Below are 72,089 nucleotides of genomic sequence, written 5' to 3' on the forward strand. Positions count from 1 at the left end.
AAATTGCTTGGCACCAGTGGGACACTAATGGAATCCAACAGCCACATTTTGGATGCCACTAAGTTTCCACAGTGTTTGCTATTATAATAGCTTAGTAAAAATGAGCTTGAGGGTGCAATGCAGAGGTGCTGGAAATTGCTTGGCACCAGTAAGACACTAATGGCGTCCAACAACCACTTTTAGGATGCCACTAAGTTTCCTCAGTGTTTGCTATTATAACAGCTTAGTAAAAATGAGCTTGAGGGTGCAATGCAGAGGTGCTCGAAATTGCTTGGCACCAGTAGGACACTAATGGAGTCCAACAGCCACTTTTTGGATGCCACTAAGTTTCCACAGTGTTTAATATTATAATAGCTTGGTAAAAATGAGCTTGAGGGTGCAATGCATAGATGCTGGAAATTGCTTGGCACCAGTAAGACACTAATGGAGTCCAACAACCACTTTTAGGATGCCACTATGTTTCCTCAGTGTTTGCTTTTATAACAGCTTAGTAAAAATGAGCTTGAGGGTGCAATGCAGAGGTGCTCGCAATTGCTTGGCACCAGTAGGACACTAATGGAGTCCAACAGCCACTTTTTGGATGCCACTACGTTTCCACAGTGTTTGCTATTATAATAGCTTAGTAAAAATGAGTTTGAGGGTGCAATGCAGAGGTGCTGGAAATTGCTTGGCACCAGTAAGACACTAATGGAGTCCAACAACCACTTTTAGGATGCCACTAAGTTTCCTCAGTGTTTGCTATTATAATAGCTTAGTAAAAATGAGCTTGAGGGTGCAATGCAGAGGTGCTCGAAATTGCTTGGCACCAGTAGGACACTAATGGAGTCCAACAGCCACTTTTTGGATGCCACTAAGTTTCCACAGTGTTTGCTATTATAATAGCTTAGTAAAAATGAGCTTCAGGGTGCAATGCAGAGGTGCTGGAAATTGCTTGGCACCAGTGGGACACTAATGGAGTCCAACATCCACTTCTAGGATGCCACTAAGTTTCCTCAGTGTTTGCTATTTTAATAGTTTAGTAAAAATGAGCTTGAGGGTGCAATGCAGAGGTGCTCGAAATTGCTTGGCACCAGTGGGACACTAATGGAGTCCAACAGCCACTTTTTGGATGCCACTAAGCTTCCTCAGTGTTTGCTATTATAATAGCTTAGTAAAAATGAGCTTGAGGGTGCAATGCAGAGGTGCTTGAAATTGCTTGGCACCAGTGGGACACTAATGGAGTCCAACAGCCACTTTTAGGATGCCACTAAGTTTCCTCAGTGTTTGCTATTATAATAGCTTAGTAAAAATGAGCTTGAGGGTGCAATGCAGATGTGCTAGAAATTGCTTGGCACCAGTGGGACACTAATGGAATCCAACAGCCACATTTTGGATGCCACTAAGTTTCCACAGTGTTTGCTATTATAATAGCTTAGTAAAAATGAGCTTGAGGGTGCAATGCAGAGGTGCTGGAAATTGCTTGGCACCAGTAAGACACTAATGGAGTCCAACAACCACTTTTAGGATGCCACTATGTTTCCTCAGTGTTTGCTTTTATAAAATCTTAGTAAAAATGAGCTTGAGGGTGCAATGCAGAGGTGCTCGAAATTGCTTGGCACCAGTAGGACACTAATGGAGTCCAACAGCCACTTTTTGGATGCCACTAAGTCTTCACAGTGTTTGCTATTATAATAGCTTAGTAAAAATGAGCTTGAGGGTGCAATGCAGAGGTGCTGGAAATTGCTTGGCACCAGTTGGACACTAATTAAGTCCAACAGCCACTTTTTGGATGCCACTAAGTTTCCTCAGTGTTTGCTATTATAATAGCTTAGTAAAAATGAGCTTGAGGGTGCAATGCAGATGTGCTGGAAATTGCTTGGCACCAGTGGGACACTAATGGAATCCAACAGCCACATTTTGGATGCCACTAAGTTTCCACAGTGTTTGCTATTATAATAGCTTAGTAAAAATGAGTTTGAGGGTGCAATGCAGAGGTGCTGGAAATTGCTTGGCACCAGTAAGACACTAATGGAGTCCAACAGCCACTTTTTGGATGCCACTAAGTTTACACAGTGTTTGCTATTATAATAGCTTAGTAAAAATGAGCTTGAGGGTGCAATGCAGAGGTGCTGGAAATTGCTTGGCACCAGTTGGACACTAATTAAGTCCAACAGCCACTTTTAGGATGCCACTAAGTTTCCTCAGTGTTTGCTATTATAATAGCTTAGTAAAAATGAGATTGAGGGTGCAATGCAGAGGTGCTGGAAATTGCTTGGCACCAGTAGGACATTAATGGAGTCCAACAGCCACTTTTACTATGCCACTAAGTTTCCTCAGTGTTTGCTATTATAATAGCTTAGTAAAAATGAGCTTGAGGGTGCAATGCAGAGGTGTTTGAAATTGCTTGGCACCAGTGGGACACTAATGGAGTCCAACAACCACTTTTAGGATGCCACTAAGTTTCCTCAGTGTTTGCTATTATAATAGTTTAGTAAAAATGAGCTTGAGGGTGCAATGCAGATGTGCTGGAAATTGCTTGGCACCAGTGGGACACTAATGGAGTCCAACAACCACATTTTGAATGCCAATAAGTTTACTCAGTGTTTGCTATTATAATAGCTTAGTAAAAATGAGCTTGATGGTGCAATGCAGAGCTGCTGGAAATTGCTTGGCACTAGTGGGACTCTAATGGAGTCCAACAGCCACTTTTTGGATGCCACTAAGTTTACTCCGTGTTTGCTATTATAATAGCTTAGTAAAAATGAGCTTGAGTGTGCAATGCAGTGGTGCTGGAAATTGCTTGGCACCAGTGGGACATTAATGGAGTCCAACAGCCACTTTTTGGATGCCACTAAGCTTCCTCAGTGTTTGCTATTATAATAGCTTAGTAAAAAAGAGCTTGAGGATGCAATGCAGAGGTGCTGGAAATTGCTTGGCACCAGTGGGACACTAATGGAGTCCAACAGCCACTTTTAGGATGCCACTAAGTTTCCTCAGTGTTTGCTATTATAATAGCTTAGTAGAAATGAGCTTGAGGGTGCAATGCAGATGTGCTAGAAATTGCTTGGCACCAGTGGGACACTAATGGAATCCAACAGCCACATTTTGGATGCCACTAAGTTTCCACAGTGTTTGCTATTATAAAAGCTTAGTAAAAATGAGCTTGAGGGTGCAATGCAGAGGTGCTGGAAATTGCTTGGCACCAGTAAGACACTAATGGCGTCCAACAACCACTTTTAGGATGCCACTAAGTTTCCTCAGTGTTTGCTATTATAATAGCTTAGTAAAAATGAGCTTGAGGGTGCAATGCAGAGGTGCTCGAAATTGCTTGGCACCAGTAGGACACTAATGGAGTCCAACAGCCACTTTTTGGATGCCACTAAGTTTCCACAATGTTTGCTATTATAATAGCTTAGTAAAAATGAGCTTGAGGGTGCAATGCAGAGGTGCTGGAAATTGCTTGGCACCAGTAAGACACTAATGGAGTCCAACAACCACTTTTAGGATGCCACTATGTTTCCTCAGTGTTTGCTTTTATAACAGCTTAGTAAAAATGAGCTTGAGGGTGCAATGCAGAGGTGCTCGCAATTGCTTGGCACCAGTAGGACACTAATGGAGTCCAACAGCCACTTTTTGGATGCCACTAAGTTTCCACAGTGTTTGCTATTATAATAGCTTAGTAAAAATGAGCTTGAGGGTGCAATGCAGAGGTGCTGGAAATTGCTTGGCACCAGTTGGATACTAATTAAGTCCAACAGCCACTTTTAGGATTCCAATAAGTTTCCTCAGTGTTTGCTATTATAATAGCTTAGTAAAAATGAGCTTGAGGGTGCAATGCAGATGTGCTAGAAATTGCTTGGCACCAATGGGACACTTATGGAATCCAACAGCCACATTTTGGATGCCACTAAGTTTCCACAGTGTTTGCTATTATAATAGCTTAGTAAAAATGAGTTTGAGGGTGCAATGCAGAGGTGCTGGAAATTGCTTGGCACCAGTAAGACACTAATGGAGTCCAACAACCACTTTTAGGATGCCACTAAGTTTCCTCAGTGTTTGCTATTATAACAGCTTAGTAAAAATGAGCTTGAGGGTGCAATGCAGAGGTGCTCGAAATTGCTTGGCACCAGTAGGACACTAATGGAGTTCAACAGCCACTTTTTGGATGCCACTAAGTTTCCACAGTGTTTGCTATTATAATAGCTTAGTAAAAATGAGCTTGAGGGTGCAATGCAGAGGTGCTGGAAATTGCTTGGCACCATTGGGACACTAATGGAGTCCAACAACCACTTCTAGGATGCCACTAAGTTTCCTCAGTGTTTGCTATTATAATAGCTTAGTAAAAATGAGCTTGAGGGTGCAATGCATAGGTGCTGGAAATTGCTTGGCACCAGTAGGACACTAATGGAGTCCAACAGCCACTTTTTGGATGCCACTAAGTTTCCTCAGTGTTTGCTATTATAATAGCTTAGTAAAAATGAGCTTGAGGGTGCAATGCAGAGGTGCTGGAAATAGCTTGGCACCAGTTGGACACTAATGAAGTCCAACAGCCACTTTTAGGATGCCACTAAGTTTCCTCAGTGTTTGCTATTTTAATAGTTTAGTAAAAATGAGCTTGAGGGTGCAATGCAGATGTGCTGGAAATTGCTTGGCACCAGTGGGACACTAATGGAATCCAACAGCCACATTTTGGATGCCACTAAGTTTCCACAGTGTTTGCTATTATAATAGCTTAGTAAAAATGAGTTTGATGGTGCAATGCAGAGGTGCTGGAAATTGCTTGGCACCAGTAAGACACTAATGGAGTCCAACAACCACTTTTAGGATGCCACTAAGTTTCCTCAGTGTTTGCTATTATAACAGCTTAGTAAAAATGAGCTTGAGGGTGCAATGCAGAGGTGCTCGAAATTGCTTGGCACCAGTAGGACACTAATGGAGTCCAACAGCCACTTTTTGGATGCCACTAAGTTTCCACAGTGTTTGCTATTATAATAGCTTAGTAAAAATGAGCTTGAGGGTGCAATGCAGAGGTGCTGGAAATTGCTTGGCACCAGTGGGACACTAATGGAGTCCAACATCCACTTCTAGGATGCCACTAAGTTTCCTCAGTGTTTGCTATTATAATAGCTTAGTAAAAATGAGCTTGAGGGTGCAATGCATAGGTGCTGGAAATTGCTTGGCACCAGTAGGACACTAATGGAGTCCAACAGCCACTTTTTGGATGCCACTAAGTTTCCTCAGTGTTTGCTATTATAATAGCTTAGTAAAAATGAGCTTGAGGGTGCAATGCAGAGGTGCTGGAAATAGCTTGGCACCAGTTGGACACTAATGAAGTCCAACAGCCACTTTTAGGATGCAACTAAGTTTCCTCAGTGTTTGCTATTTTAATAGTTTAGTAAAAATGAGCTTGAGGGTGCAATGCAGAGGTGCTCGGAATTGCTTGGCATCAGTGGGACACAAATGGAGTCCAACAGCCACTTTTAGGGTGCCACCAAGATTCCTCAGTGTTTGCTATTATAATAGCTTAGTAAAAATGAGCTTGAGGGTGCAATGCAGAGGTGTTTGAAATTTCTTGGCTCCAGTGGGACACTAATGGAGTCCAACAACCACTTTTAGGATGCCACTAAGTTTCCTCAGTGTTTGCTATTAGAATAGCTTAGTACAAATGAGCTTGAGGGTGCAATGCAGATGTGCTGGAAATTGCTTGGCACCAGTGGGACACTCTTGGAGTCTAACAACCATATTTTGAATGCCAATAAGTTTACTCAGTGTTTGCTATTATAATCGCTTAGTAAAAATGAGTTTGATGGTGCAATGCAGAGGTGCTGGAAATTGCTTGCCACTAGTGGGACTCTAATGGAGTCCAACAGCCACTTTTTGGATGCCACTAAGTTTACTCAGTGTTTGCTATTATAATAGCTTAGTAAAAATGAGCTTGAGTGTGCAATGCAGTGGTGCTGGAAATTCCTTGGCACCAGTGGGACATTAATGGAGTCCAACAGCCACTTTTTGGATGCCACTAAGCTTCCTCTGTGTTTGCTATTATAATAGCTTAGTAAAAATGAGCTTGAGGGTGCAATGCAGATGTGCTAGAAATTGGTTGGCACCAGTGGGACACTAATGGAATCCAACAGCCACATTTTGGATGCCACTAAGTTTCCACAGTGTTTGCTATTATAATAGCTTAGTAAAAATGAGCTTGAGGGTGCAATGCAGAGGTGCTGGAAATTGCTTGGCACCAGTAAGACACTAATGGCGTCCAACAACCACTTTTAGGATGCCACTATGTTTCCTCAGTGTTTGCTATTATAACAGCTTAGTAAAAATGAGCTTGAGGGTGCAATGCAGAGGTGCTCGAAATTGCTTGGCACCAGTAGGACACTAATGGAGTCCAACAGCCACTTTTTAGATGCCACTAAGTTTCCACAGTGTTTGCTATTATAATAGCTTAGTAAAAATGAGCTTGAGGGTGCAATGCAGAGGTGCTGGAAATTGCTTGGCACCAGTGGGACACTAATGGAGTCCAACATCCACTTCTAGGATGCCACTAAGTTTCCTCAGTGTTTGCTATTATAATAGCTTAGTAAAAATGAGCTTGAGGGTGCAATGCATAGGTGCTGGAAATTGCTTGGCACCAGTAGGACACTAATGGAGTTCAACAGCCACTTTTTGGATGCCACTAAGTTTCCTCAGTGTTTGCTATTATAATAGCTTAGTAAAAATGAGCTTGAGGGTGCAATGCAGATGTGCTGGAAATTGCTTGGCACCAGTGGGACACTAATGGAATCCAACAGCCACATTTTGGATGCCACTAAGTTTCCACAGTGTTTGCTATTATAATAGCTTAGTAAAAATGAGTTTGAGGGTGCAATGCAGAGGTGCTGGAAATTGCTTGGCACCAGTAAGACACTAATGGAGTCCAACAACCACTTTTAGGATGCCACTATGTTTCCTCAGTGTTTGCTATTATAACAGCTTAGTAAAAATGAGCTTGAGGGAGCAATGCCGAGGTGCTCGAAATTGCTTGGCACCAGTAGGACACTAATGGAGTCCAACAGCCACTTTTTGGATGCCACTAAGTTTCCACAGTGTTTGCTATTATAATAGCTTAGTAAAAATGAGCTTGAGGGTGCAATGCAGAGGTGCTGGAAATTGCTTGGCACCAGTTGGACACTAATTAAATCCAACAGCCACTTTTAGGATGCCACTAAGTTTCCTCAGTGTTTGCTATTATAATAGCTTAGTAAAAATGAGATTGAGGGTGCAATGCAGAGGTGCTGGAAATTGCTTGGCACCAGTAGGACATTAATGGAGTCCAACAGCCACTTTTAAGATGCCACTAAGTTTCCTCAGTGTTTGCTATTATAACAGCTTAGTAAAAATGAGCTTGAGGGTGCAATGCAGAGGTGCTCGAAATTGCTTGGCACCAGTAGGACACTAATGGAGTCCAACAGCCACTTTTTGGGTGCCACTAAGTTTCCACAGTGTTTGCTATTATAATAGCTTAGTAAAAATGAGCTTGAGGGTGCAATGCAGAGGTGCTGGAAATAGCTTGGCACCAGTTGGACACTAATGAAGTCCAACAGCCACTTTTAGGATGCCACTAAGTTTCCTCAGTGTTTGCTATTTTAATAGTTTAGTAAAAATGAGCTTGAGGGTGGAATGCAGAGGTGCTCGAAATTGCTTGGCACCAGTGGGACACTAATGGAGTCCAACAGCCACTTTTAGGATGCCACTAAGTTTCCTCAGTGTTTGCTATTTTAATAGTTTAGTAAAAATGAGCTTGAGGGTGGAATGCAGAGGTGCTCGAAATTGCTTGGCACCAGTGGGACACTAATGGAGTCCAACAGCCACTTTTTGGGTGCCACTAAGTTTCCACAGTGTTTGCTATTATAATAGCTTAGTAAAAATGAGCTTGAGGGTGCAATGCAGAGGTGTTGAAATTGCTTGGCACCAGTGGGACACTAATGGAGTCCAACAGCCACTTTTAGGGTGCCACCAAGATTCCTCAGTGTTTGCTATTATAATACCTTATTAAAAATGAGCTTGAGGGTGCAATGCAGATGTGCTGGAAATTGCTTGGCACCAGTGGGACACTAATGGAATCCAACAGCCACATTTTGGATGCCACTAAGTTTTCACAGTGTTTGCTATTATAATAGCTTAGAAAAAATGAGTTTGAGGGTGCAATGCAGAGGTGCTGGAAATTGCTTGGCACCAGTAAGACACTAATGGAGTCCAACAACCACTTTTAGGATGCCACTATGTTTCCTCAGTGTTTGCTTTTATAACAGCTTAGTAAAAATGAGCTTGAGGGTGCAATGCAGAGGTGCTCGAAATTGCTTGGCACCAGTAGGACACTAATGGAGTCCAACAGCCACTTTTTGGATGCCACTAAGTTTCCACAGTGTTTGCTATTATAATAGCTTAGTAAAAATGAGCTTGAGGGTGCAATGCAGAGGTGCTGGAAATTGCTTGCCACCAGTTGGACACTAATTAAGTCCAACAGCCACTTTTAGGATGCCACTAAGTTTCCTCAGTGTTTGCTATTATAATAGCTTAGTAAAAATGAGATTGAGCGTGCAATGCAGAGGTGCTGGAAATTGCTTGGCACCAGTAGGACATTAATGGAGTCCAACAGCCACTTTTAGGATGCCACTAAGTTTCCTCAGTGTTTGCTATTATAATAGCTTAGTAAAAATGAGCTTGAGGGTGCAATGCAGATGTGCTGGAAATTGCTTGGCACCAGTGGGACACTAATGGAATTTAACAGCCACATTTTGGATGCCACTAAGTTTCCACAGTGTTTGCTATTATAATAGCTTAGTAAAAATGAGCTTGAGGGTGCACTGCAGAGGTGCTGGAAATTGCTTGGCACCAGTAAGACACTAATGGCGTCCAACAACCACTTTTAGGATGCCACTATGTTTCCCCAGTGTTTGCTATTATAACAGCTTAGTAAAAATGAGCTTGAGGGTGCAATGCAGAGGTGCTCGAAATTGCTTGGCACCAGTAGGACACTAATGGAGTCCAACAGCCACTTTTTGGATGCCACTAAGTTTCCACAGTGTTTGCTATTATAATAGCTTAGTAAAAATGAGCTTGAGGGTGCAATGCAGAGGTGCTGGAAATTGCTTGGCACCAGTGGGACACTAATGGAGTCCAACATCCACTTCTAGGATGCCACTAAGTTTCCTCAGTGTTTGCTATTATAATAGCTTAGTAAAAATGAGCTTGAGGGTGCAATGCATAGGTGCTTGAAATTTCTTGGCACCAGAAGGACACTAATGGAGTCCAACAGCCACTTTTTGGATGCCACTAAGTTTCCTCAGTGTTTGCTATTATAATAGCTTAGTAAAAATGAGCTTGAGGGTGCAATGCAGATGTGCTGGAAATTGCTTGGCACCAGTGGGACACTAATGGAATCCAACAGCCACATTTTGGATGCCACTAAGTTTCCACAGTGTTTGCTATTATAATAGCTTAGTAAAAATGAGTTTGAGGGTGCAATGTAGAGGTGCTGGAAATTGCTTGGCACCAGTAAGACACTAATGGAGTCCAACAGCCACTTTTTGGATGCCACTAAGTTTCCACAGTGTTTGCTATTATAATAGCTTAGTAAAAATGAGCTTGAGGGTGCAATGCAGAGGTGCTGGAAATTGCTTGGCACCAGTGGGACACTAATGGAGTCCAACATCCACTTCTAGGATGCCACTAAGTTTCCTCAGTGTTTGCTATTATAATAGCTTAGTAAAAATGAGCTTGAGGGTGCAATGCAGATGTGCTGGAAATAGCTTGGCACCAGTTGGACACTAATGAAGTCCAACAGCCACTTTTAGGATGCCACTAAGTTTCCTCAGTGTTTGCTGTTATAATAATTAAGTAAAAATGAGCTTGAGGGTGCAATGCAGAGGTGCTCGAAATTGCTTGGCACCAGTAGGACACTAATGGAGTCCAACAGCCACTTTTTGGATGCCACTAAGTTTCCACAGTGTTTGCTATTATAATAGCTTAGTAAAAATGAGCTTGAGGGTGCAATGCAGAGGTGCTGGAAATTGCTTGGCACCAGTGGGACACTAATGGAGTCCAACATCCACTTCTAGGATGCCACTAAGTTTCCTCAGTGTTTGCAATTATAATAGCTTAGTAAAAATGAGCTTGAGGGTGCAATGCATAGGTGCTGGAAATTGCTTGGCACCAGTAGGACACTAATGGAGTCCAACAGCCACTTTTTGGATGCCACTAAATTTCCTCAGTGTTTGCTATTATAATAGCTTAGTAAAAATGAGCTTGAGGGTGCAATGCAGAGGTGCTGGAAATAGCTTGGCACCAGTTGGACACTAATGAAGTCCAACAGCCACTTTTAGGATGCCACTAAGTTTCCTCAGTGTTTGCTATTATAATAGTTTAGTAAAAATGAGCTTGAGGGTGCAATGCAGAGGTGCTGGAAATTGCTTGGCACCAGTGGGACACTAATGGAGTCCAACATCCACTTCTAGGATGCCACTAAGTTTCCTCAGTGTTTGCTATTATAATAGCTTAGTAAAAATGAGTTTGAGAGTGCAATGCAGAGGTGCTGGAAATTGCTTGGCACCAGTAAGACACTAATGGAGTCCAACAACCACTTTTAGGATGCCACTATGTTTCCTCAGTGTTTGCTATTATAACAGCTTAGTAAAAATGAGCTTGAGGGTGCAATGCAGAGGTGCTGGAAATTGCTTGGCACCAGTTGGACACTAATTAAGTCCAACAGCCACTTTTAGGATGCCACTAAGTTTCCTCAGTGTTTGCTATTATAATAGTTTAGTAAAAATGAGCTTGAGGGTGCAATGCAGATGTGCTGGAAATTGCTTGGCACCAGTGGGACACTAATGGAATCCAACAGCCACATTTTGGATGCCACTATGTTTCCCCAGTGTTTGCTATTATAACAGCTTAGTAAAAATGAGATTGAGGGTGAAATGCAGAGGTGCTCGAAATTGCTTGGCACCAGTAGGACACTAATGGAGTCCAACAGCCACTTTTTGGATGCCACTAAGTTTCCACAGTGTTTGCTATTATAATAGCTTAGTAAAAATGAGCTTGAGGGTGCAATGCATAGGTGCTGGAAATTGCTTGGCACCAGTAGGACACTAATGGAGTCCAACAGCCACTTTTTGGATGCCACTAAGTTTCCTCAGTGTTTGCTATTATAATAGCTTAGTAAAAATGAGCTTGAGGGTGCAATGCAGAGGTGCTGGAAATAGCTTGGCACCAGTTGGACACTAATGAAGTCCAACAGCCACTTTTAGGATGCCACTAAGTTTCCACAGTGTTTTCTATTATATATAATAGCTTAGTAAAATGAGTTTGAGGGTGCAATGCAGAGGTGCTGGAAATTGCTTGGCACCAGTAAGACACTAATGGAGTCCAACAACCACTTTAAGGCTATGTGCCCACGCTACAGGATTTGCCGCGGATTTGCCGCGGATTTTGCCGCGGATTTTCCGCGGATTTGCCGAAAATCTGCAGCAGCAGCACTTCCAAGCCATTTCAATGGCATTTTGGAAATGCTGTGCCCATGCTGCGGATTTTTCCGCGGCGGATTTGCCGCGGATTTTGATCCGGAAAAATCTGCAGCATGTCAATTGTTTGGTGCAGATTTTGTGCGGATTTTTGGTTTTGAATGGGGGAAAAAAAAAAAAATGAAATCCGCATCAAAATCCGCGGCAAATCCGTGGTAAATCCGCGGTAAATTCGCGGTAAATCCGCGGGTGCGGATTTGCCGCGAAAGTCGCGGATTTTCAGGCAAAAAAATCCGCAGGGACATTCTAGCGTGGGCACATAGCCTTAGGATGCCACTATGTTTCCTCAGTGTTTGCTATTATAACAGCTTAGTAAAAATGAGCTTGAGGGTGCAATGCAGAGGTGCTGGAAATTGCTTGGCACCAGTTGGACACTAATTAAGTCCAACAGCCACTTTTAGGATGCCACTAAGTTTCCTCAGTGTTTGTTATTATAATAGCTTAGTAAAAATGAGATTGAGGGTGCAATGCAGAGGTGCTGGAAATTGCTTGGCACCAGTGGGACACTAATGGAATCCAACAGCCACATTTTGGATGCCACTAAGTTTCCACAGTGTTTGCTATTATATATAATAGCTTAGTAAAAATGAGTTTGAGGGTGCAATGCAGAGGTGCTGGAAATTGCTTGGCACCAGTAAGACACTAATGGAGTCCAACAACCACTTTTAGGATGCCACTATGTTTCCTCAGTGTTTGCTATTATAACAGCTTAGTAAAAATGAGCTTGAGGGTGCAATGCAGAGGTGCTGGAAATTGCTTGGCACCAGTTGGACACTAATTAAGTCCAACAGCCACTTTTAGGATGCCACTAAGTTTCCTCAGTGTTTGTTATTATAATAGCTTAGTAAAAATGAGATTGAGGGTGCAATGCAGAGGTGCTGGAAATTGCTTGGCACCAGTAGGACATTAATGGAATCCAACAGCCACTTTTAGGATGCCACTAAGTTTCCTCAGTGTTTGCTATTATAATAGCTTAGTAAAAATGAGCTTGATGGTGCAATGCAGAGGTGCTGGAAATTGCTTGGCACTAGTGGGACTCTAATGGAGTCCAACAGCCACTTTTTGGATGCCACTAAGCTTCCTCTGTGTTTGCTATTATAATAGCTTAGTAAAAATGAGCTTGAGGGTGCAATGCAGATGTGCTAGAAATTGCTTGGCACCAGTGGGACACTAATGGAATCCAACAGCCACATTTTGGATGCCACTAAGTTTCCACAGTGTTTGCTATTATAATAGCTTAGTAAAAATGAGCTTGAGGGTGCAATGCAGAGGTGCTGGAAATTGCTTGGCACCAGTAAGACACTAATGGCGTCCAACAACCACTTTTAGGATGCCACTAAGTTTCCTCAGTGTTTGCTATTATAACAGCTTAGTAAAAATGAGCTTGAGGGTGCAATGCAGAGGTGCTCGAAATTGCTTGGCACCAGTAGGACACTAATGGAGTCCAACAGCCACTTTTTGGATGCCACTAAGTTTCCACAGTGTTTGCTATTATAATAGCTTAGTAAAAATGAGCTTGAGGGTGCAATGCAGAGGTGCAGGAAATTGCTTGGCACCAGTAAGACACTAATGGAGTCCAACAACCACTTTTAGGATGCCACTATGTTTCCTCAGTGTTTACTTTTATAACAGCTTAGTAAAAATGAGCTTGAGGGTGCAATGCAGAGGTGCTCGCAATTGCTTGGCACCAGTAGGACACTAATGGAGTCCAACAGCCACTTTTTGGATGCCACTAAGTTTCCACAGTGTTTGCTATTATAATAGCTTAGTAAAAATGAGCTTGAGGGTGCAATGCAGAGGTGCTGGAAATTGCTTGGCACCAGTTGGACACTAATTAAGTCCAACAGCCACTTTTAGGATGCCACTAAGTTTCCTCAGTGTTTGCTATTATAATAGCTTAGTAAAAATGAGCTTGAGGGTGCAATGCAGATGTACTAGAAATTGCTTGGCACCAGTGGGACACTAATGGAATCCAACAGCCACATTTTGGATGCCACTAAGTTTCCACAGTGTTTGCTATTACAATAGCTTAGTGAAAATGAGTTTGAGGGTGCAATGCTGAGGTGCTGGAAATTGCTTGGCACCAGTAAGACACTAATGGAGTCCAACAACCACTTTTAAGATGCCACTAAGTTTCCTCAGTGTTTGCTATTATAACAGCTTAGTAAAAATGAGCTTGAGGGTGCAATGCAGAGGTGCTCGAAATTGCTTGGCACCAGTAGGACACTAATGGAGTCCAACAGCCACTATTTGGATGCCACTAAGTTTCCACAGTGTTTGCTCTTATAATAGCTTAGTAAAAATGAGCTTGAGGGTGCAATGCAGAGGTGCTGGAAATTGCTTGGCACCAGTGGGACACTAATGGAGTCCAACATCCACTTCTAGGATGCCACTAAGTTTCCTCAGTGTTTGCTATTATAATAGCTTAGTAAAAATGAGCTTGAGGGTGCAATGCATAGGTTCTGGAAATTGCTTGGCACCAGTAGGACACTAATGGAGTCCAACAGCCACTTTTTGGATGCCACTAAGTTTCCTCAGTGGTTGCTATTATAATAGCTTAGTAAAAATGAGCTTGAGGGTGCAATGCAGAGGTGCTTGAAATTGCTTGGCACCAGTGGGACACTAATGGAGTCCAACAGCCACTTTTAGGATGCCACTAAGTTTCCTCAGTGTTTGCTATTATAATAGCTTAGTAAAAATGAGCTTGAGGGTGCAATGCAGATGTGCTAGAAATTTCTTGGCACCAGTGGGACACTAATGGAATCCAACAGCCACATTTTGGATGCCACTAAGTTTCCACAGTGTTTGCTATTATAATAGCTTAGTAAAAATGAGCTTGAGGGTGCAATGCAGAGGTGCTGGAAATTGCTTGGCACCAGAAAGACACTAATGGAGTCCAAAAACCACTTCTAGGATGCCACTATGTTTCCTCAGTGTTTGCTTTTATAACAGCTTAGTAAAAATGAGCTTGAGGGTGCAATGCAGAGGTGCTCGAAATTGCTTGGCACCAGTAGGACACTAATGGAGTCCAACAGCCACTTTTTGGATGCCACTAAGTTTCCACAGTGTTTGCTATTATAATAGCTTAGTAAAAATGAGCTTGAGGGTGCAATGCAGAGGTGCTGGAAATTGCTTGGCACCAGTTGGACACTAATTAAGTCCAACAGCCACTTTTAGGATGCCACTAAGTTTCCTCAGTGTTTGCTATTATAATAGCTTAGTAAAAATGAGCTTGAGGGTGCAATGCAGATGTGCTGGAAATTGCTTGGCACCAGTGGGACACTAATGGAATCCAACAGCCACATTTTGGATGCCACTAAGTTTCCACAGTGTTTGCTATTATAATAGCTTAGTAAAAATGAGTTTGAGGGTGCAATGCAGAGGTGCTAGAAATTGCTTGGCACCAGTAAGACACTAATGGAGGCCAACAACCACTTTTAGGATGCCACTAAGTTTCCTCAGTGTTTGCTATTATAACAGCTTAGTAAAAATGAGCTTGAGGGTGTAATGCAGAGGTGCTCGAAATTGCTTGGCACCAGTAGGACACTAATGGAGTCCAACAGCCACTTTTTGGATGCCACTAAGTTTCCACAGTGTTTGCTATTATAATAGCTTAGTAAAAATGAGCTTGAGGGTGCAATGCAGAGGTGCTGGAAATTGCTTGGCACCAGTGGGACACTAATGGAGTCCAACATCCACTTCTAGGATGCCACTAAGTTTCCTCAGTGTTTGCTATTATAATAGATTAGTAAAAATGAGCTTGAGGGTGCAATGCATAGGTGCTGGAAATTGCTTGGCACCAGTAGGACACTAATGGAGTCCAACAGCCACTTTTTGGATGCCACTAAGTTTCCTCAGTGTTTGCTATTATAATAGCTTAGTAAAAATGAGCTTGAGGGTGCAATGCAGAGGTGCTGGAAATAGCTTGGCACCAGTAGGACACTAATGAAGTCCAACAGCCACTTTTAGGATGCCACTAAGTTTCCTCAGTGTTTGCTATTTTAATAGTTTAGTAAAAATGAGCTTGAGGGTGCAATGCAGAGGTGCTCGAAATTGCTTGGCACCAGTGGGACACTAATGGAGTCCAACAGCCACTTTTTGGGTGCCACTAAGTTCCACAGTGTTTGCTATTATAATAGCTTAGTAAAAATGAGCTTGAGGGTGCAATGCAGATGTGCTGGAAATTGCTTGGCACCAGTGGGACACTAATGGAATCCAACAGCCACATTTTGGATGCCACTAAGTTTCCACAGTGTTTGCTATTATAATAGCTTAGTAAAAATGAGTTTGAGGGTGCAATGCAGAGGTGCTCGAAATTGCTTGGCACCAGTAGGACACTAATGGAGTCCAACAGCCACTTTTTGGATGCCACTAAGTTTCCACAGTGTTTGCTATTATAATAGCTTAGTAAAAATGAGCTTGAGGGTGCAATGCAGAGGTGCTGGAAATTGCTTGGCACCAGTTGGACACTAATTAAGTCCAACAGCCACTTTTAGGATGCCACTAAGTTTCCTCAGTGTTTGCTATTATAATAGCTTAGTAAAAATGAGATTGAGGGTGCAATGCAGAGGTGCTGGAAATTGCTTGGCACCAGTAGGACATTAATGGAGTCCAACAGCCACTTTTAAGATGCCACTAAGTTTCCTCAGTGTTTGCTATTATAACAGCTTAGTAAAAATGAGCTTGAGGGTGCAATGCAGAGGTGCTCGAAATTGCTTGGCACCAGTAGGACACTAATGGAGTCCAACGGCCACTTTTTGGATGCCACTAAGTTTCCACAGTGTTTGCTATTATAATAGCTTAGTAAAAATGAGCTTGAGGGTGCAATGCAGAGGTGCTGGAAATTGCTTGGCACCAGTGGGACACTAATGGAGTCCAACATCCACTTCTAGGATGCCACTAAGTTTCCTCAGTGTTTGCTATTATAATAGCTTAGTAAAAATGAGCTTGAGGGTGCAATGCATAGGTGCTGGAAATTGCTTGGCACCAGTAGGACACTAATCGAGTCCAACAGCCACTTTTTGGATGCCACTAAGTTTCCTCAGTGTTTGCTATTATAATAGCTTAGTAAAAATGAGCTTGAGGGTGCAATGCAGAGGTGCTGGAAATAGCTTGGCACCAGTTGGACACTAATGAAGTCCAACAGCCACTTTTAGGATGCCACTAAGTTTCCTCAGTGTTTGCTATTTTAATAGTTTAGTAAAAATGAGCTTGAGGGTGGAATGCAGAGGTGCTCGAAATTGCTTGGCACCAGTGGGACACTAATGGAGTCCAACAGCCACTTTTTGGGTGCCACTAAGTTTCCACAGTGTTTGCTATTATAATAGCTTAGTAAAAATGAGCTTGAGGGTGCAATGCAGAGGTGTTGAAATTGCTTGGCACCAGTGGGACACTAATGGAGTCCAACAGCCACTTTTAGGGTGCCACCAAGATTCCTCAGTGTTTGCTATTATAATACCTTATTAAAAATGAGCTTGAGGGTGCAATGCAGATGTGCTGGAAATTGCTTGGCACCAGTGGGACACTAATGGAATCCAACAGCCACATTTTGGATGCCACTAAGTTTCCACAGTGTTTGCTATTATAATAGCTTAGAAAAAATGAGTTTGAGGGTGCAATGCAGAGGTGCTGGAAATTGCTTGGCACCAGTAAGACACTAATGGAGTCCAACAACCACTTTTAGGATGCCACTATGTTTCCTCAGTGTTTGCTTTTATAACAGCTTAGTAAAAATGAGCTTGAGGGTGCAATGCAGAGGTGCTCGAAATTGCTTGGCACCAGTAGGACACTAATGGAGTCCAACAGCCACTTTTAGGATGCCACTAAGTTTCCTCAGTGTTTGCTATTATAATAGCTTAGTAAAAATGAGATTGAGGGTGCAATGCAGAGGTGCTGGAAATTGCTTGGCACCAGTAGGACATTAATGGAGTCCAACAGCCACTTTTAGGATGCCACTAAGTTTCCTCAGTGTTTGCTATTATAATAGCTTAGTAAAAATGAGCTTGAGGGTGCAATGCAGATGTGCTGGAAATTGCTTGGCACCAGTGGGACACCAATGGAGTCCAACAACAACATTTTGAATGCCAATAAGTTTACTCAGTGTTTGCTATTATAATAGCTTAGTAAAAATTAGCTTGATGGTGCAATGCATAGGTGCTGGAAATTGCTTGCCACTAGTGGGACTTTAATGGAATCCAACAGCCACTTTTTGGATGCCACTAAGTTTACTCATGGTTTGCTATTATAATAGCTTAGTAAAAATGAGCTTGAGTGTGCAATGCAGTGGTGCTGGAAATTGCTTGGCACCAGTGGGACATTAATGGAGTCCAACAGCCACTTTTTGGATGCCACTAAGCTTCCTCAGTGTTTGCTATTATAATAGCTTAGTAAAAATGAGCTTGAGGGTGCAATGCAGAGGTGCTTGAAATTGCTTGGCACCAGTGGGACACTAATGGAGTCCAACAGCCACTTTTAGGATGCCACTAAGTTTCCTCAGTGTTTGCTATTATAATAGCTTAGTAAAAATGAGCTTGAGGGTGCAATGCAGATGTGCTAGAAATTGCTTGGCACCAGTGGGACACTAATGGAATCCAACAGCCACATTTCGGATGCCACTAAATTTCCACAGTGTTTGCTATTATAATAGCTTAGTAAAAATGAGCTTGAGGGTGCAATGCAGAGGTGCTGGAAATTGCTTGGCACCAGTAAGACACTAATGGCGTCCAACAACCACTTTTAGGATGCCACTATGTTTCCTCAGTGTTTGCTATTATAACAGCTTAGTAAAAATGAGCTTGAGGGTGCAATGCAGAGGTGCTCGAAATTGCTTGGCACCAGTAGGACACTAATGGAGTCCAACAGCCACTTTTTGGATGCCACTAAGTTTCCACAGTGTTTGCTATTATAATAGCTTAGTAAAAATGAGCTTGAGGGTGCAATGCAGAGGTGCTGGAAATTGCTTGGCACCAGTGGGACACTAATGGAGTTCAACATCCACTTCTAGGATGCCACTAAGTTTCCTCAGTGTTTGCTATTATAATAGCTTAGTAAAAATGAGCTTGAGGGTGCAATGCATAGGTGCTGGAAATTGCTTGGCACCAGTAGGACACTAATGGAGTCCAACAGCCACTTTTTGGATGCCACTAAGTTTCCTCAGTGTTTGCTATTATAATAGCTTAGTAAAAATGAGCTTGAGGGTGCAATGCAGAGGTGCTAGAAATAGCTTGGCACCAGTTGGACACTAATGAAGTCCAACAGCCACTTTTAGGATGCCACTAAGTTTCCTCAGTGTTTGCTATTATAATAGTTTAGTAAAAATGAGCTTGAGGGTGCAATGCAGATGTGCTGGAAATTGCTTGGCACCAGTGGGACACTAATGGAATCCAACAGCCACATTTTGGATGCCACTAAGTTTCCACAGTGTTTGCTATTATAATAGCTTAGTAAAAATGAGTTTGAGGGTGCAATGCAGAGGTGCTGGAAATTGCTTGGCACCAGTAAGACACTAATGGAGTCCAACAACCACTTTTAGGATGCCACTATGTTTCCTCAGTGTTTGCTATTATAACAGCTTAGTAAAAATGAGCTTGAGGGTGCAATGCAGAGGTGCTCGAAATTGCTTGGCACCAGTAGGACACTAATGGAGTCCAACAGCCACTTTTAGGATGCCACTAAGTTTCCTCAGTGTTTGCTATTATAATAGCTTAGTAAAAATGAGATTGAGGGTGCAATGCAGAGGTGCTGGAAATTGCTTGGCACCAGTAGGACATTAATGGAGTCCAACAGCCACTTTTAGGATGCCACTAAGTTTCCTCAGTGTTTGCTATTATAATAGCTTAGTAAAAATGAGCTTGAGGGTGCAATGCAGAGGTGTTTGAAATTGCTTTGCACCAGTGGGACACTAATGGAGTCCAACAACCACATTTTGAATGCCAATACGTTTACTCAGTGTTTGCTATTATAATAGCTTAGTAAAAATGAGCTTGAGTGTTCAATGCAGTGGTGCTGGAAATTGCTTGGCACCAGTGGGACATTAATGGAGTCCAACAGCCACTTTTTGGATGCCACCAAGCTTCATCAGTGTTTGCTATTATAATAGCTTAGTAAAAATGAGCTTGAGGGTGCAATGCAGAGGTGCTTGAAATTGCTTGGCACCAGTGGGACACTAATGGAGTCCAACAGCCACTTTTAGGATGCCACTAAGTTTCCTCAGTGTTTGCTATCATAATAGCTTAGTAAAAATGAGCTTGAGGGTGCAATGCAGATGTGCTAGAAATTGCTTGGCACCAGTGGGACACTAATGGAATCCAACAGCAAAATTTTGGATGCCACTAAGTTTCCACAGTGTTTGCTATTATAATAGCTTAGTAAAAATGAGCTTGAGGGTGCAATGCAGAGGTGCTGGAAATTGCTTGGCACCAGTAAGACACTAATCGCGTCCAACAACCACTTTTAGGATGCCACTATGTTTCCTCAGTGTTTGCTATTATAACAGCTTAGTAAAAATGAGCTTGAGGGTGCAATGCAGAGGTGCTCGAAATTGCTTGGCACCAGTAGGACACTAATGGAGTCCAACAGCCACCTTTTGGATGCCACTAAGTTTCCACAGTGTTTGCTATTATAATAGCTTAGTAAAAATGAGCTTGAGGGTGCAATGCAGAGGTGCTGGAAATTGCTTGGCACCAGTGGGACACTAATGGAGTCCAACATCCACTTTTAGGATGCCACTAAGTTTCCACAGTGTTTGCTATTATAATAGCTTAGTAAAAATGAGCTTGAGGGTGCAATGCAGAGGTGCTGGAAATTGCTTGGCACCAATGGGACACTAATGGAGTCCAACAGCCACTTTTTGGATGCCACTAAGTTTCCACAGTGTTTGCTCTTATAATAGCTTATTAAAAATGAGCTTGAGGGTGCAATGCAGAGGTGCTGCAAATTGCTTGGCACCAGTTGAACACTAATGAAGTCCAACAGCCACTTTTAGGATGCCACTAAGTTTCCTCAGTGTCTGCTATTATAATAGCTTAGTAAAAATGAGATTGAGGGTGCAATGCAGAGGTGCTGGAAATTGCTTGGCACCAGTGGGACATTAATGGAGTCCAACAGCCACTTTTAGGATGCCACTAAGATTCCTCAGTGTTTGCTATTATAATAGCCTAGTAAAAATGAGCTTGAGGGTGCAATGCAGAGGTGCTTGAAATTGCTTGGCACCAGTGGGACACTAATGGAGTCCAACAGCCACTTTTAGGATGCCACTAAGTTTCCTCAGTGTTTGCTATTATAATAGCTTAGTAAAAATGAGCTTGAAGGTGCAATGCAGATGTGCTGGAAATTGCTTGGCACCAGTGGGACACTAATGGAGTCCAACAGCCACATTTTGGATGCCTATAAGTTTCCTCAGTGTTTGCTGTTATAATGGCTTAGTAAAAATGAGCTTGATGGTGCAATGCAGAGGTGCTGGAAATTGCTTGGCACTAGTGGGACTCTAATGGAGTCCAAAAGCCACTTTTTGGATGCCACTAAGTTTACTCAGTGTTTGCTATTATAATAGCTTAGTAAAAATGAGCTTGAGGGTGCAATGCAGAGGTGCTGGAAATTGCTTGGCACCAGTGGGACCCTAATGGAGTCTAACAGCCACTTTTTGAAAGCCACTATGTTTCCACAGTGTTTGCTATTATATTAGCTTAGTAACAATGAGCTTGATGGTGCAAAGCAGAAGTGCTGGAAATTGCTTGGCACCAGTGGGAAACTAATGGAGACCAACAGCCACTTTTAGGATGCCACTAAGTTTCCTCAATGTTTGCTATTATAATAGCTTAGTAAAAATGAGCTTGAGGGTGCAATGCAGAGGTGCTGGAAATTGCTTGGCACCAGTGGGACACTAATGGAGTCCAACAGCCACTTTTTGGATGCCACTAAGTTTCCACAGTGTGTGCTATTACAATAGCTTAGTAGAAATGAGCTTGAGGGTGCAATGCAGAGGTGCTGTAAATTGCTTGGCACCAGTGGGACACTAATGAAGTCCAACAGCCACTTTTTGGATGCCACTAACTGGTAACACTCTTTTTAATTAAAATGGCTTTGCAATCATGTGCAGGAGGGGAGAATGCAGAGGTGGTGGGACTTGCTTGCCACAAATGGCACATTAATGGAGGACAGCAGCCACTCTTTGGATGGCACTAACTGGCAGCACTCTGCAATTAAAATGGCTTTGCAAAAAAGGGCAGGAGGGTACAGTGGCCGGGTTGTGGGTCAGTGTAGAGGAAAGGAAGCCTCACTTTCTATCCCTCCTAATGGTGAAATGCAGCAAGGAATTCCCTGAGCTTAGCTACATAGACGCTGTTATCGGAAGCTGTAAAAAGCGTTTCCACGGACCTGACTGTCACCTATGGCTCTGAGCCAGCTGTAATTATCCCTTAAAAGGGCTGAAATAAACTTCTGTCCCTAATCTGTATAACGCTGTGTGTAGAGCGTACACAGCAGGATCGGTGACAGGAGCTGCTTGAGCGGTGACTGACACCCATACGCAGAAGGCAGATAATGGCGTGCGGGAGGAAAATGTCGGTTTTTATAATGCAAGGACATGTGACATGGACAGCCTATGACACATGCCCTTGCTTCTCTGGCAAAAAGTACACTTAGCCGTGTGTCGTCCTTAAGAATTGGCCATGCTCTTTCCAAACACTTCCGAATAGGTTCAGATTCTGCATTATAGCTGGTAATAAATCTAATTACTTCATTGGTTCGCATATCTTTGTTGTTCCTTGGATATAGTAGGGACTCTCTTGCAGAGTATTTTGCGCGATCATACGCTTTTTTTAGAACTCTCCCACTATATCCCCATTTTTTGAACCTCATCATCAGATCTTTTGATTGTAATTCAAAATTCCTAATCAGTAGAGCAAATACGTCTTAAACGCAAGAATTGTCCGGTGGGGATGCCATTAATCATAAACCTAGAATGGGAGAAGGTAGCATCCAGTAAAGCATTAGTGGCCGATGGTTTCCTGAAGAGATCAGTCTGTATCATATCCTGCTTGTCTCTCTTCAATGTCCCATCCAGAAAATCAATATTTTTTGTTGACCACTGGTAAGTGATTCTAATGTTTGACTCATTCTGATTTAACAAACTCATAAATAAATGGAGATCTTCTTCCATTCCCTGCCAGATCAAGAAGATATTGTTGATGTACCGCGCTCAAAAAAGAACGCGGTCCATCGACGAATTTTGATCTGACAGGAAAAGGTCCTTCTCCCACAGCCCCAGGAATAAATTAGCATACGAGGGTGCATAGGATGCGCCCATCGATGTACCCTGGAGCTGCAGGTAGAAGGACCCCATAAACGTTAAAAAAATATGAGTCAATGCGAATTCAAGAAGTGACATCAAAAATCGGCCAGCAGGTGCAGACATATTAGATGTATCAAGAAAACATTTCGTGGCGCGTAAACCATCATGGTGTTTGATATTAGTATAAAGGGATTCTACGTCCCCTGTCACCATGATGGTATCCTTCCCCAAATGTAGACCATCCACCTTCCGGAGAAGGTCTCCAGTGTCCTTTAAAAAGGATGGTAGGCATTCAACCAGAGGTTGGAGATTATAATCCAACCATCTGTTGACATTTTGTAAAAAGTTACCATAGCCCAATATAATGGGGCGACCCGGTGGTGTTGGCATATTTTTATGTAATTTTGATAATATATAAAAGGTGGAAATACAGGGTTCTATCACTATTAGTGCTGTTGCCAAATCCCTGGTGTTAATGTTGTTCTCTACGCCCGCCTCAATGATCTCCAATAGCTGTTTATTAAAACTCAATGATGGATTATATGTTAATTTTTTATAACATGTATTATTTTTGAGCTGGGAGAAGGCCTCCTTCTCATACATCGAGGCAGGCCAGAGAACATTACCACCTTTATCTGCTGGTTTAATGATCACTCCAGGAAGCTGCTTTATTTAGACGTTCACGTTCATCTCTTGATAAATTATCATGACTCAAGTTTTTGGAGATCTTATGAAATTCATTAGAGACTACTTGAACAAATAGATCTACATGGGATGATGTAGACATTATGAGGCTAGTGGACAAAAAACCCTCTGGGATTTACCCCCAAAAAATAATCAAGGTGGATGCTCCCCATGTGGCTCCTGTATTGCCTGCCCCAACATTGTGACCTGTCAAGATTTTACAGACTCTAGTGATAATAAGAAAAAACACATTAATTGCAACACTAGAGCTGTGATATATTTGCCATGCCCCAAAATATATATTATTCTTACAACAAGACAATTAAAAGTTAGGGTCAGAGAGCACGTCCTCGGCATCTTGGCAGCTCCGGAAGAGAATGATAAATCTAAATTGAAAACATTCCCCTGGCATTTTTTACAACTCCATAACGCTGATGGGACTCTGCTAAAAGTTAGGAGGATTGATGTATTCAACTTGGGGATCAGAGGTGGGACATTATGCAAACGTCTTGCCCAACTTGAGACCAGATGGATATTGTTACGGGGGGCTGTCTGATAATAACCTAAAAGGAGTATCAGACAGTCAGGGTCCACCGTGCAAAGACTTTGCTGCAGACTATGGCAGAGTGCAATACCTCTGTTAACTCAGAAGGATATAATAAGTAAGTAAAGCAATTCCTCCCTTACTTGGAGGGTGTGTAGAATGATCTCTGTTAATAATCACAGAGACAAAGGCAATGTGTGCGAAATGGCACCTACCTAGGTCCGCTCTTCTAGTGGTGCAAAAGAGACGAACAGCAGCGTAAGCCGCACAAAGCTCCTACCTGCGTTCGCTCCACTAGTGTGCGAGGATACGAACCACTAGATATGGCACCTGCCTAGGTCCGCTCTTCTAGTGGTGCAAAAGAGACGAACAGCAGCGTAAGCCGCACAAAGCTCCTACCTCTGTTCGCTCCCCTAGTGTGCGAGGATACGAACAACTGCCAGACGCAGTATAAGGAACGTTACCCTAGCGGCAACGTCCACCTACGAGTAGAATCACAAGGCCCAGCCAGACCATGTGCCTCAGGCACCTGCCTATGTCCGCTCCCCTAAGAGGTAAGGATACGGACAGCAGCCGAAGCTGTAAGGTATAAGAACGCTACCCTGCCGGTAGCGCTCACCTAGCATAGACAGAGGAATGCCTAGAGGAACGCGCACAGAGCGTCTACTCTTATGCAAGAACCAAGAGGACTGAGCACCATGCGGCGTGTGTCAGGGTCTTATATAGACTCTGTGCCTCATCCAAGATGGAGGACACCAGAGCCAATCCGCTGCCAGAACGACAGGAGTGACGTCATGCTGGCCTATCACCGAGCAAGACGTCACAAGCACATGACCAGCGACCAATCGGCATAGAAGGTGTCAGAGACATGTGACCTCATGTCAGCGATGATGTCACCCGCACATGTGCAATGGCTCCAAGATTGGACTTAGTCTCCGGCGCTCGCACATGTGCAGTAGCAAGAAATCTGGACTTAGTCTCCAGCGCTCGCACATGTGCAGTAGCAAGAAATCTGGACTTAGTCTCCAGCGCTCGCACATGTGCAGTAGCAAGAAATCTGGACATAGTCTCCAGTGCTCGCAGCAACCGTAACAGTTATGGACTTTGTCCACCATGTATCCATCTGGTCTCAATGAAAACATTAGCTTTGTCCATATCTTTAGAGTATAGAGAATTCCTTCTTGTTTTGGTGGCACAATTTTAATTTTAATTGTTTTTCCTTTTTATAGGATGGTAAAATAACGTTAACATCTAAATATGACCTGATTGATGTATTTTGTGCGGTATCATATCCAGGAGATGGATGAATATGACAGGATGAACATGACAAGAATATTAATATATTGTTAATCTCAAACACAGGATAAATTATTGTATATATAGGGAATAGTATTTTTTTCTTTATATGGCATGCATTTTTGTAATATATTAATGTATAATATTATTTAATTTTCTATGAATATATGTCTTTATATTATTGTGGATATCTATCTATTATGTCCTTATATATCTCTTCTTGTGTGGGATTAACTAATAGAGATGTATTGAGATTACATTGTTAAATACTATATAATCATTGGACATTATATCCTATTGCTGCTATACTGAGATTAATCCCTATACCGCTCACGCGTCTGACAATCTGCGTGTTTGTGGCCTGTACGCATGCACGCTACTGCTCCTCCGTCGTCCTCCGGCTTCTGTATCATTATGGTGTGGGAGGAAACTGATCATGTGATATGGTCGGCCCTCCCTAAGCCATGATGCGGCGGCCGGTTGTTGATGGTGGTTGCCGTGGCGACTCATGCATCGTCAATCTGGTCATCACACACCGATTGGTGCGTGTATATTTAAATACCGACACTTACCACCTGTATACCGCCCCTGGATGAAGGCGTGTGCCAAAACACGTGTAGGGCGTCCTGTGTACCCGGCTACATCCTGACCTGCCACGTATCTTTGGATCATTATATATCAGGTAATATAATTCTATCCTGGCTCTCTTGGATTAATGCTTACATCAGTGTCTTTTTCCGACATTATAATTCAGCCCAATTAACCTGCTTTTTGCGGTCTGTATACAGACTTCAGGCAAACCATGTAGCACTATAGTGCTATATTATATACCTTGGCTCTCTGTTATTCTGTCACTGCAATCACATATATAAGTAGCCTCGTGTGATAGTCATCTTATTTAACCCCTACCTAAATAGATTCTGGGTGAATTATATAGCATTATATGGACATAACATTTAGTCTGTCATTTCTCATTGTAATTTTGCTATGCAATTGGTTGTTCTGATATATTATTAACCTCATATAATGATGGCATAATCATGGTTCTGTATGTACCTGGGTACTTATGCAGTTTTATGGTGTTTTAACCCTTCACTTGACCAATAAAATATTTTTGCACATACCTCGGACAGTTTGATCGCATTTTTTTCCCCTTTTCCTGCATATGTTGTTGCGATTGTCCTCCTTATAATCCAGATAACCCACATAAATCAACTTTTATTGAATATGGAAATAATTATGAGAATATATGGTTAATCATGTGGGTATTCCGAATGTCCTCAATGTATATATAATTGATCAACATTTGAAGTTTTTTTGTATTCCAGTAGTCCAGTGTTTTCAAAAGATCCAGAGTTTATCACCATAAAACCTTTATTTTGCCCAAAAAGTGATGATCATAATTAGAGAACAATAATGATAAACACTTGCATTCACTCAGCCATGTAGCTGTATGAGAGTTTCAACATTTGCTGCAGAAAACATTCCCCAAACCATGACACTTCCTCCACCACCTTTCAGTGACTTCTTAACACACTTTGGGTTTACTCTTTCCCAGTTTGTTGAGGAACATAATGTTTCCCATCAGACCCAAATAAATTAAACTTTCTTTCATCACTAAAATGAACTGTAGACCACTTCTCCTCTGTCCACACAACATGCTCCGCACCAAAGTTAAGCCTAGCCTTTTCATTCTTTCTGCTAATGAGAGGTTTGGTCACTGAAGAGTGGGCTTTCAGTCCAAATGCTCTTAAACGTCATGATACTGTATAATGAGACAGATACTTACCCTATTCAGTGCTCAACTGAAAGCTATTCCAGCTGCAGTGTTGAATCGATTATCCATGGATCTTCTCCACATTATGTTGTCCTCTCTTGTATTTGTTTTTTGATGGCGACCAGACTTCTTAGTGGACTTGAAAAAGTTTTTGATGTTGTAAAGATGCAATATTCTCGAAATCACAGACTGGGAACAACCAACTTCTCTTGGTATGGCTGATAGGTTCACCCCTTTGACCTTCATCTGGACAACCTGCTGTCGGAGGATTTCAGTCACTTTGGAATGGCACACCATTTAAATAGGGTTTGTCAGATAATTAAGAAATTAGCAGTGGGTGTCAGATTAACACCAATAACTTGCAGGTATCTGAAAGTGCTTTCTAATTTTGATCAGTGTTCTTTTTCATTTATCTCATTTACATTTTTAGAATATTATGTCTGTGGTCCTGCCACACATATCACTGCAGTTAAATACTGGGTTTAGTCAGTTTGGAAAAATGAATGCTTAGGAGCGATATTATTACAATGTCCAAATATATGAGGGGACACTACAGAGCTCTCTTTAATGATCTTCTTACACCTAGGCCTGCAACAGGGACAAGGGGGCATCCACTAGGGTTAGAGGAAATGAGGTTTAATCATAATCACAGGTACAGATTCTTTACTGTAAGAGCAGTGAGATTATGGAACTCTTTGCCACATGATGTTGTAATGGTTGATTCACTACTAAAATTTAAGAGAGACCTGAATGTCTCTATTGAAAAATCTAATATTACTGCTTATATACACTGGATTCCGTGATGGGGCGTTGATCCAGAGAACTATTCTGATTCCCGTATGTGGAGTCGAGAAGGAATTTTTACCCCTAATGTGGCACTTAATGTCTTTCCTATGGTTATTTTTTACTTCTTCGGGATCAACATGTCATATTAGGTCATGGGTTGAACTTGATGGACTTAAGTCTAGTTTCAACTTTAAACACTATGAGACTCAGAGGCATAACTACCGCGGTCGCAGAGGTCGTGACTGCGACCGGGCCCGGCAGCTTAGGGGCCCGCGGCCGCCCGGCAGATCAGCAGCCAGTTCCCTTCTGTGAGAGAAGATCTGGAGCAGACCACGCAGCTGCTATATGACCGGTTTGTGGAGACACAGGGCTCAGTGGGTGCTCTCGTCCACTAAAACCCGCCGCCTTTAGAAAGACAGCGTGGCGCAGGGCTCATCCCAACTGAACGCCGGCCTCCTTAACCGTGGGCGTAACACTACTCAGATAACACAGGGTGAGGGAACCACAATAATTAGACTTTATTGGATCCCCAAACAATATACGGCACATAACACATAACCAGCAAAACACAAATGTAACAGGTAACAGAGTCTCACCCTTCCGCTGGCTCACCAGGGATTTAGAATGTCCATGCCTCAGAGGTTCCAGGGCTATTTACTCCAATTCAGCAGCACCCCGCTTTTGGCGGGCACCCACCGAGAAAGGAATAATGCCAGATTTAGGAAGCTGTCTGAGGTCTGCAAAGTCTGTAACAGAGAACCGAAAAGGAAATAGCCAACAACCACAATAATTGAATTAAAATAGATTTACTTTATTAACACAATTCATAAAATATAAAAGGTTTAAAATTGATGATAGAAAAGAGGAGGCTAACACACAATACTGATAATCAATGATATTAGATGCAATATATATAGAAAATCACTAGATGGCACTATAAATAAAGATATGGAGTGAATGCAAGCCAAGAAAATATCACCATGGATATAAAATATATATGGCACGTATAAATAGACACCAGTCATATAAGGCACAATATTGCTATCAGGGGTCTATATTAAGGTGCATGAAAGCCGCATGGTGATAGCTGTCAGCAAACATCTCCCCACATCCATATCCCAATTGATCTCTGATTAAACTCCATTAATGGCAGATGCCAAAATCAAAGTGTTAGGAGCCCAAAGGAATGAAGAGATTATACCTGTAGCCATCAATGAGTAAGAGTGTGGAAGCCAGCCGACCCAACACGTGTTTCGGAAATACTTCGTCAGGGGGCGTGTACAGGGACAGCTGGCATGGATCCTTTTAAAGTATAAGTGGGCCAATCAAATTGCGGGATATTATCACCGGGATTTCTTATCGGGCGCATGCGCGGGATGCCGCTAGGTAAAGCGCCAGCTGACCGGGGACGTCATCTGCCGACGAGGAGGATGACGCGAGCGGACGCCGCCACGTGACTAATCACATGACCGCAGGCCAATCGCGTGATCCAACCCGTCCCAGATGGAAACGCCCCAGGCCGTGACGCTCCCCAGCACCATCCCCGCATGCGCACATCCCGGAACTACACGGATATTGAGTAAGAAGGAACCTTCATAAGTAATACTTATAAAGATAATTCTAAGCCTGTGCCTGGATGCCGTATAAACTAGAAGATGTGCCGAAAAATATATATATATATATATATATATTAATATAAATAGGAAAACGGCACAATAATGCTAAAGTGCTAAGTGACAAGAAGACTGAAAATCCATGTGCACATATAAAATATCATAATATAGTACAAGGATAGCTATGAATAAATAAGAATAAGTGAAAAGAAATATGGATACAATACAATAAATGTATATAATAATAAGAAGATATACATATAGGTCAATAAAAGTGCAAAATAGTGAAAAAAGTGTAATAAATAGCATAAAATGCAAAATGTGATAAAATGCAATGAGGCATCCAGAAACAGAACACATACAGAACATATATATGCATATCAATTAGATATATTAGAATGTAAGTATGGTGCGAAGCTAATGGTTTCGTTAACTCCATTAGCTTCGCACCATACTTACATTCTAATCAGTGAAGAGTCCTTATTGATGTTTTATTATGGAATTGTTTCTGGCTACTATCTCTTTTAATATCGGTTTTCACATTTTATGTATTTTTATTATGTTCATCATTTTTCATACCTGGGTATGTTGGTATGGTGTTTTTAGTTTTATTGTCTTAATTGTATTTTTTTATCATCTTCCACAGTTTTCTACTTACTGGTGGGCTTTTTCTGGGGCTGCAGAGTTTGTTCGGATTGGAGTCAAGTGGTTATCTTCTGAAAAAACAAAAGAAAGAAATATATGTATTTAATATGCATTTTTTGATATGTAATTTTTGATATGCATATATATGTTCTGTATGTGTTCTGTTTCTGGATGCTTCATTGCATTTTATCACATTTTGCATTTTATGCTATTTATTACACTTTTTTCACTATTTTGCACTTTTATTGACCTATATGTATATCTTATTATTATTATACACATTTATTGTATTGTATCCATATTTCTTTTCACTTATTCTTATTTATTCATAGCTATCCGTGTACTATATTATGATATTTTATATGTGCACATGGATTTTCAGTCTTTTTGTCACTTAGCACTTTAGCATTATTGTGCCGTTTTCCTATTTATATTAATATATATATATATATTTTTCGGCACATCTTCTAGTTTATACGGCATCCAGGCACAGGCTTAGAATTATCTTTATAAGTATTACTTATGAAGGTTCCTTCTTACTCAATATCCGTGTAGTTCCGGGATGTGCGCATGCGGGGATGGTGCTGGGGAGCATCACGGCCTGGGGCGTCTCCATCTGGGATGGGTCGGATCACGCGATCGGCCTGCGGTCATGTGATTAGTCACGTGGCGGCGTCCGCTCGCGTCATCCTCCTCGTCGGCAGATGACGTCCCCGGTCAGCTGGCGCTTTACCTAGCGGCATCCCGCGCATGCGCCCGATAAGAAATCCCGGTGATAATATCCCGCAATTTGATTGGCCCACTTATACTTTAAAAGGATCCATGCCAGCTGTCCCTGTACACGCCCCCTGACGAAGGATTTCCGAAACACGTGTTGGGTCGGCTGGCTTCCACACTCTTACTCATTGATGGCTACAGGTATAATCTCTTCGTTCCTTTGGGCTCCTAACACTTTGATTTTGGCATCTGCCATTAATGGAGTTTAATCAGAGATCAATTGGGATATGGATGTGGGGAGATGTTTGCTGACAGCTATCACCATGCGGCTTTCATGCACCTTAATATAGACCCCTGATAGCAATATTGTGCCTTATATGACTGGTGTCTATTTATACGTGCCATATATATTTTATATCCATGGTGATATTTTCTTGGCTTGCATTCACTCCATATCTTTATTTATAGTGCCATCTAGTGATTTTCTATATATATTGCATCTAATATCATTGATTATCAGTATTGTGTGTTAGCCTCCTCTTTTCTATCATCAATTTTAAACCTTATATATTTTATGAATTGTGTTAATAAAGTAAATCTATTTTAATTCAATTATTGTGGTTGTTGGCTATTTCCTTTTCGGTTCTCATTTATATATAATAGCCTTTTCAATTATAGGTTGGAGTGTATGTACTTTATTGGTGATAGTCATATGTACACACCAATGTGCTCCTATTGGTCTTAATCGGTGTAAAGTCTGTAACAGGTGACTGAACTGTCCCAACCTGAGTGTCCTCCTTAGGTAGTCCTGGTATGATGTTACAATCCTAGTAGCCGGAGTCGAAATCCCTAGGCTGTGGATGTGGTCTCCAACCGAAACCGGAGTCCCTAAATTGAAGCCATGATCACAAAATGTATGAGAAAAACGGGTTTGATGCTGCGCTAAAAACCACAACTCCAGGGGATTTGATGAAATCCTTTTCTTTATTTGCACGGGTCAATGCGTTTCGAAGGCACAGCCGCCTTCTTCATCAGGACAAGACAAAGCAAAAAAGAACAGCATAACACATGTTGCTGCACACAGTGAGATATATAGTATGGAACAAGCAACAGGAATGACGTCAGAAGACCAGTGACTAATCGCCACGTGGAGTTCTCAGAGCAGAGAGAAAAAAAAGGGGGGTGTAACTGAGAGATGAGAAAAAAGGAAAAAAAAAAAAAAAAAAAAAGGAGGGTGTAACCAGTTTTGGTCTCAAAGGTGCTGGAAAAGTATATTGATAACATTAAATTAATGAAAATAAATTGTGAAAAATATATATATGCACATATATGTACATCTGCAAAAAAACATACAAGTATAAAAAGCTGCAAGGATATGAATTTATATAAATTAAAATGAATTTATAAAAAATATATGAAAAGTGTACAGTGAACACATAAAGATATCTGATATATCCATATTCTTCTCCAAAGAGGAAATGATAACTGTTGGATAAGAATGTTGTTTGAGGGATTTTATTTATCAGATTCATTAAAGTGACCGATGAAGTATATTTAGCGCAAGACTGTTGTAGTTAAACAAGTATAGAGAACCCTATCTGGATCGAGGTGAAGAAAGTTCAAACAAGACCGTGGGAAAAAAGATACTGAGCATGCGTGAGCTGACCCAGCTCATTATCACAGAGACCCGCTCGTAAGGGTAATGTGCGGACAGAGCGTGGGAAAAAAGGAAAAAACACATGTGTGAAAGAAAAAATAGTCGCAGTAAAGTGAAGGATTAAGAAATATGCCTGCGGAGGCTAAAGATGGGGAAAGGGGGGGGGGGGAGAGAAGGTCCTACATCAAATAAACTGTAGGAAACCAGTTAAGATATGTTCATAAAATGGTAGGACATGTCCTGCAGAAATGTGGCCGACAATAGTAAAATAAACACGGGGAGCTATGAAGGTGGCAATGCAAACCCCAAAAATAGAACAATGACATATATGTCTGCATAAAAATATATCATATATCATATAAAAATATATAAATATAACATATAAAATGATTTCATCCTTAAAGAAAACACACTTAAATGTGGAAAAAGGGGGGGCAAAAATATGGAAACAACTTACAAAAAAAATATATATATATCCATGTGTACATATATATCGTGTATCCGCATGTGCTCATATATGCTGGTTTCGGCATATAGTAGTAAAAAATGGTAAAAATATCATTATTATTATAAAATTAGGGTGATGAAAAATATATATATATATGGATAATGGAAAACATGTAAAATATAAATACATATATATACATATATAAACACATGCGTCTAAACACGCATAAATATATAAAAATTGATATTGATTAAAATAATAATGACAATAAAAGAGGTCCGTAAGTTCATTGAGGCCATGGGGTTTCAAAGTATCAAGTTTATGAATCCAGAATGTTTCTTTTTTACTAAGTAGTTCCATTCTGTTGGATGTATCCGGTGGAATTTGTTCAATGGGGGTGATCTTAAAGCACATTGCTTTATTATGAAACACGGCACAATGCCTTGACAGGCCATGCAACATGAACCCTATCTTGACATTATGCCTATGGGAGTTCAACCTACAATGCAAAGGCTGGCAAGTCCTCCCCACATATTGTTTGCCGCAAATACAATCTATCACATAGATAACATAATTGGACTGGCAAGATAAATGGTCCTTAATGGGAAAGTTCTCAGTCCCTTTAAACGAACTAAAGGATGTCCTGTTGTGACAGATGCTTCTGCAGCATAGGCAGTTCTTTGCATTACATCTGAAGGATCCCGATGGGGAAATAACAGTTTCCCCTTTCTGTACTTTTTTCAGTCTACTCGGAGCAATGATGTTTTTTATAGTCGGGGCTCTCCTAAAAGTAATACCAGGATGGATTGGCAGAACCTTTTTAAGGATGGGGTCATTCAGAAGTACCGTCCAGTGATTACAGAGAATCTTTTTGATATTAAGGTTGTCGCTACTAAAGGTGGTGATAAAGTTAAAAGCGAAAGAACTCGCTGGCTGATCTCTGGAATCTGGCATTTTACCCAATTGCAGGGATTTTTTGGAAGCGAGCAGATCATTCTGTTCAAGCAATTTGGTGGTATTATAAGCTTTATTCAGTAAATAATTGGGATATTTCTTTTCAAGAAAGCGGTTTCTCAAGATGTTTACTTGGGCTTTAAACTCTAACCCAGAGGTTGCAGTTACTGCACCTCTGGGTTAGAGTTTAAAGCCCAAGTAGACATCTTGAGAAACCGCTTTCTTGAAAAGAAATATCCCAATTATTTACTGAATAAAGCTTATAATACCACCAAATTGCTTGAACAGAATGATCTGCTCGCTTCCAAAAAATCCCTGCAATTGGGTAAAATGCCAGATTCCAGAGATCAGCCAGCGAGTTCTTTCGCTTTTAACTTTATCACCACCTTTAGTAGCGACAACCTTAATATCAAAAAGATTCTCTGTAATCACTGGACGGTACTTCTGAATGACCCCATCCTTAAAAAGGTTCTGCCAATCCATCCTGGTATTACTTTTAGGAGAGCCCCGACTATAAAAAACATCATTGCTCCGAGTAGACTGAAAAAAGTACAGAAAGGGGAAACTGTTATTTCCCCATCGGGATCCTTCAGATGTAATGCAAAGAACTGCCTATGCTGCAGAAGCATCTGTCACAACAGGACATCCTTTAGTTCGTTTAAAGGGACTGAGAACTTTCCCATTAAGGTCCAGTCACACTAAGCAACTTACCAGCGATCCCAACAACGATAGGGATCGCTGGTAAGTTTCTAGGAGGTTGCTGGTGAGATGTCACACTGCGACGCTCCAGCGATCCCACCAGCAACCTGACCTGGCAGGGATCGCTGGAGCGTCGCTACACAAGTTGCTGGTGAGCTAACCAGCAACCAGTGACCAGCCCCCAGCGCCGCGTGGAAGATGCTGCGCTTGGTAACTAAGGTAAATATCGGGTAACCAACCCGATATTTACCTTGGTTACCACTGCACGGAGCTACACGTGCAGAGAGCAGGGAACAGCGCACACTGAGCGCTGGCTCCTTGCTCTCCTAGTTACAGCACACATCGGGTTAATTAACCCGATGTGTGCTGCAGCTAAATGAGCAGGGAGCAGCGCACAATGCTTAGCGCTGGCTCCTTGCTCTCCTAGTTACAGCACACATCGGGTTAATTAACCCGATGTGTGCTGCAGCTAAATGAGCAGGGAGCAGCGCACAATGCTTAGCGCTGGCTCCTTGCTCTCCTAGTTACAGCACACATCGGGTTAATTAACCCGATGTGTGCTGCAGCTACATGTGCACAGAGCAGGAGCCGGCACTGACAGTGAGAGCGGAGGAGGCTGGTATCAAAGGTAAATATCGGGTAACCAAGGACAGGGCTTCTTGGTTACCCGATGTTTACATTGGTTACCAGCCTCCGCAGAAGCCGGCTCCTGCTCCTGCACATTTAGTTGTTGCTGTCTCGCTGTCACACACAGCGATCTGTGCTTCACAGCGGGACAGCAACAACTAAAAAATGGCCCAGGACATTCAGCAACAACCAACGACCTCACAGCAGGGGCCAGGTTGTTGCTGGATGTCACACACAGCAACATCGCTAGCAACGTCACAAAAGTTGTTCGTTAGCAGCGATGTTGCTAGCAATGTTGCTTAGTGTGACGGGGCCTTTAAGGACCATTTATCTTGCCAGTCCAATTATGTTATCTATGTGATAGATTGTATTTGCGGCAAACAATATGTGGGGAGGACTTGCCAGCCTTTGCATTGTAGGTTGAACTCCCATAGGCATAATATCAAGATAGGGTTCATGTTGCATGGCCTGTCAAGGCATTGTGCCGTGTTTCATAATAAAGCAATGTGCTTTAAGATCACCCCCATTGAACAAATTCCACCGGATACAGCCAACAGAATGGAACTACTTAGTAAAAAAGAAACATTCTGGATTCATAAACTTGATACTTTGAAACCCCATGGCCTCAATGAACTTACGGACCTCTTTTATTAATTGTCATTATTATTTTAATCAATATCAATTTTTATATATTTATGCGTGTTTAGACGCATGTGTTTATATATGTATATATATGTATTTATATTTTACATGTTTTCCATTATCCATATATATATATATATTTTTCATCACCCGAATTTTATAATAATAATGATATTTTTACCATTTTTTACTACTATATGCCGAAACCAGCATATATGAGCACATGCGGATACACGATATATATGTACACATGGATATATATATATTTTTTTTGTAAGTTGTTTCCATATTTTTGCCCCCCCTTTTTCCACATTTAAGTGTGTTTTCTTTAAGGATGAAATCATTTTATATGTTATATTTATATATTTTTATATGATATATTTTTATGCAGACATATATGTCATTGTTCTATTTTTGGGGTTTGCATCACCACCTTCATAGCTCCCCGTGTTTATTTTACTATTGACGGCCACATTTCTGCAGGACATGTCCTACCATTTTATGAACATATCTTAACTGGTTTCCTACAGTTTATTTGATGTAGGACCTTCTCTCCCCCCCCCCACCCCTTTCCCCATGCCTCCGCAGGCATATTTCTTAATCCTTCACTTTACTGTGACTATTTTTTCTTTCACACATGTGTTTTTTCCTTTTTTCCCACGCTCTGTCCGCTCATTACCCTTACGAGCGGGTCTCTGTGATAATGAGCTGGGTCAGCTCACGCATGCTCAGTATCTTTTTTCCCACGGTCTTGTTTGAACTTTCTTCACCTCGATCCAGATAGGGTTCTCTATACTTGTTTAACTACAACAGTCTTGCGCTAAATATACTTCATCGGTCACTTTAATGAATCTGATAAATAAAATCCCTCAAACAACATTCTTATCCAACAGTTATTTCCTCTTTGGAGAAGAATATGGATATATCAGATATCTTTATGTGTTCACTGTACACTTTTCATATATTTTTTATAAATTCATTTTAATTTACATAAATTCATATCCTTGCAGCTTTTTATACTTGTATGTTTTTTTGCAGATGTACATATATGTGCATATATATATTTTTCACAATTTATTTTCATTAATTTAATGTTATCAATATACTTTTCCAGCACCTTTGAGACCAAAACTGGTTACACCCTCCTTTTTTTTTTTTTTTTTTCCTTTTTTCTCATCTCTCAGTTACACCCCCCCTTTTTTTTTTTTTTTTTGTTTTTTTTTCTTTTTTTCTCTCTGCTCTGAGAACTCCACGTGGCGATTTGTCACTGGTCTTCTGACGTCATTCCTGTTGCTTGTTCCATACTATATATCTCACTGTGTGCAGCAACATGTGTTATGCTGTTCTTTTTTGCTTTGTCTTGTCCTGATGAAGAAGGCGGCTGTGCCTTCGAAACGCGTTGACCCGTGCAAATAAAGAAAAGGATTTCATCAAATCCCCTGGAGTTGTGGTTTTTAGCGCAGCATCAAACCCGTTTTTCTCATACATTTTGTGATCTACCTTCCCATCGGGGCTGCAGCTGACCACCATATGCACTTTCTGCCTAAATGCTCGCAGAGGAGTTGTGCCTGTCACAACTGAAACAGGTGAGTACCTGTCTCTTTACATTTTAATCTCTTGTCCACCAGATAAGACCCTATTTTGCGCTTTCTTCCTCCACAGTTTTTTCCTAAATTGAAGCCATAAGATATCCTGATCCTCTAGTCAGCTCCTAAGAGCTTAGGCTGGATCCATCAGCATCCATCAACAACCACCTGGTGGCTTAAAGAAATCCCTTTTATAGCCACAGCCTTCCACTTGGATACACTGCGTCCTCATCGATTGTTTGGACAAGATCGCCTCTCCCATTGGATGAATCTCAAACTGCATGGACAATGTTCATCCAAATGATGTCTACAGAAAGACTGAGAGTATACATGTTGTCTGGAAGTCACCGACTAGACAATGGCTACTAAGGTAATTACATTAGCAATACACAACTACAATACCATGATTACTGGAAGAGTCTAGAGAAACAATACGTCTGGCTTTCAGTGGCCAACACAATTACATGAGTCAACAAGAGTCTTGTAAAAACAATGAGGGACTTATCCCCCGTCTATAAACAAATCTATCATCCTGTCTGGCTGAATTTTAAGAAACTTTAACCCATGAGAGTCCATGTCGTCACATTCCTCCCCCTTCTTAATTTTAGCCAGACATGATAGGCTTCCGATCATCCTTCTCCTCTTGACGGCATTGTACTTTTTAATGGTGAGGTCAGCAGCAGAGGCTCACATCTATACACCTCCCCCTGATTACCTTCCTCAGGTTGAGCAGCCATATTGCGGACAAGCACTAAGGTGGGGTCCATGAGTTGGGCTTGCATACATTTCTTACTATCAATCTTCCCCCAGTCAATAGCCACAGTGTGGTTAGGCTTAAGGCTGCTTTACATGGTACGACCGATTGTGCGATTTCACAATCGATCGTACCCGCCCCCGTCCTTTTTGCGTCATGGGCAAATCGCTGCCCGTGTCGCACAAAAGTCAGTAACCCCCGTCACACATACTTACCTCTCGTGCGACCTCGCTGTGGGCGGCGAACGTCCACTTCCTGGAGTGGGAGGGACGTTCGGCGTCACAGCGACGTCACACTGCCGCCGGCCAATGGAAGCGGAGGGGCGGAGATGAGCGGGACGTAAACATCCCGCCCACCTCCTTCCTTGACATAGCCGGCGGCGGCCGCATGACGCAGGTGAGCTGCTGTTCATCGTTCCCGGGGTGTCACACGGAGCGACGTGTGCTACCCCGGAAACGATGAACAACTAAATTAAACGATATTATGGAACCTAGCGAGCAGTACACGACTCACGATTTGTGAGCATTACTGCGTCGCTAGGAGGTGTCACACAGGCCGGCATCGCCAGCGATGCCGGATGTGCGTCACAAAAACCGTGACCCCCGACGATCTATCGCACGATAGATTGTCTGGTGTAAAGCAGCCTTTACTCACGGTTCTTGGCTCAGAAGTGGATGCTGGAGACTGGAAATGTGAATTATCCTTGGAAAAGATGTTAGAAAGATTCACATCAGGGTCCTGCTTGGCTTGGAAGTGGGTGATGGCTGCTTCAAACTGACTGGACAGTCCTTGTCCTAGGTCATTATCCAAAATGACTGGTGTGAGCAGGTAATCCACAAGCCCCACTTCCACTTCCCTCTGGGTGGTATCCAAAACAACAGGCTTGGTCGGGCCATCTATGAACCCCACTTCAACTTCCTCCTGGCTAGTCCCCGAAACAACAGGTGTGGGGAGGCTGTCCATAAACTCCATATGGACCTCTTCCTGGTCAGACCCCAAAGTAACTGGTGTGGGGACGGTGTCCATAAGCTCCACATCAGCCTTGTTCTGGTCAGTCTCCACAATGACAGGTGTGGGGAGGCTGTTCACAGGTCTCACATCAACCTCTCCCTGGTCATTTCCCAAAATATCTGGTGTGGGGACGGTGTCCATAAGCTCCACATCAGCCTAGCTCTGGTCAGTCTCCACAATGACCGGTATGGGGAGGCTGTTCACAAGCCCCACATCGATCACTTCCTGGTTGGTCCCCAAAATACCAGGTGTGGGGAGGCTGTCCACAAGCTCCACCTCGACCTCTCCCTGGTCGGTCCTTAGGTCCAACTGCACACATGCCAGAGGGACGTCTGAGCGCTGGCCCTCAGCCAGGGAGATGGATAATTGGGAATCTGGTAAAGGGTCTTCTGGGGAAACAATAACTGAGCTTACCAGGTTAATGGAGGAACCAGTGTCTCGTAGTCCCTGGCTCTTGACCGGCTGAGCTGGCAGATGGGCTCCAAGCATGCGGCCTCGGTTTTGGAGACAATCTTTATCTATATGTCCATGGCGCCCACATGTATAACAGCGCCATAGATTGGGCAAGTCACCGGCCCTGTTTGTAGTCCTTTGTTTTGGTGCAGCTTCTGCTGGGTAGCGGGACCATCCTTCTTGAGCGGCTGGTGCTAGCAGTACGGCAGCTGGAGTCCCATAAACATATTCCAGAACCCAAGCCCTCTCTTCTCTTGAGGATCTAGGCCCCAATGCATCCAACAACGCTGTGGCTTGGGCCATTTTGGACAAAGTTGATTCCCGATTGTCACTAGATCCATGATGTGGCACATACTTTAAATCCTCTGGGTCAATATCGGCGGGATCCTCATCGTCCTCTGCATCATTCTGGGCATCCCAATGGAATAATTTCTGGATCAAGTCCGACCGAGTCTCAGCGTTCCAGTAGACAATCTTTCGCCTCTGGCACATATCCTGTAGCATCCATTTACTGCAGCGGTCGTAACTCCTCTCTTGTCCTTGTCCCATGGCTGAGCTGGTGGGGTTGGACATGGCATTGTCCGAAACCTGAATGCCCCCCCTATGGCCTGCTGGGTATGCTTATGTGCCTGCCTGGTTGTTGAGCCCTGGACGGTGTCCTCGAACACCAGTCCACTGCAGCTCCCCTGGGTAAACCAGGCTGAGTAGTAATCCCACTGCTGCCACCAAGTGTGGAGACACGGGGCTCAGTGGGTGCTCTCGTCCACTAAAACCTATTGCCTTAAAAAGACAGCGTGGCTCAGGGCTCATCCCAACTGAACGCCGGCCTCCTTAACCGTGGGCGTACAACACAGGGTGAGGGAACTTTATTGGATCCCTAAACAATTCACGGCACATAACACATAACCAGCAAAACACAAATGTAACAGGCAACAGAGTCTCACCCTTTCGCTGGCTCACCAGGGATTTAGAATGTCCATGCCTCAGAGGTTTCAGGGCTATTTACTCCAATCCAGCAGCACCCCGCTTTTGGCGGGCACCCACCGAGAAAGGAATAATGCCAGATTTAGGAAGCTGTCTGAGGTCTGCAAAGTCTGTAACAGGTGACTGAACTGTCCCAACCTGAGTGTCCTCCTTAGGTAGTCCTGGTATGATGTTACAATCCTAGCAGCCGGAGTCGAAATCCCTAGGCTGTGGATATGGTCTCCAACCGGAACCGGAGTCCCTAGATTGAAGCCATAAGATATCCTGATCCTCTAGTCAGCTCCCAAGAGCTTAGACTGGATCCATCAGCATCCATCAACAACCACCTGGTGGCTTAAAGAAATCCCTTTTATAGCCACAGCCTTCCACTTGGATACACTGCGTCCTCATCGATTGGTTGGACAAGATCGCCTCTCCCATTGGATGAATCTCAAGCTGCATAGACAATGTTCATCCAAATGATGTCTACAGAAAGACTGAGGGTATACATGTAGTCTGGAAGTCACCGACTAGACAATGGCTACTAAGGTAATTACATTAGCAATACACAACTACAATACAATGATTACTGGAAGAGTCTGGAGAAACAATACGTCTGGCTTTCAGTGGCCAACGCAATTACATGAGTCAACAAGATCTTGTAAAAACAATGAGGGACTTATTCCCCGTCTATAAACAATCTATCATCCTGTCTGGCTGAATTTTAAGAAACTTTAACCCATGAGAGTCCATGTCGTCACACGGTTCACGGTGTCAGCGGCGGCAGCGGCACTGGGCCCCCCTCCCCCGTCATCGCGCACAGCAACAATGAATTGTGGAGCTGCCAGTTCAGCTCCACGCTCCATCATTCTCCTCCCCCCGTGCCTGCGTAATGACGTCACTCCAGTGCGACGGCTGTGCTCAGAGCACAGAGCGCAGGATGGGAGGACACTGACGGCAGCAGCAGGGGAACAAGGAGAAGTGAGGACGGAGCAGCGCTGGAACGAGGAGAGAGGTTAAAGAACTTGTTTTGTTTTTTTCAAATCCGTGTGTACACGGTGGCCAGGTGCCATGGGGGGCTGTATTATATGTGGAGCATGGGGGGCTGGCTGCACTATACATAGAGCATGATTGCTGCCTGCATTATACATGAAGCATGGGGGGCTGGCTGCATTATACATGGAGCATGGGGGGGTCTGGCTGCAGTATACATGGAGCATGGGGGGTCTGGCTGCATTATACATGGAGCATGGGGGGGCTGGCTGCATTATACATGGAGCTTGGGGGGTCTGGCTGCATTATACATGGAGCATGGGGGGCTGCCTGCATATACATGGAGCATGGGGGGCTGGCTGTATTATACATGGAGCATTGGGGGGGCTGGCTGCATTATACATGGAGCATGGGGGGCTGGCTGCATTATACATGGAGCATGGGGGAGCTGGCTGCATTATACATGGAGCTTGGGGGGGCTGGCTGCATTATACATGGAGCATGGAGGGCTGCATTATACATGGGAGGCTGGCTGCATTATATATGGAGCATGGAGGGCTGCCTGCATTATACATGGAGCATGGGGGGCTGCATTATACATGGAGCATGGGGGGCTACCTGCATTATACATGGAGCATGGGGGGCTGCCTGCATTATACATGGAGCATGGGGGCTGCCTGCATTATACATGGAGCATGGGGGGCTGCCTGCATTATACATGGAGCATATGGGGCTGCCTGCATTATACATGGAGCATGGGGGCTGCCTGCATTATACATTGAGCATGGGGGGCTGCCTGCATTATACATGGAGCATGGGGGGCTGCCTGCATTATACATGGAGGTCTATGGGGCTGCATTATACAACATGACGGACACCTTATACATGGACTATATGGGTGCATTATATTTGGCGGAGTATGGGGCTGCATAACACAATATGAAGGTTTTATGGGGTTGCGTTATAATACATATAGGACTATGGGGGCTACATTATAATATATGGATGACTATCAAGGCTACCTTATACATGGACTATAGGGGTGCACTGTAAACCATGGAGGACTATGTGGTGCAGTATAATATATGAAGTATTATGGGGTGCATTCTAATATATGGAGAACTATGGAGTGAATTATAATATATGGAGAACTATGGGGTGAATTATAATATATGGAGAACTATGTTGTGAATTATAATACATGGAGAACTATGGTAAATCCATTATAATAATTAGAGGGCTATAAGGGTTACTTTATACATGGAGGACTATGGGGTGAATTATAATATATGGAGGACTATGGGGTGCAGTATAACATATGGAGGACTGTGGGGTTAATTATAATACATGGAGAACTATGGGAAATGCATTATAATACATGGAGGGCTATGTAGCTGCATTCTAATATATAAAGGGTTATGTGGGACCTTTTATACTATATGGAAGGCTATGCGAGGGACATTATTGTATTTGGAGAACTATATACAAGGGGGACAAGGATACAAGCATGGGATGGGAACGTTTTGTGCTAAGGGAAAAGGGCTCTTTCCCTCAGCACCCAGCTTACCCATGCTCTGATATGGGAAACCTGTGTGATGAGTGAAAGCTGTATAGCAGAGCATGGGGAAGCTGAGTGCCAAGGACAAGATGGATATCAGAACATAGGAAAGCTGGGTGCTGATAGAGGGATTTCAGATTATGGGAAATCTTGGTGCTGAGGGTAAGAGCCAAGTGTCAGCGTCATTATCCTGTACCCCGAGTGTCAGTGTCATTGTCCCGTACCTCAAGTGTCGGTGTACGTGGAGGGGGGTCCCAGGTCCGAACTTTGCACCGGGGCCCATCAAACTCTAGTTACGCCACTGATGAGACTTAAGAATAACTCTTTGCTCTTTGCTCAAATAGATATTTCAGCAGATAATTATTAATTGATAACTTCTTGCTCTTTGCACTAATAGAGATTTCAGCATATAAACACTGATGTTATGATCCGGAACCATAGAAGATCATAATGTATCATTGGCAAAAAGGTGACAAGAGCATTGTCAACTAATCTGGCCGCCATCCCCTTACTAACCACCAACACTAGAAATAGCTGAGGAGTGAACTAACATCCTATGCACCGCAAGCCCAGTTGGAGAAACTAGCTATCCTAATGGAAGGAAGGATGAATAGCTCTCTGCCTCAGAGTAGACCTCCAAAGGTATAGCAATCCCCCCACATTCAAAGACTACGGTGATATAGGAAAATACAATACACAGATGGAAGATAGGATTAGCAAAGTTGAGGCCCCACTAACTAAATAGGAAAGGATAGGAAAGGGGCTGATGGTGGCCAGAGAAAAAACCCTACAAAAACCCAAATACCTGATAGTACAAAAAGGTCCTCAGATCACACGATCTGTACTCCGTCCTATATCAGGTGCTCTTGTCAAACCAATGAACAGAAAAACAGGAACAATTACAAATTCAAGAAGAAACAAACACATGGACTTATAGGAGCAAAACTCCAAGCATAGCTGCAGGGAGCTTCCCAGCTAAGCAATAAAGAGGGAAGATTCCTGCATGCAAATCAACTGGCAATAACCACAGTAAATGACAAACCCAGATAAGAACAAAAAGAACAAAACAACTAAGAAAGAACCAAGTACTTATCTGCGGTAGATGTGGTCAGAAGCAAGATGAAAAGGCAGGTGAGCTACAGGACAATGATAACCGGCTCAGACTGCCAGGAGGCCAAGGCTTAAATAGGCAGAGAGTTAGCAATGGAAACGCCCATTGCTCAAGAACACCTGGTCTCTGTCAAAACCATTCCTGGCCACAAAAGTGAATCTCACAGCAGCAACAGCATAACTGACAATCACAACACATTGATTGCTAATTCTGTGCTCCTGCCACAAATGGACATTTCAGCATATAAATACTGATTGCTACGTCTGTGGTCCTGCCACAAATAGACATTTCAGCAAATAATTATTGATAATTCTGTGCTCCTAACAAAAATAGACATTCCAGCATATAAATACTGATTGCTAATTTTGTGCTCCTGCCACAAATAGATATTTCATATAAGGATAAGGCTGCACATCAAACTTAGATAATGGTATAATGCCTCAAGCATATGGAAAAATATTGGAATATACAATGAAAAATGCTACTTGCTAACTTGAACATGTGAATAATGAATTGCATACCTGCCATGAATATTAGGAAAAAGGAGATATTTAGCAATCGCATTGATCAATGTAACTGAGCCCCAAGACCTCGTCAAGGTATATCTCTATATTGGGGTCCCTAGCTCTGTGACCCTAACTGTGTGTCATCTCATTGCAATTAAAAACTGCTGTGGGTGGAGAGGGGTAACTAAGGACTTTCTTATATAGGAGATGGAAAAAACATGGCCGAAAGGGGCGGAGCTGTGTTCACATTCAGAAAAAACTACAAGTTAGCAAGTAGCATTTTTCATTGTATATTCCAATATTTTTCCATATGCTTGAGGCATTATACCATTATCTAAGTTTGATGTGCAGCCTTATCCTTATATGGTATGTATTTTTTGGCTTGCACTCATAATATATATATATATATATATATATTAGTGCTCACTTCAGTTATCCTATTCAGTTATATGTAGTTTTTTTCTGATTGTGAACACAGCTCCGCCCCTTTCGGCCATGTTTTTTCCATCTCCTATATAAGAAAGTCCTTAGTTACCCCTCTCCACCCACAGCAGTTTTTAATTGCAATGAGATGACACACAGTTAGGGTCACAGAGCTAGGGACCCCAATATAGAGATATACCTTGACGAGGTCTTGAGGCTCAGTTACATTGATCAATGCGATTGCTAAATATCTCCTTTTTCCTAATATTCATGGCAGGTATGCAATTCATTATTCACATGTTCAAGTTAGCAAGTAGCATTTTTCATTGTATATTCCAATATTTTTCCATATGCTTGAGGCATTATACCATTATCTAAGTTTGATGTGCAGCCTTATCCTTATATGGTATGTATTTTTTGGCTTGCACTCATAATATATATATATATATATTAGTGCTCACTTCAGTTATCCTATTCAGTTATAAGTAGTTTTTTTCTGAATGTGAACACAGCTCCGCCCCTTTCGGCCATGTTTTTTCCATCTCCTATATAAGAAAGTCCTTAGTTACCCCTCTCCACCCACAGCAGTTTTTAATTGCAATGAGATGACACACAGTTAGGGTCACAGAGCTAGGGACCCCAATATAGAGATATACCTTGACGAGGTCTTGGGGCTCAGTTACATTGATCAATGCGATTGCTAAATATCTCCTTTTTCCTAATATTCATGGCAGGTATGCAATTCATTATTCACATGTTCAAGTTAGCAAGTAGCATTTTTCATTGTATATTCCAATATTTTTCCATATGCTTGAGGCATTATACCATTATCTAAGTTTGATGTGCAGCCTTATCCTTATATGGTATGTATTTTTTGGCTTGCACTCATAATATATATATATATATATATATTAGTGCTCACTTCAGTTATCCTATTCAGTTATATGTAGTTTTTTTCTGAATGTGAACACAGCTCCGCCCCTTTTGGCCATGTTTTTTCCATCTCCTATATAAGAAAGTCCTTAGTTACCCCTCTCCACCCACAGCAGTTTTTAATTGCAATGAGATGACACACAGTTAGGGTCACAGAGCTAGGGACCCCAATATAGAGATATACCTTGACGATGTCTTGGGGCTCAGTTACATTAATCAATGCGATTGCTAAATATCTCCTTTTTCCTAATATTCATGGCAGGTATGCAATTCATTATTCACATGTTCAAGTTAGCAAGTAGCATTTTTCATTGTATATTCCAATATTTTTCCATATGCTTGAGGCATTATACCATTATCTAAGTTTGATGTGCAGCCTTATCCTTATATGGTATGTATTTTTTGGCTTGCACTCATAATATATATATATATATTAGTGCTCACTTTAGTTATCCTATTCAGTTACAAATAGATATTTCAGCATATACAGTAAATACTGATTGCTACTTCTTTGGTACTGCCACAAATAGACATTTCAGCAAATAAACACTGATTGTTAATTTAGTGACAGGTGACAGAGAGGTGTGGGCCTAGGGTTGTGAAACAGCTGGTCAAAAGAGGTGAAAGGTACATCAAACATGAGTGGGAAATACCAAGGTTGAGGTGGAATGTGGAATAGGCACGGTGTTCTTGGCTCATTTTTTCTACCCTAAACATTGATCAGTAAGAAATGCATCAGTGGGAGGTGGAGGCCTGGTGAATTGAGAGCTTTGCAAAATTCAAGCAACACACACCCAGCTTGGAGTCTCCACATTTAAATAAACTAAGAGCACAAACCAGAAAAAGTGGCATCCATTGCCCCAGAGTACAAATAGTATATTGACAAAGCATGGATGCTTGGGAAAGGGCCTGGAACAAGGCCTGGCCCAGTATTTTTACCTTAAACATTCTACCTTAAACATTTCTACCAACACTCTTTGTTGACTAAGTACTGTTTTTGAAACTATTTCCCTGTAGATGAGGCATTACTGCACAGCCTCAACACATTTCCCTGTCCTAAATCCAGTTCAGCAGGAGGCAAAGGGGTGAAGACAGGGTTTAAAAGATGCAGCATCCTCCATAACTATGTAGTGTTTTGCCCATGAGGAAAGAGTGCAAGGAGTGTGATGAGCTCTGGTTTGTGCAGTCTTTCTTAAGACAGCCAGGTCAGCCGACGAGAGCACCCACTGACCCTTGTGTCTCCACACTTAGTATCACAGGTTTAGCCCTATATTGGATCTCTTCATACCTAACATACCAGACATTCAACGTCTCCCACTCATACACCCCCTCCTACAGTGGAAACCTTCAGAAGGAGCCTGAAGACCTATCTCTACCGATAAGCCTACAACCTGCAATAACTCTAAGTCCACTATACTGTTACACAAACAGCCCTACCCTCACCTACTGTATCTTCACCCTTGCCCTGTAGACTGTAATCCCTCTTGGGTAGTGTCCTCTCTCCTCCTTTACCAGTCTGTGGCTTGTTTTCTTTATGAGAATTGTATTTTTTTTTTTGTTTTCACATACAAAGCGCCATGGAATAAATGGCACTATAATAATAAATAATAATAATGTTGTCTGTGAATGCTGGTGTAGCACAGGCAAAGATTTTATTAGAGATGTAATGGCAACTGGGCAATTGGTAGTAGAGGACTAAAACGGCCATCAGTTTTTGGAAATTGTCTGTATGCACCATGTAGAAAGGAAGTATTTCATCGGCCAACAGATTGGATGTGGTGAAGTTCAAGCGCTTAGCTTTGGGATGTGAAAGAGGAAATAATCTTTTATGTGACCACAACTGCGAGATTGAGGTCTGGCTGCTGTGCTGAGAGAGGGTGTAGTAGTATGTTCCCAACAAACAGGTGGACTGTGAGAGAGATGCAGGTCTAGATGTTATCTTGGATTGAGAATGATGTAGTGTGCTCGGTGTCTGAGATTGGTCAAAAATAGCAGGCTTGTCAACTTCCAAACATCTGAAAAGCTGACACTCACCCCAACTGTAGCGGAAAAACAAGTGGAGGATCTCCTGCCAGAAACCAGTGTGATATCATTTGCCACGGTGACAGATGAGGAAGATGCAGCAGATCCGGTTGATGGGATGGCTGGTGGTTGGCGAGGCCCACTAAGCCACGTTTTAGCGCAGTAAGGTTTCCAGACTAATGCATGATGCATGTGCAGGTGCAGGGGTTTATGCATGTAAAAGTCAAATTATTGGAATTTCTAACTCTACTAAGGCATTGTTTTGAAAGTTGGCAGATAATGTAAGTTGGGTTATCCTTTGTGGTATCAAAGAAGTCCCAGGCTAGGCAACTCTTGTCACCATTGCGAACTGCAAACCCGCAACCGCTGCTGCATAGTTATGGCTGAGGATGCAATTCTTATTGTGGTTGCATCGCTCCATGTCTGTGCTGGAAGCCACAACGTAACCTCCTCAACTTCCTCCTCCTCTACCTCCTTTGCTGAGCTACTCAGCTGCATATCATTGTGTTCACACCAAGTGGGATCTTGAACCTCTAAAAGCACAGTACAGTATGTGTGCACATCAGGTATCTGAGTCTCATCATGATCACCTAAACCCACAGGACTAACGTCTGGTGACAGGGGTCTGGATTTTGCTTGGACCATACTTCCTTTAGCCCCAGATCCAACTGACAAGATTTTGGGCATTGGTGCAGATGCTTTCCTCCTCTTGAGTCTGTGGAACTTTGGAGCAGACCTCTGATACCCATGGAATAGAATGTGTGAACAGATTTGCAGACTTGCCCATCTGTTGTTCCACACAATCAGTTGGGTGACTGGAGAGATGTGATGCGGGTGGGAAACAAGGGTAATTGGAGTGGCACCTCTGAGGATTCTACTGTATACAGTAGCGTAGCTACCGCAGGGGCAGAGGGGGCGGTTTCCCCAGGCCCCGTGCTTAGAGGGGGCCCACTAGGAACTTCTGAGCTGCTGCACTGCTGGGGCAGAGCAGAAGCTCATTTCCAGATGACAAACATACTTATTTGTACAGCCAGTACCTGTGATGATGTCAGGCCCATGCGATCGTGTGGGAGGAGCCGCTTTTGCCGAGCAGAAAGCAACAGGATGGAGATAATGATTCCTGAAGGAGATGAAGACATGAGACCGGTAATGAGGGCAGAGGATTGCAGTGTGACTGCCATATGAGGGGTGCAGAATGTGGCAAAAGGTTGTGAAGGGGTGAAGGGTGTTTGAGAGAGGGGTACGTTTTGGTACAGATAACCACTCAAAAGAAGGCTCTGACAGACACCAATTGAGTACCTATATTATATATACAGTATATATAGTATAATACTACCAACACATAGCCCAAAATTAGTATTCAGTCAAAGGCAATAATTAATAAACAATGCAATTTTTATTAAATTTATTAAAAATGCTGCATTCAGGGGCATGGGTATCACAAGAAAGAATGGCACATATCAATAATCCAACATATTAATATGTAGCAAAAAAATTCCAGGAAAAGTATTAGCATTTTGATGAAATTTAGGATACATGTAATGAAATATATAATATACACTCGAGTATAAGCCGAGTTTTTCAGGCCATTTTTTATGCTGAAAATGCCCCCCTCGACTTATACTTGGGTCAGGGTCTCACAAAAAATTATTCTCACCTGTCCTCCATTCCCGCTGTGCCCTCAGCATCTTCTTGTAGACCGCAAGGAATGTAGATCCCTCCGTGATAGCGTCCAATGCACGGGGCTGCTGTCTGCTGTCTGCTGTCATTGCTTTACAGCAGTTGAAGCATCAGCAGCGGTGCGGTAATGCGCTGTCGGCAGCAGCAGCTCTGTGCACAAGATGCTATCACGGAGGGGTCTATGTGCCTGTGGTCTGCAAGAAGCACCCCTTGATGATCACGTCCTGGGCACAGAGCCGCTGCTGCAGGCTGCCATCATGGCTTTACTGCAGTTGAATGCTTTACGGTGGCAGCGGTGCAGTAAAACGTTCAACTGCTGTAAGTGTTGACAGCAGCGGCGGCTCCGTGCATCAAAAGTGATCATCAAGGGGTGCTTCTTGCAGACCACAGGCACATAGACTCCTTTGTGATTGCATCCAATACACAGGGTCACCACTGCCGTCAGCGCTTTACAGCAGTTAAATGCTTTGCTGCACCGCTGCTGCCATAAAGCATTTGTATCGTCCATGGGGCCTTAGGGTACTCGTCACCAGGCCAGTAGTTCCTTGGGGTAGCTGTGACTGGCTTGACTCGGTTTCGTGACCCCGTCAGCTACATGTTAAATAAGAACAGCAAATGGACAAGTGTCCAATACAGATAGGGATGGAAGGAGGTTGACTGGCCCCTGGGAAGTGTGTCACCACCGGTTGCAGCGGTGACTGGGGTCTCAGCCTCCTCCTCCGCCTACCCTTCCTGCGACTAGTCCTCTCCCATGGGCAGTACTGGATAGGGAGTGAGGATGCTTTGCAGCGCCACTCGCGGTATGCGGCCAGGAACTAGCCGCCGCTGCACTGTCTCTCTCCGGGGCAGGTGTTATGTGAAGCCGGGATGGTATCGCTCCCCACGGGCAGAGCTGGGTACCCCGGGAGGTTGGTGAGAACAGGAGCGGCAGTCCATGGGAGCCCCGGAGTGCAGGGCGGCGGCAGTTACTCACAGAGTCACCAGGTGCGGGTTCCAGTCACGTTATTTACTGGTTCAGGAATAACGTTTGGAACTCCATTCTATGTCTGAACTGGGTGCAAAAAAAACTAAAAAACATCACTATGGGGAGATAAGGTATGCACACCAGTGACTATGGAAGGGGAATACATGCAATAGCAGAAACTGCCGTGTGAATACTGACATGAAAAATTCAATAGCTATGTGTAAGAATGAAATGTGAAAAATGGAACCTGCATTACTGCCATGAATATATGAATAAAGAGAAATTTAGCTACTGAATTGATCAATGCAATAGAGCCCCAACACTACGCCAAAGTATTTCTCTACGTTGGGGTCCCTAGCTTGTGTGTGTCCTCTCATGCAGTTAAAAAACTTACCGTGTATGGGAAGCTGAGACCCAGGCTATATATACGATGTGGATTGGCAATAGGTGTGTATGGGGAGGGTTCACAAACGAAAAACTACTAACATTAAGGAATAACGTTTGGAACTCCATTCTATGTCTGAACTGGGTGCAAAAAACCTAAAAAACATCACTATGGGGAGATAAGGTATGCACACCAGTGACTATGGAAGGGGAATACATGCAATAGCAGAAACTGCCGTGTGAATACTGACATGAAAAATTCAATAGCTATGTGTAAGAATGAAATGTGAAAAATGGAACCTGCATTACTGCCATGAATATATGAATAAAGAGAAATTTAGCTACTGAATTGATCAATGCAATAGAGCCCCAACACTACGCCAAAGTATTTCTCTACGTTGGGGTCCCTAGCTTGTGTGTGTCCTCTCATGCAGTTAAAAAACTTACCGTGTATGGGAAGCTGAGACCCAGGCTATATATACGATGTGGATTGGCAATAGGTGTGTATGGGGAGGGTTCACAAACGAAAAACTACTAACATTAAGGAATAACATTTGGAACTCCATTTGTCTGAACTGGGTGCAAAAAACCTAAAAAACATCACTATGGGGAGTTAAGGTATGCACACCAGTGACTATGGAAGGGGAATACATGCAATAGCAGAAACTGCCGTGTGAATACTGACATGAAAAATTCAATAGCTATGTGTAAGAATGAAATGTGAAAAATGGAACCTGCATTACTGCCATGAATATATGAATAAAGAGAAATTTAGCTACTGAATTGATCAATGCAATAGAGCCCCAACACTACGCCAAAGTATTTCTCTACGTTGGGGTCCCTAGCTTGTGTGTGTCCTCTCATGCAGTTAAAAAACTTACCGTGTATGGGAAGCTGAGACCCAGGCTATATATACGATGTGGATTGGCAATAGGTGTGTATGGGGAGGGTTCACAAACGAAAAACTACTAACATTAAGGAATAACGTTTGGAACTCCATTCTATGTCTGAACTGGGTGCAAAAAACCTAAAAAACATCACTATGGGGAGATAAGGTATGCACACCAGTGACTATGGAAGGGGAATACATGCAATAGCAGAAACTGCCGTGTGAATACTGACATGAAAAATTCAATAGCTATGTGTAAGAATGAAATGTGAAAAATGGAACCTGCATTACTGCCATGAATATATGAATAAAGAGAAATTTAGCTACTGAATTGATCAATGCAATAGAGCCCCAACACTACGCCAAAGTATTTCTCTACGTTGGGGTCCCTAGCTTGTGTGTGTCCTCTCATGCAGTTAAAAAACTTACCGTGTATGGGAAGCTGAGACCCAGGCTATATATACGATGTGGATTGGCAATAGGTGTGTATGGGGAGGGTTCACAAACGAAAAACTACTAACATTAAGGAATAACGTTTGGAACTCCATTCTATGTCTGAACTGGGTGCAAAAAACCTAAAAAACATCACTATGGGGAGATAAGGTATGCACACCAGTGACTATGGAAGGGGAATACATGCAATAGCAGAAACTGCCGTGTGAATACTGACATGAAAAATTCAATAGCTATGTGTAAGAATGAAATGTGAAAAATGGAACCTGCATTACTGCCATGAATATATGAATAAAGAGAAATTTAGCTACTGAATTGATCAATGCAATAGAGCCCCAACACTACGCCAAAGTATTTCTCTACGTTGGGGTCCCTGGCTTGTGTGTGTCCTCTCATGCAGTTAAAAAACTTACCGTGTATGGGAAGCTGAGACCCAGGCTATATATACGATGTGGATTGGCAATAGGTGTGTATGGGGAGGGTTCACAAACGAAAAACTACTAACATTAAGGAATAACGTTTGGAACTCCATTCTATGTCTGAACTGGGTGCAAAAAACCTAAAAAACATCACTATGGGGAGATAAGGTATGCACACCAGTGGCTATGGAAGGGGAATACATGCAATAGCAGAAACTGCCGTGTGAATACTGACATGAAAAATTCAATAGCTATGTGTAAGAATGAAATGTGAAAAATGGAACCTGCATTACTGCCATGAATATATGAATAAAGAGAAATTTAGCTACTGAATTGATCAATGCAATAGAGCCCCAACACTACGCCAAAGTATTTCTCTACGTTGGGGTCCCTAGCTTGTGTATGTCCTCTCATGCAGTTAATAAACTTACCGTGTATGGGAAGCTGAGACCCAGGCTATATATACGATGTGGATTGGCAATAGGTGACCTGCAGCGGTCACCTCAGGGACTTCACTCCACCTTCTGAGACGCCACAGAGGCTCCACTTGATTACCGCTGGCAACAGGTATGTCGGGTCATTTACTTCTGAGTCGTGACGCTACTCTCGGTTTGCGGTCAGGGGGAGGAATGACCGCCACTGCAGTTTAACGACCGTCTGGGGTTGATGGGATCTGCAGTTGGTTGATGTGGCCTCCCGAGAGTGAGGCTGGCCCCAGGGGCTCGGGTGTATGTGTGTGGAACAACAGGTCGCAGAAGAACTCAGTCTCAGTCCAAAGTGTCTTTCAACTTGTTTACTCACGTTCAGCTGGTTTTATAAGGTAACCCGGGCAATACTAAGATAGACCAGGGGAGAACCAGGTAGCCTTCAGGCTGTCATAAGGGTGACCGCTAACTCGCCTTCCTAGCACTTCTTGCTTTCAGACAACCCCTGACTTAAAGTACCGTGGGATTCATCCAGGGAAGTCGCAACTGCCTTTTCTCCCCTTTCTGGCTCGTTTACTGGCAGCGTGGACCAAGGAAGATGGCTCCAGGCTCGATCCTCCTTATGGCCCCCCTCGTTGCTGCTGATGCTCGAACTCTAATGGTTGGTGAGGAACCTCTAGATCCTCCACCTGCAGGATTTAGCACACCACTGGATGTGAGGCTCTAGGGACCTGTTCCCCATGCGTGCTTCATTACCAGGAGTCCCTGTACTCAACTGCCTGTCCTCTCTCTTCTGCAGGAGTCTTTCAGGCTGACTGTGTGGCAATGTTCTCCCCCGCCTGCGGCCACTGTACATGCAGGGTCTGACTAGTGTGTCCGCTCTCCTGCATCTCCACTTCAGACTCGGCTACCTCCAGCTCCTCTTACCTTGACTGTCACTGCAACAACTAGCTTCCAGCCTCTCTACCGCACCCCTTGATTGGATGTGGAGGCACGCCCCCTCCTGGGACTGCCCAGGGGTCCCCTCAATGGTGTGTGAGACCTTGTCACTATGTGTCTGTGCATACACACCCTATTTCAGCCTTCAGGATTACCGGTTTGCACTCACCTAGCATGGGTGCAGTACTCAGTGGCGCCTGACCAGGTCAGGGGCGTCACAGTATCGCACCCCGAGTGCTGGTCCTCGCCATCAGAGACACCGGTTGCTTCCCGGGCAGGTCAGAGGCTGGATCTGGTTTGGTAATCTGTGGCCTTTCTCCTCCATGCACAACTCTGTACTCTTCCCCGGTCTCGGTCCGCACGGCCGGCAGCCTGGGCCTCTCGTAAGTCGGACATCTATCCCCCTCTCTCAGGCTCCCTCTCTGCTACCGCACCTCGGCCACCCGAACTAGGGCTCTGTACCTCTCTTGTGCGCAGTTCCATCTCTCTGGCGACTGCTCCCTTTTAGTCCACAATTACAGGTGACGGGTAGAGATGAGCCACCCCCCTAGTGTTCGAGTTCGGTTCTGTTCATCTAAAGGTGGCTCAGTTCAGCGAACGTTCGGCGAACGTTCGACGAACGTTCGGCGAACGTTCGACGAACACCTTCGAACCCCTTTGAAAACAATGGCAGGCAAACACATACAAACACATAGAAAACACCTTCTAAGGTGTCCAAAAGGTGACAAACAACTCACAAGACACCAGAAACACATGGACAGTGACAAGTACATATACTCATGCTGAAACAAAAGAGCTGTATGAGTAAAAGGAGGAGGAGACACAGATGTATTAGTATCTCCAAATGAAAACTGATGCCATTACTGTGCAACTTGAGCCTTGCTCATTTTAGGCTTCCAATCTGGATAAATTGCCTGAACTCACCCCCTACGCCTTGGGGATCTTGTCGTGTCCCACAGCCAGCGTTCTCTCGGAACGTGTCTTCAGTGCTGCTGACAGATAAGCACACGCATCTGTCCACTGACAATGTGGACATACTAACGTTCACAAAGATGAGGAAGTCACGGATCACAGAGGACTTTTCTTCCCCTGGGTCATCCAGGGGAGGCGAAAGGCACGTGTATTTTTGAGAGTGCTTCATGCAAAGCATCTTTTCCATCTTGAAAATGGTGGTCAGCTGATGCCAGTCAAGTGGGGTGTGTGGCCCAATTAGTGGAAACGAGGGAGACTGTGATTGGAGTCCCCTCGCTTTTGAAAAAAGAACCGAGATGAACAAGTCATGGCTCACAGAGGACTTTTCTTCCCCTGGGTCATCCAGAGGAGGCAAAAGGCACGTGTATTTTTGAGAGTGCTTCATGCAAAGCATCTTTTTCATCTTGAAAAAGGTGGTCAGCTGATGCCAGTCAAGTGGGGTGTGTGGCCCAATTAGTGGAAACGAGGGAGACTGTGGTTGGAGTCCCCTCGCTTTTAAAAAAAGAACCAAGATGAACAAGTCATGGCTCTCAGAGGACTTTTCTTCAACTGGGTCATCCAGGGGAGGCGAAAGGCACGTGTATTTTTGAGAGTGCTTCATGCAAAGCATCTTTTTTATCTTGAAAATAGGGGTCAACTGTTGCCAGTGAAGTGGGGTGTGTGTGGCCCAATTAGTGGAAACAAGGGTGACTGTGGTTGGAGTCCCCTCGCTTTTGAAAAAAGAACCAAGATGAACAAGTCATGGCTCTCAGAGGACTTTTCTTCCCCTGGGTCATCCAGGGGAGGCGAAAGGCACGTGTATTTTTGAGAGTGCTTCATGCAAAGCATCTTTTTCATCTTGAAAATGGGGGTCAACTGATGCCAGTCAAGTGGGGTGTGTGTGGCCCAATTAGTGGAAACAAGGGAGACTGTGGTTGGAGTCCCCTCGCTTTTGAAAAAAGAACCAAGATGAACAAGTCATGGCTCTCAGAGGACTTTTCTTCCCCTGGGTCATCTAGGGGAGGCAGAAGGCACATGTATTTTTCAGAGTGCTTCATGCAAAGCATCTTTTTCATCTTGAAAATGGAGGTCAACTGATGCCAGTCAAGTGGGGTGTGTGTGGCCCAATTAGTGGAAACAAGGGAGACTGTGGTTGGAGTCCCCTCGCTTTTGAAAAAAGAACCAAGATGATCAAGTCATGGCTCACAGAGGACTTTTCTTCCCCTGGGTTATCCAGAGGAGGCAAAAGGCACGTGTATTTCTGAAAGTGCTTCATGCAAAGCATCTTTTTCATCTTGAAAATGGGGGTCAACTGATGCCAGTCAAGTGGGGTGTGTGTGGCCCAATTAGTGGAAACGAGAGAGACTGTGGTTGGATTCCCCACGCTTTTGAAAAAACAACCAAGCTGAACAAGTCATGGCTCTCAGAATACTTTTCTTCCCCTGGGTCATCCAGGGGAGGCGAAAGGCACGTATATTTTTGAGAGTGCTTCATGCAAAGCATCTTTTTCATCTTGAAAATGGGGGTCAACTGACGCCAGTCAAGTGGAGTTTGTGTGGCCCAATTAGTGGAAGTGAGGGAGACTGTGGTTGGAGTCCCCTCGCTTTTGAAAAAAGAACAAAGATGAACAAGTCATGGCTCTCAGAGGACTTTTCTTCCCCTGGGTCACCAAGAGGAGGCAAAAGGCACGTGTATTTTTGAGAGTGCTTCATGCAAAGCATCTTTTTCATCTTGAAAATGGGGGTCAACTGATGCCAGTCAAGTGGGGTGTGTGTGGCCCAATTAGTGGAAACGAGAGAGACTGTGGTTGGATTCCCCACGCTTTTGAAAAAACAACCAAGCTGAACAAGTCATGGCTCTCAGAATACTTTTCTTCCCCTGGGTCATCCAGGGGAGGCGAAAGGCACGTATATTTTTGAGAGTGCTTCATGCAAAGCATCTTTTTCATCTTGAAAATGGGGGTCAACTGACGCCAGTCAAGTGGAGTTTGTGTGGCCCAATTAGTGGAAGTGAGGGAGACTGTGGTTGGAGTCCCCTCGCTTTTGAAAAAAGAACAAAGATGAACAAGTCATGGCTCTCAGAGGACTTTTCTTCCCCTTGGTCACCAAGAGGAGGCAAAAGGCACGTGTATTTTTGAGAGTGCTTCATGCAAAGCATCTTTTTCATCTTGAAAATGGGGGTCAACTGATGCCAGTCAAGTGGGGTGTGTGTGGCCCATTTAGTGGAAACGAGGGAGACTGTGGTTGGAGTCCCCTCGCTTTTAAAAAAAGAACCAAGATGAACAAGTCATAGCTCACAGAGGACTTTTCTTCCCCTGGGTCATCCAGAGGAGTCAAAAGGCACATGTATTTTTGAGAGTGCTTCATTCAAAGCATCTTTTTCATTTTGAAAATTGGGTCAACTGATGCCAGTCAAGTGGGGTGTGTGTGGCCCAATTAGTGGAAACAAGGGAGACTGTGGTTGGAGTCCCCTCGCTTTTGAAAAAAGAACCAAGATGAACAAGTCATAGCTCACAGAGGACTTTTCTTCCCCAGGGTCATCCAGAGTAGTCAAAAGGCACATGTATTTTTGAGAGTGCTTCATTCAAAGCATCTTTTTTATCTTGAAAATGGGGGTCAACTGATGCCACTCAAGTGGGGTGTGTGTGGCCCAATTAGTAGACACGAGGGAGACTGTGGTTGGAGTCCCCTCGCTTTTGAAAAAAGAACCAAGATGAACAAGTCATGGCTCTCAGAGGACTTTTCTTCCCCTGGGTCATCCACTGGAGGAGAAAGGCACGTGTATTTTTGAGAGTGCTTCATTCAAAGCATCTTTTTCATTTTGAAAATTGGGTCAACTGATGCCAGTCAAGTGGGGTGTGTGTGGCCCAATTAGTGGAAACAAGGGAGACTGTGGTTGGAGTCCCCTCGCTTTTGAAAAAAGAACCAAGATGAACAAGTCATAGCTCACAGAGGACTTTTCTTCCCCTGGGTCATCCAGGGGAGGCGAAAGGCATGTATATTTTTGAGAGTGCTTCATGCAAAGCATCTTTTTCATCTTGAAAATGGGGGTCAACTGACGCCAGTCAAGTGGAGTTTGTGTGGCCCAATTAGTGGAAGTGAGGGAGACTGTGGTTGGAGTCCCCTCGCTTTTGAAAAAAGAACAAAGATGAACAAGTCATGGCTCTCAGAGGACTTTTCTTCCCCTGGGTCACCAAGAGGAGGCAAAAGGCACGTGTATTTTTGAGAGTGCTTCATGCAAAGCATCTTTTTCATCTTGAAAATGGGGGTCAACTGATGCCAGTCAAGTGGGGTGTGTGTGGCCCAATTAGTGGAAACGAGAGAGACTGTGGTTGGATTCCCCACGCTTTTGAAAAAACAACCAAGCTGAACAAGTTATGGCTCTCAGAATACTTTTCTTCCCCTGGGTCATCCAGGGGAGGCGAAAGGCACGTATATTTTTGAGAGTGCTTCATGCAAAGCATCTTTTTCATCTTGAAAATGGGGGTCAACTGACGCCAGTCAAGTGGAGTTTGTGTGGCCCAATTAGTGGAAGTGAGGGAGACTGTGGTTGGAGTCCCCTCGCTTTTGAAAAAAGAACAAAGATGAACAAGTCATGGCTCTCAGAGGACTTTTCTTCCCCTGGGTCACCAAGAGGAGGCAAAAGGCACGTGTATTTTTGAGAGTGCTTCATGCAAAGCATCTTTTTCATCTTGAAAATGGGGGTCAACTGATGCCAGTCAAGTGGGGTGTGTGTGGCCCATTTAGTGGAAACGAGGGAGACTGTGGTTGGAGTCCCCTCGCTTTTAAAAAAAGAACCAAGATGAACAAGTCATAGCTCACAGAGGACTTTTCTTCCCCTGGGTCATCCAGAGGAGTCAAAAGGCACATGTATTTTTGAGAGTGCTTCATTCAAAGCATCTTTTTCATTTTGAAAATTGGGTCAACTGATGCCAGTCAAGTGGGGTGTGTGTGGCCCAATTAGTGGAAACAAGGGAGACTGTGGTTGGAGTCCCCTCGCTTTTGAAAAAAGAACCAAGATGAACAAGTCATAGCTCACAGAGGACTTTTCTTCCCCAGGGTCATCCAGAGTAGTCAAAAGGCACATGTATTTTTGAGAGTGCTTCATTCAAAGCATCTTTTTTATCTTGAAAATGGGGGTCAACTGATGCCACTCAAGTGGGGTGTGTGTGGCCCAATTAGTAGACACGAGGGAGACTGTGGTTGGAGTCCCCTCACTTTTGAAAAAAGAACCAAGATGAACAAGTCATGGCTCTCAGAGGACTTTTCTTCCCCTGGGTCATCCACTGGAGGAGAAAGGCACGTGTATTTTTGAGAGTGCTTCATTCAAAGCATCTTTTTCATTTTGAAAATTGGGTCAACTGATGCCAGTCAAGTGGGGTGTGTGTGGCCCAATTAGTGGAAACAAGGGAGACTGTGGTTGGAGTCCCCTCGCTTTTGAAAAAAGAACCAAGATGAACAAGTCATAGCTCACAGAGGACTTTTCTTCCCCAGGGTCATCCAGAGTAGTCAAAAGGCACATGTATTTTTGAGAGTGCTTCATTCAAAGCATCTTTTTTATCTTGAAAATGGGGGTCAACTGATGCCACTCAAGTGGGGTGTGTGTGGCCCAATTAGTAGACACGAGGGAGACTGTGGTTGGAGTCCCCTCGCTTTTGAAAAAAGAACCAAGATGAACAAGTCATGGCTCTCAGAGGACTTTTCTTCCCCTGGGTCATCCGGGGGAGGCGAAAGGCACGTGTATTTTTGAGAGTGCTTCATGCAAAGCATCTTTTTCATCTTGAAAATGGGGGTCAACTGATGCTAGTCAAGTGGGGTGTGTGTGGCCCATTTAGTGGAAACAAGGGAGATTGTGGTTGCAGTCCCCTCGCTTTTGAAAAAAGAACCAAGATGAACAAGTCATGGCTCTCAGAGGACTTTTCTTCCCCTGGGTCATCCAGGGGATGCGAAAGGCACGTGTATTTTGGAGAGTGCTTCATGCAAAGCATCTTTTTCATCTTGAAAATGGGGGTCAAGTGATGCCAGTCAAGTGGGGTGTGTGTGGCCAATTAGTGGAAACGAGGGAGACTGTGGTTGGAGTCCCCTCGCTTTTGAAAAAAGAATCAAGATGAATAAGTCATGGTTCAAAGAGGACTTTTCTTCCCCTGGGTCATCCAGGGGAGGTGAAAGGCACGTGTATTTTTGAGAGTGCTGCATGCAAAGCATCTTTTTCATCTTGAACTTGGGGGTCAACTGATGCCAGTCAAGTGGGGTGTGTGTGGCCCAATTAGTGAAAACAAGGGAGACTGTGGTTAGAGTCCCCTCGCTTTTGAAAAAAGAACTAAGATGAACAAGTCATGGCTCTTAGAGGACTTTTCTTCCCCTGGGTCATCTAGGGGAGGTGAAAGGCAAGTGCATTTTTGAGAGTGCTTCATGCAAAGCATCTTTTTCCTCTTGAAAATGGGGGTCAACTGATGCCAGTCAAGTGGGGTGTGTGTGGCTCAATTAGTGGAAGTGAGGGAGACTGTGGTTGGAGTCCCCTCGCTTTTGAAAAAAGAACCAAGATGAACAAGTCAGGGCTCTCAGAGGACTTTTCTTCCCCTCGGTCATCCAGAGGAGGCAAAAGGCACGTGTATTTTTGAGGGTGCTTCATTCAAAGCATCTTTTTCATTTTGAAAATTGGGTCAACTGATGCCAGTCAAGTGGGGTGTGTGTGGCCCAATTAGTGGAAACAAGGGAGACTGTGGTTGGAGTCCCCTCGCTTTTGAAAAAAGAACCAAGATGAACAAGTCATAGCTCACAGAGGACTTTTCTTCCCCTGGGTCATCCAGAGGAGTCAAAAGGCACGTGTATTTTTGAGAGTGCTTCATTCAAAGCATCTTTTTTATCTTGAAAATGGGGGTCAACTGATGCCACTCAAGTGGGGTGTGTGTGGCCCAATTAGTAGACATGAGGGAGACTGTGGTTGGAGTCCCCTCGCTTTTGAAAAAAGAACCAAGATGAACAAGTCATGTCTCTCAGAGGACTTTTCTTCCCCTGGGTCATCCAGGGGAGGCGAAAGTCATGTGTAATTTTGAGAGTGCTTCATGCAAAGCATCTTTTTCATCTTGAAAATGGGGGTCAACTGATGCTAGTCAAGTGGGGTGTGTGTGGCCCATTTAGTGGAAACGAGGGAGATTGTGGTTGGAGTCCCCTCGCTTTTGAAAAAAGAACCAAGATGAACAAGTCATGGCTCTCAGAGGACTTTTCTTCCCCTGGGTCATCCAGGGGAGGCGAAAGGCATGTGTATTTTGGAGAGTGCTTCATGCAAAGCATCTTTTTCATCTTGAAAATTGGGGTCAACTGATGCTAGTCAAGTGGGGTGTGTGTGGCCCATTTAGTGGAAACGAGGGAGACTGTGGTTGGAGTCCCCTCTAGTGATGAGCGAGTACTAAAAAGCTCGGGTGCTCGAGGCTCGGGCCGAGCATCCAAAGATACTCGTGTACTCGGCCCGAGCACCGAGCCCAATGTTATCCTATGGGAGACCCGAGTATTTTTGTGAAATGACCCCCGGCAGCATTTAGAAACCCTATAAATGGCACAAAAGTCTCAGAAGAGTGCTCAAATGACATGGCAACAGCATGGGGAAGACCCCTTGAAGCATTTATCACTCAAAAGTCACAGCTGTGAACAATTTTGTCCGCGTTTTACGCCATTTTTACGGACTCACCAGAAAACCTTCCAAAATGACACCAAAATGAATTTTCATGGCGGAAATGTTAAGGGCACATACCCAATAGTGAGATAGAGCTTAATGTATGTTACTTTTTGAGATTAATACATGAAAGATTTTACGTAAAACATTGTGTGGCACTCCGATGTCCCTGAGAAGAGACGTACATAAAGGCCTCTGAGTCTAATGTGCCCATTTTGAGGAAGTGAGTCTTTGTAGTATTTTCCTTTGCCAGGGCAGTCCAAAATTGTGAGGTTCACCAATGCCCCTGCATACAGACGTGCATGAGGGCCTGTAAACCTGAAGTGCCCATTGTAAGGAAGTGGGTCTATTGTAGTATAGCCCTTTGGCAGGGTAGCCAAAAATTGGGAGGCTCCACATTGTCCCTGGATAGAGATGTGCATGAGGGCCTGTAAACCTGAAGTGCCCATTGTAAGGAAGTGGGTCTATTGTAGTATAGCCCTTTGGCAGGGTAGCCAAAAATTGGGAGGCTCCACATTGTCCCTGGATAGAGATGTGCATGAGGGCCTGTAAACCTGAAGTGCCCATTGTAAGGAAGTGGGTCTATTGTAGTATAGCCCTTTGGCAGGGCAGCCAAAAATTGGGAGGCTCCACATTGTCCCTGGATAGAGACGTGCATGAGGGCCTCAAAACATTAAGTGTCCATTGTCAGGAAGTGGGTGTATTATAGTATAGCCCTTAGGCAGGGCAGCCAAAAATTGGGAGGCTCCACGTTGTCCCTGGATAGAGACGTGCATGAGGGCCTCAAAACATTAAGTGTCCATTGTCAGGAAGTGGGTGTATTATAGAATAGCCCTTAGGCAGGGCAGCCAAAAATTGGGAGGCTCCACGTTGTCCCTGGATAGAGACGTGCATGAGGGCCTCAAAACATTAAGTGTCCATTGTCAGGAAGTGGGTGTATTATAGTATAGCCCTTAGGCAGGGCAGCCAAAAATTGGGAGGCTCCACGTTGTCCCTGGATAGAGACGTGCATGAGGGCCTCAAAACATTAAGTGTCCATTGTCAGGAAGTGGGTGTATTATAGTATAGCCCTTAGGCAGGGCAGCCAAAAATTGGGAGGCTCCACGATGTCCCTGGATAGAGACGTGCATGAGGGCCTCAAAACATTAAGTGTCCATTGTCAGGAAGTGGGTGTATTATAGTATAGCCCTTAGGCAGGGCAGCCAAAAATTGGGAGGCTCCACGTTGTCCCTGGATAGAGACGTGCATGAGGGCCTCAAAACATTAAGTGTCCATTGTCAGGAAGTGGGTGTATTATAGTATAGCCCTTAGGCAGGGCAGCCAAAAATTGGGAGGCTCCACGTTGTCCCTGGATAGAGACGTGCATGAGGGCCTCAAAACATTAAGTGTCCATTGTCAGGAAGTGGGTGTATTATAGTATAGCCCTTAGGCAGGGCAGCCAAAAATTGGGAGGCTCCACGTTGTCCCTGGATAGAGACATGCATGAGGGCCTCAAAACATTAAGTGTCCATTGTCAGGAAGTGGGTGTATTATAGTATAGCCCTTAGGCAGGGCAGCCAAAAATTGGGAGGCTCCACGTTGTCCCTGGATAGAGACGTGCATGAGGGCCTCAAAACATTGTTCCCATTGCAAAGGAGCGGGTCTCCTGTCGTTGTAATGTCCATTCTGCAAAGAATGGGCGAAAAAATTTACCACTGGGGGTATACCTGAAACAAAGGCCTAACTATTGTAACGGTCATCATGGTGACGCATGAGGAGAAGGAGGAGCAGTCCAGCGATTATCCAAAGTCCAGAAGTGTGTACCCATGGGTGAGTGGAGGTACATGGCAAATTCCCGTTACAAACTTTAAATTCCGCTCTCATTTGCTGGTGGTGTGGTGAAGTCTGGCCCAATCCAACCCTTGTTCATCTTGATCAGAGTCAGCCTGTCAGCATTTTCAGTTGACAGGCGGGTGCGTTTATCTGTAATGATTCCACCTGCGGCACTAAAAACACGCTCTGACAAAACGCTAGCGGCAGGGCAGGCCAGGACTTCCAAGGCGTAGAGAGCCAATTCATGCCACGTGTCCACCTTGGATACCCAATAATTGTAAGGCACAGAGGAATGTCGGAGTACAGTTGTTCGATCTGCAAGGTACTCCTTGAGCATCTGGGCAAACTTAGGATTTCTTGTGGCACTACCCCGCACCTCAGGGGCTGTGGTACGTGAGGGGCTGAGAAAACTGTCCCACATCTTAAAGACTGTTCCCCTACCTCTGGCGGATTGGACTTGTGCCTCTCTCGGCTGTACGCCTTGGTTGTCCACTGATTCCTGACCTATGCAGCTAGCGTTTTGTGAGGGGAATGCTTTGCCTACTTCCGTGACTATGGCCTTCCGGAACTGCTGCATTTTGGTTGACCTCTCCGCCTCGGGAATAAGAGACATAAAGTTCTCCTTGTAGCGTGGGTCTAACAGTGTTACCAACCAGTAATGATTGTCGGCCAAGATGTTCTTAACGCGAGGGTCACGAGACAGGCAGCTTACCATAAAGTCAGCCATGTGCGCCAGACTCTTAACAGCCAGGACTTCAGTAGCCTGACCAACACGATGACTGAACATGCTGTCCTCCTCCTCCTCCTCCTCCTCCTCCTCCTCATCTACCCTGTCCTCTGGCCAGCCACGCTGAACCGAGGATATGACTGGTGTGCCTGTCATATTCTCAATTTGGCCGGAGAGTTGCTCCATGTCTTCATCCTCCTCCTCGTCATAGTCCTCCACTGCACGTTGTGATGAGACGAGGCTGGGCTGTGTGTTATCACCCACACCCACTACTGTTTCTTGCTGCAACTCATCGCGCTCTGCCTGCAATGCATCATGTTTGTTTTTGAGCAGAGACCATTTTAGAAGGCAGAGTAGCGGTATGGTGACGCTAATAATGGCGTCATCACCACTCACCATCTTGGTGGAGTCCTCAAAGTTTTGGAGGATGGTACATAGGTCGGACATCCATCTCCACTCCTCAGGTGTTATGTGTGGAGTTTGACCCATTTCCCGACGGCTTAGGTGATGCAGGTACTCAACAACTGCCCTCTTCTGCTCACATATCCTGACCAACATGTGCAGAGTTGAATTCCAACGCGTGGGGACATCACACACCAGTCTGTGAGCCGGAAGATGCAAACGGCGCTGAAAGCCGGCAAGGCCGGCTGAAGCAGTAGGTGACTTTCGAAAATGTGCAGACAGGCGGCGAACTTTTACCAGCAGATCAGACAGCTCTGGGTATGACTTTAGAAACCGCTGAACCACGAGGTTGAGCACATGGGCCACGCATGGAACATGTGTCAGCTAGCCTCGCCTCAAAGCCGCCACCAGATTCCGGCCATTGTCACACACGACCTTTCCTGGCTTTAGGTTCAGAGGTGTGAGCCAGTGATCTGCCTGCTGTTTCAGAGCTGTCCACACCTCTTCTGCATTGTGGGGTTTGTCACCTATGCAGATTAGCTTCAGCACAGCCTGTTGCCGCTTCGCCGAGGCAGTGCTGCAGTGCTTCCAGCTTGGGACTGGTGTGGAGGGTACAGTGGATGAGGATGCGCAGGAGGAGGAGGAGGCTGAAGAGCATGACATTCCGGAGCTGTAGAGTGTGGGTGAAACCCTGACTGAGGTAGGGCCTGCAAACCTTGGTGTGGGAAGGACGTGTTCGATCCCTCGCTCAGACTGGGTCCCAGCTTCCACAATATTAACCCAGTGTGCCGTCAACGAGATGTAGCGGCCTTGCCCACAAGCACTTGTCCACGTGTCTGTGGTTAGGTGGACTTTGGGTGAAACAGCGTTGTTCAGGGCACGTGTGATGTTTTGTGACACGTGGTTATGCAACGCGGGGACGGCACACCGGGAGAAATAGTGGCGGCTGGGGACCGAGTAACGTGGGACAGCTGCCGCCATCAGGTCGCGGAATGCTTCTGTCTCCACCAGCCTAAAAGGCAACATTTCCAGCGCAAGCAGTCGCGAAATTTTAGCATTTAGAACTGTGGCATGTGGGGCGTTGGCAGTGTATTTGCGCCTGCGTTCAAAGGTTTGCTGAATGGATAACTGAACGCTGCGCTGGGACAAGGACGTGCTTGATGATGGTGTTATTTCTGCGTAGGCAACTGCAGGTGCAGGACCGGAGGAGGCTTGTTCGCAGGCAGCATGGACAGGGGATTGGCTCGCATGCACAACCAGCGAAGACGTAGCAGTGACATCAGCAAGCACTTCTCCTCGACTCTGTTGTACTTCCCACAAAGTCGGGTGCTTGGCTGACATGTGCCTGATCATGCTGGTGGTGGTCAGGCTGCTAGTTTTGGTACCCCTGCTGATGCTGGCACGGCAGGTGTTGCAAATGGCCTTTTTAGAATCATCTGGAGCCAACTTAAAAAACTGCCAGACTCGGGAAGACCTAACATTTGTACAGGCACCTTGTGTCGTGTTGTTGTTCCGGGGAACGGTTGCCTGACTTCTGCCTGGAGCCACCACCCTGCTTCTTACTGCCTGTTGGGATGCTACGCCTCCCTCCCCCTGTGCACTGCTGTCCTCGCTCTGCATATCCTCCTGCCAGGTTGGGTCAGTTACTGGATCATCCACCACGTCGTCTTCCTCTTCCGCACCCTGCTCCTCCTCCTGACTTCCTGACAATTGTGTCTCATCATCGTCCACCCCTTGTTGAGACACGTTGCCAACTTCGTGAGAACGTGGCTGCTCAAATATTTGGGCATCTGTACATACGATCTCCTCATGACCCACTTCAACATGAGCTGGCGAGAGGCCAGAATGTGCGAATTGAAACGTGAACAGCTCTTCCGAGTGTCCAAGTGTGGGATCATTAATGTCCGAGGACGTGTACTCAGCCTTGTGGTAGGAAGGAGGATCAGGTTCTGAAATGTGCGGTGCAGTATCACGGCTACTGACACTTGACAGTGTGGAAGACAGAGTGTTTGTAGTGGTGCCAATCTGACTGGAAGCATTATCCGCTATGCAACTAACAACCTGTTGACACTGGTCTTGGTTCAAGAGCGGTGTACTGCTGCGGTCCCCAAGAATTTGGGACAGGACGTGCGAGCGACTAGATGTGGCCCTTTGTTGTGGCGAAATTAGAGCTCGCCCACGACCTCGGCCTCTGCCTGCACCACCATCACGTCCACTTCCTTGTTCCTTGCCAACGCCCTTGCGCATTTTGCAATGCTGTGCTGACGTGTATTCACCAGACTTGTGCGTTATATCCAAGTTTGTGCAAATCGTGCACCTGTACGCTGCCACCGACAGGCACACACGTGCGGTTTTTAAATGCAAGCACGGACGCACTAAGAACCTAACAGGTTTTTAGGAGCAAAAATTAATGAGAAGTCTGACACTATCAGCCACTGCTGACTGATGTGTATTATACACTACACTTGTGCGTTATATAATAGTTTGGTAAAAACGCACACAAGTGCACCTGTACGCTGCCACCGACAGGCACACACGTGCGGTTTTTAAATGCAAGCACGGACGCACTAAGAACCTAACAGGTTTTTAGGAGCAAAAATTAATGAGAACTCTGACACTATCAGCCACTGCTGACTGACGTGTATTATACACTACACTTGTGCGTTATATAATAGTTTGGTAAAAACGCACACAAGTGCACCTGTACGCTGCCACCGACAGGCACACACGTGCGGTTTTTAAATGCAAGCACGGACGCACTAAGAACCTAACAGGTTTTTAGGAGCAAAAATTAATGAGAAGTCTGACACTATCAGCCACTGCTGACTGACGTGTATTATACACTACACTTGTGCGTTATATAATAGTTTGGTAAAAACGCACACAAGTGCACCTGTACGCTGCCAACGACAGGCACACACGTGCGGTTTTTAAATGCAAGCATGGACGCACTAAGAACCTAACAGGTTTTTAGGAGCAAAAATTAATGAGAAGTCTGACACTATCAGCCACTGCTGACTGACGTGTATTATACACTACACTTGTGCGTTATATAATAGTTTGGTAAAAACGCACACAAGTGCACCTGTACGCTGCCACCGACAGGCACACACGTGCGGTTTTTAAATGCAAGCACGGACGCACTAAGAACCTAACAGGTTTTTAGGAGCAAAAATTAATGAGAAGTCTGACACTATCAGCCACTGCTGACTGACGTGTATTATACACTACACTTGTGCGTTATATAATAGTTTGGTAAAAACGCACACAAGTGCACCTGTACGCTGCCACCGACAGGCACACACGTGCGGTTTTTAAATGCAAGCACGGACGCACTAAGAACCTAACAGGTTTTTAGGAGCAAAAATTAATGAGAAGTCTGACACTATCAGCCACTGCTGACTGACGTGTATTATACACTACACTTGTGCGTTATATAATAGTTTGGTAAAAACGCACACAAGTGCACCTGTACGCTGCCACCGACAGGCACACACGTGCGGTTTTTAAATGCAAGCATGGACGCACTAAGAACCTAACAGGTTTTTAGGAGCAAAAATTAATGAGAAGTCTGACACTATCAGCCACTGCTGACTGACGTGTATTATACACTACACTTGTGCGTTATATAATAGTTTGGTAAAAACGCACACAAGTGCACCTGTACGCTGCCACCGACAGGCACACACGTGCGGTTTTTAAATGCAAGCACGGACGCACTAAGAACCTAACAGGTTTTTAGGAGCAAAAATTAATGAGAAGTCTGACACTATCTGGACTGTTTTAGACTGTGTACACCAGCCCCAGATATGATGAAGGCTGGTATACGGTCACCACTAGGAATGGCTATATACCCTGCCTGCCTGTATACTGCTACAATAGTCCTGACAAGGACTCTTCTGGTCACTAGCCTGTATTCCGACCTGGCTATACCCTGCCTGTATATAGCAACAATAGTCCTGAGAAGGACTCTGCTACTGTACTCCGACCTGGCTATACCCTGCCTGCCTGTATACAACTAGAATAGTCCTGAGAAGGACTTTTGGTCACACTGTTTGCAGCCCTGCTACGGAAATAGCTATAAAGGGCCGCAAACCTTTCCCTGACGCAGCAACACTCTCCCTGCACTGACTGCCTGGACGGCTGTGAGCAGAGCACAGCGCGCCCGCCGGTATAAAGGCTCGGTCACGCTGTGCGGGCCGGCCAATCACTGCAATTCCACAACTAACAGGGCTGTGGCATTGCAGTGGTCTGCCAGCCAATCCCTGCATGAGGGCTGGCTCTCAAAAGAGCGCCAACATGCAGGGATGAAGACGACGAGTACAACACGAGTATCGCGAGATTACTCGGTCCCCGCCGAGTAGCCCGAGTACAGTGATACTCGTGCAAGTACCGAGTAGTAACAAGCATGCTCGCTCATCACTAGTCCCCTCGCTTTTGCAAAAAGAACCAAGATGAACAAGTCATGGCTCTCAGAGGACATTTCTTCCCCTGGGTCATCCAGGGGAGGTGAAAGGCACGTGTATTTTTGAGAGTGCTGCATGCAAAGCATCTTTTTCATCTTGAAAATGGGGGTCAACTGATACCAGTCAAGTGGGGTGTGTGTGACCCAATTAATGGAAACAAGGGAGACTGTGGTTGGAGTCCTCTCACTTTTGAAAAAAGAAACAAGATGAATAAGTCATGGTTCACAGAGGACTTTTCTTCCCCTGGGTCATCCAGGGGAGGCGAAAGGCACGTGTATTTTTGAGATTGCTTTATCCAAAGCATCTTTTTCATCTTGAAATTGGGGGTCAACTGATGCCAGTCAAGTGGGGTGTGTGTGGCCCAATTAGTGGAAACGAGGGAGACTGTGGTTGGAGTCCCCTCGCTTTTGAAAAAAGAACCAAGATGAACAAGTCATGGCTCTTAGAGGACTTTTCTTCCCCTGGGTCATCTAGGGGAGGTGAAAGGCAAGTGCATTTTTGAGAGTGCTTCATGCAAAGCATCTTTTTCATCTTGAAAATGGGGTCAACTGATGCCAGTCAAGTGGAGTTTGTGTAGCCAAATTAGTGGAAGTGAGGGAGACTGTGGTTGGTGTTCCCACGCTTTTGAAAAAAGAACCAAGATGAACAAGTCATGGCTCTCAGATGACTTTTCTTCCCCTGGGTCATCCATGGGAGTCGAAAGGCACATGTATTTTTGAGAGTGCTTCATGCAAAGCATCTTTTTCATCTTGAAAATGGGGGTCAACTGATGCCAGTCAAGTGGGGTGTGTGTGGCCCAATTAGTGGAAACGAGGGAGATTGTGGTTGGAGTCCCTCGCTTTTGAAAAAAGAACCAAGATGAACAAGTCATAGCTCTCAGAGGACTTTTCTTCCCCTGGGTTATCCAGGGGAGGCGAAAGGCACGTGTATTTTTGAGAGTGTTTCATGCAAAGCATCTTTTTCATCTTGAAAATGGGGTCAACTGATGCCAGTCAAGTGGGGTGTGTGTGGCCCAATTAGTGGAAACAAGGGAGACTGGGGTTGGAGTCCCCTCGCTTTTGAAAAAAGAACCAAGATGAAAAAGTCATGGCTCTCAGAGGACTTTTCTTCCCCTGTGTCATCCAGGGGAGGCGAAAGGCACGTGTATTTTTGAGAGTGCTTCATGCAAAGCATCTTTTTCATCTTGAAAATGGGGGTCAACTGATGCCAGTCAAGTAGAGTTTATGTGTCCCAATTAGTGGACGTGAGAGAGACTGTGGTTGGAGTCCCCTCGCTTTTGAAAAAAGAATCAAGATGAACAAGTCATGGCTCACAATGGAATTTTCTTCCCCTGGGTTATCCAGAGGAGGCAAAAGGCACGTGTATTTTTGAGAGTGCTTCATGCAAAGCATATTTTTCATCTTGAAAATGGGGGTCCTCTGATGCCAGTCAAGTGGGGTGTGTGTGGCCCAATTATTGGAAATAAGAGAGACTGTGGTTGGAGTCTCCTCGCTTTTGAAGAGAGAACCAAGATGAACAAGTCATGGCTCTCAGAGGACTTTTCTTCCCCTGGGTCATCCAGGGGAGGTGAAAGGCATGTGTATTTTTGAGAGTGCTTCATGCAAAGCATCTTTTTCATCTTGAAAATGGGGGTCAACTGATGCCAGTCAAGTGGGGTGTGTGTGGCCCAATTAGTGGAAACGAGGGAGACTGTAATTGGAGTCCCCTCGCTTTTCAAAAAAGAACCAATATGAACAAGTCATGGCTCTCAGAGGAATTTTCTTCCCCTGGGTCATCCAGGGGAGGCGAAAGACACGTGTACTTTTGAGAGTACTTTATAGTTTCATAGTTTTTAAGGTTGAAGGGAGACTCTAAGTCCATCTAGTTCAACCCGTAGCCTAACATGTTGACCCAGAGGAAGGCAAAAAAAAAAACAATGTGTCAAATAAGCTCCAATGGGCTAAAAAATTCCTTCCTGACTCCACATACGGCAATTAGACTAGTTCCCTGGATCAACACCCTGTCATAAAATCTAATATACATATCTGGTAATATTAAATTTTTCAAGAAAGGCATCCAGGCTCTGCTTAAATGTTAGTAGTAAATCACTCATTACAAAATCATGCGGCAGAGAGTTCCATAGTCTCCTTGCTCGTACAGTAAAGAATCCTCGTCTGTGATTATGATTAAACCTTTTTTCCTCAAGTCGTAGCGGATGCCTAGGTGTAAAGAGATCTTTGGAATGGTCTCTGTACTGTCCCCTCATATGTTTATACATTGGGATTAGATCACCCCTAAGCCTTTGTTTTTCCAAACTAAATAACCCCAAGTTTAATAACCTGTCTTGGTGTTGCAGCCCACCCATTCCTCTAATAATCTTGGTCGCTCTTCTTTCTTCCTGTAAGATTATGCTATTTATAACCTTCTATACTTTTGCTATCAAGAAAAGCATCCATTCCTCTCTTAAATTCATTCAGTGAGTTGGCCATCACCACTTCCTCAGGAAAAGAGTTCCGGAGCCTCACTGCTCTTACCGTGAAGAACCCTCTTCTATGCTGATGTAAGAATTTTCTTTCCTCCAATCGAAGAGAATGCCCCCTTGTTCTTGTCATAGTCCTTGCAAAGCATCTTTTTCATCTTGAAAATGGGGGTCAACTGATGCCAGTCAACTGGGGTGTGTGTGGCCCAATTA

Source organism: Anomaloglossus baeobatrachus, chromosome 5 (assembly GCF_048569485.1).
Source record: "Anomaloglossus baeobatrachus isolate aAnoBae1 chromosome 5, aAnoBae1.hap1, whole genome shotgun sequence".
Lineage (NCBI taxonomy): Eukaryota > Metazoa > Chordata > Amphibia > Anura > Aromobatidae > Anomaloglossus > Anomaloglossus baeobatrachus.